This window comes from Colossoma macropomum, unplaced genomic scaffold, assembly GCF_904425465.1.
Source record: "Colossoma macropomum unplaced genomic scaffold, Colossoma_macropomum, whole genome shotgun sequence".
NCBI classification, from domain to species: Eukaryota; Metazoa; Chordata; class Actinopteri; order Characiformes; family Serrasalmidae; genus Colossoma; species Colossoma macropomum.
The window spans coordinates 24,090,865-24,144,584 of record NW_023494789.1 but is presented as its reverse complement, the minus strand read 5'-3'; the positions used below and the strand labels follow the sequence as shown (position 1 = coordinate 24,144,584).

Here is a 53,720-nt window from a genome sequence, read left to right as displayed (position 1 = left end):
ACAGGTCATATCATACCTGTATAGCGCATACTTATATAAGTCCTTTAATACTTGTACAGGTCTTTGAACAGTTGTAATGATACCTATATAAGCCTTATAATAAAGTCTTATAATACCTGTAGAGATCTTATAATACAACATCTGTGTAGGTTTTATAGTAGGGCAATGCATAGGCCTTATAGTACCTTTTTTCCAATAAAGTGTATAGGTTTTATGATGCCGGTTCAGGTTTTTAATACCTGAAAATGTCTTGCACAGTTATTATTATACCTACACAGGTTTTATAACACTGACATAAGCTTTGTGGTAACTGTATAGGTCCTATAATATCTGTATAAGCGTTATATTAGCTGTTTAGAACTTATGATGACTATACAGGTCTTTTAATACTTGTGAATGTTGAATGATACCTGCATAAGTCATATAATACCTGTACAGGCCTGTCAATGATTCATGATACTTTTATAGGTTTTATAATACCTGTATAGCACTTATAATCCATGTATAGATATTTTAATACCTATACAGGTCTTATGATCCTTATGAAGGTCTATGATAGTTGTATAAGACCTGTATAAGTATACACAGGCCTTATGATTTCTACATAAACCATATGACACCTGCACAGGTCACCTGTACTGTTCTTGTTGAAAGTGTCTCTGTTTTGGGCTCAGTTACACTCACAGTGAAGCAAGCAGCTCTTCTTCAGAAGTTGTGTTCTCAGCAAGGTGCTGGCTGTTAAGTGCACAGTGGAGTGATTGCTGAAGATTATACATACAGTCAGCTTCTCTCTTCTCCATTACCATCATATGTTCCTGCTGGAGTCTCCACTTATCATTCGTTTAGTCTTTTCTCGCTGCATTTTCACAGTCATATAAATTATCCATGCCTGTCTGAAATTCCAACACCACTTCAAGGAAATGTGCTTGGTGAGTGTCCACATGGCATAAATAAAATTGGGCATGCAGCTTCGATCTGACCCAGTTTGGATCACCCAAGAAAACAGTGCACGGCTCTGTTCACACACAGAGAGTGTGTTGGTGTGTGTGTATTTTTGCCTGTTCCACAGCTGCGAGTCTTCAGAGCCAACATACTGACAGGGCTTTTGTCTCCCAGAGCAGCACAGTGAGACAAGAGAGAAATATACTGGAAAAACGGAAACACTGGCCACTTTATTAGAAACATCCCCTTGTACTTCCGTAAATTGGCCACTTTATTAGAAACACTCACTTCTGCTTCCACTAACTGGCCACTTTATTAGAAACACCCTCCATGTACTTCCACTCATTGGCCACTATATTAGAAACACCTACCTTGTGCTTCCACTAACTGGCCACTTTATTATAAACACCCACCATGTACTTCCGTAAATTGGCCACTATATTAGAAACACCTACCTTGTGCTTCCACTAACTGGCCACTTTATTAGAAATACCTACCTTGTACTTCCACTAACTGGCCACTATATTAGAAACACCTACCTTGTGCTTCCACTAACTGGCCACTTTATTATAAACACCCACCATGTACTTCCACTAATTGGCCACTATATTAGAAACACCTACCTTGTGCTTCCACTAACTGGCCACTTTATTAGAAATACCTACCTTGTACTTCCACTAACTGGCCACTATATTAGAAACACTCCCATGTGCTTTCACTCACTGGCCACTTTATTAAAAATACCTACCTTGTGCTTCAACTAACTGGACATTTTATTGGAAACACCTACCTTGTGCTTCCACTCACTGGCCACTTTATTAGAAACAGCCCCTTGTGCTTTCTTAAACTGGCCACTTCTGCTTCCACTAACAGGGCCACTTTATTAGAAACACCTACCTTGTGCTTCTATTAACTTGCCACTTTATTAGAAACACCCACCATGTACTTCCACTAACTGGCCACTATATTAGAAACACCTACCTTGTGCTTCCACTAACTGGCTACTTTATTAGAAATACCTACCTTGTGCTTCAACTAACTGGACATTTTATTGGAAACACCCCTTTGTGCTTCCACCAACTGGCCACCTTATTAGAAATACCCACCTTGTGCTTCCACTAACTGGACACTTTATTAGAAACACCTGCCTTATGCTTCAACTGACTGGCCACTTTATTAGAAACACTCCCTTGTGCTTTCACTCACTGGCCACTTTATTAGAAACACCCACCATATACTTCCACTAACTGGCCATTTCTGCTTAACAGGGCCACTTTATTAGAAATACCTACTTTGTGCTTCCATTAACTGGCCACTTTATCAGAAACACCCACCTTGTACTTCCATTAACTGGCCACTTTATTAAAAAAACACCCCTTTGTGCTTCCATTAACTGGCCACTTTATCAGAAACACCCACCTTGTACTTCCATTAACTGGCCACTTTATTAAAAAAACACCCCTTTGTGCTTCCACTAACTGGCCACTTTATTAGAAACACCTACTTTGTGCTTCCACTCATTGGTCACTTTATTAGAAACACCCCTTGTGCTTCTATAAAATGGCCACATCTGCTTCCACGCTGATTGACTGCATTTGGGGTAACAAAGCAGAGGGGGGGAGTGGGTGGGGGGGGCTCACTGCAGGAATTAGATTTTTCTCCAGATTATCACTTTAATCACAATATACACAGATACAGAAAAAAATGAAGCTGATGGAAGTTTATAAACATCATGTAATTAATACAGCTGAGATGGAGAGTCTGTGTGTGTGTGTGTGTGTGTGTGTGTGTGTGTGTGTGTGTGTGTGTCCTACTACGTGTGTGACGGTGTCAGGGTTTCCATGGGAACGCTGAATCCACCTCTCACCCTGTGTTTAAACGTGTGTGTGTAATGTTTTTAACAAACCAGAAAAACACACACACACAGCTATCTGTTACACACTCCTCACTCTACTGCTCTAGAAAACATGCACTCACTCATTCACTCACTTGGTCACTCACTCAGTCACTCAGTCACTCGGTCACTTATTCAGTCTCTCACTCAATCACTCTGTCGTTCATTCACTCACTCACTTATTCGCTCACTCTCTGTCAGTCACTCACTCAGTCACTCACTCTCACTCATTCACTCACACATTCACTCTCTTACTCATACATCCATTTGTTCATTTGCTCAGTCATTCGTTTACTTTCTCACTCTCACTCTTTCACTCACTATTACATTCACTTGTTCACTCACAAAGTTCACTCACTATTCATTCATTTTCTCACATTCACACATTTATACATTCACTCACATTCCCTCACACATTCACTTAGTCATTCGGTCACCTTCTCTCCATCTCTTTCGTCTAAATTCTCTGTGATGCTCTCCGTCTTTTACTGTGATTTTTTTTTTTTTCGCCACACAATACAAAACTATTTCTGTCTTTTTCAGTCTCACTCGCTCGCTTTGACGCTTTGTTTCCCACACACTCTCGCTGTCTCTCTGGCTCTTTCACACACACACACACACACACACACACACACACACACGCACACACACACACACACACACACTCTCTTTTAGGATCTGTCTCCATGTTGTGTTTGTCACAGATGACTACACCAACAAACCTGGATGCAGTGAGTTTGTTAAAATATGAGGAACAGGTCACTGAAGACAAGAAGTTGGAGCTGGATTTTGAGTTCTTACAACACTTTCAGTCCCTCCTACCAAGAAGCCCCTGTCTCTGCTTCTGGTCCTGCTCCTGTCCCTAATCTAGTTCCTGTTCATGCTTCTGCTGCTAGTCCTGGTATAGGTCCTGGTCCTGTTCTTCTTCTTGATCCTGTCCATGGTCCTGCTCTTGTTCCTTGTGCTGGTCTTGAACCTGGTCCAATTTCTGGTCCTTTTCTTTTCTCTGATCCTGATCTTTGTGTTGGTCTTGTCACTGATCCTGCTCTTGTCCTTGCTCCAACTCCTGGTCCTGTTCTTTTTCCCTGGTCCAGCTCTTGTCCCTGGTCCAGATTTCGTCCCTGGTCTTGCTCTTGTACAGCTGTTGACTCTAAGTCAGCTCCTGTCCTTTTTCTAGATCCTGTCCCTGATTGAGCTACTGTCCCTGGAATACCTCCTGTTCCCGAGTCTTGTTCTTTGTCATCATCCTGGTCCTGCTTCTGTCTCTGGTTCATCTTCTGCCCTTGGTCCAGCTCTTGTCTCTAGAACAGCTTCTGTTCCTGGTTCATCTCCTCTCCCTTGCTCTGCTCTTGTCACTGGTCCTGCTCTTGTTTCTTGTGCTAGTTTTGCTCTGGTCCTGCTCCTATTGCTAGGCCATCTACTGTCCTTGGTCCTGCTCTTGTCCCTAGTGTCACTGGTGCTGCTTCTGTTCCTGGTCCTGCCCATGTTGCTTGTCCATCTCCTGTTCCCGTTCCTGGTCCAGCACCCATAACTAGTCCTGTTCCTGTCCCTGGTCCATGACACATACCTGGTCCTGTTCCTGTCCCTGGCCCATTACCCATACCTCGTCCTGTTCCTGTACCTGTCTGGCCCTTTACCTGTCACTGTTCCTGTCCTTGGTTCATCATCTGTACTTGGTCTTGTTTGTGTTCCTATCCCTGGTCTAAGACCCATACCTTGTCCTGTTCCCCTCTTGTCCAGCACCCATATCTGGTCCTGTTCCTATCCCTGGTCTCAGAACCATACCGGGTGCTTTTCCTGTCCCTGGTCTGGCCCTTTACCTGTCCCTGTTCCTATCCCCTGTCCATCAGCCATATCTGGTTCTGTTTCTGTTCTTGGTCCTGGTCTAAGACCCATACCTAGTTCTCTTCCCCTCTTGTCCAGCACCCATACCTGGCCCTGTTCCTGGTCCAGCACCCATACATGGTCCTGTTCCTATCCCTGGTCTCAAAAGCATACCAGGTCCTTTTCCTGTCCCTGGTGCATCATCTGTACATTGTCCTGTTCCTGTCCCTGTTTCAGATGCTGCTGCTGTCCCTAGTTCTGTTCTTGTTACTGGTTCTACTTTTATCTATCCCCATCTCTGTCCTGGTCACTATCCCCAGTAGTATGTCCTTGTTCTGGTTCTGCTTCTTAGGTTTTTAACCCATGTGTCTGTTTCACTCTCTGATATAGACATGCTGAATATTTCCAGTGTTTACCCCAGTACACCAGATCATACTGTCATGTCTGTTACATTCTCTCTCTCTCTCTCTCTCTCTCTCTAATCTATGAGTTCTTTTTGCTCCTCCAGTTTATACGCCTCTCTGATCCGAGGACAGGCATGTCACTGCTGTCAGAGAAAGAGAATAAGAGAGAGGGACAGAGCAATAGGAGAGAGTAAAGAGAGAGAGTAAAGAGAGTATAAGGAGAAGCAGATAGAGAGAGAGCCAGCAGAGGGAGAGAGAGAGTGCAGAGGGAGGGATAAAGAGAGACAGAGAAAACAGAGAGAGTGAGAGTAGAGGGAGACAGAGATAGGGAGGGAAGACAGAGAGAGAAAGAGAGAGAGAGGGCAGAGGGAGAAAGAGAGAGAGTAGAGCGAGGAGGAGAGAGGGGAGGGAGAGAGCAAGAGGGGCAGAGGGAGATAGAGAGAGAGAGAGAGAGCCAGAGGTAGAGTGAGTATAGTGAGTGTGGGTTCTGCACTCTCAGTGCTGAACTGCTGTTCGTTTCTGCCGGAGGTGTGTGTGAGTGCGTGTGAGAGTGTGTGTGATGTAGCTGCACTCTCGTCAGAGCGTCTGATCGAGCAAAGGTAAGAGCTCTCTCTCTCTCTCTCTCTCTCTCTCTCTCTCTCTTTCTCTGTAGTGTTTATATAGTGTATGGTGAGCTGTGATTGAAACAGGTTAGAGCCATAAAAACATCAGTGTGTGTGTTTGTGTGTGTGTGTGTGTGTGTGTGTATGTGTGTGTGTGTGTGTGTGTGTGTGTGTGTGTGTGTGTGTGTGTTTGCGTGTGTGTGTGTGAATCTGTTGGTGCACTAAGTGAAGCTGAGAATGAATGTGTACATGTGATTGTGTGTGTGTGTGTGAGTGTTGGTGCACTAAGTGAAGCTGAGCATGAATGTGTGTGTGTGTGTGTGTGTGTGTGTGTGTGTGTGTGTGTGTGTTGGTTCTCAAAGTGTGTGTGTGTGTGTGTGTGTGTGTGTGTGAGTGAGTGAGTCCGTTAGTTCTTAAAGTGTGTGTCAGTGTCTGTGTCTGTGTGTGTGTTTCTGACCCACATACTCTGTGTGTGTGTGTGTTTTATATTGTAATGCTGCAGTAACTCATCACTCTCCTAAAACCTTGCTAATGCTAATGCTAATCCTAACAGATAAAACACACACTTCACCTGTGAATAATCACATGTGGTTTTAGACACCTCACATTATCTTCCACACACACATTTGAAAATCATATCACATGTTAAAAATATGCAGTTGCATGCAAAAAAGTGTGTGACCACATGCAAAAATGATCACGTGAAAAATTTGTGATCACACGTGAAAAAATATATAAAAAATGTGATGGCACATGAAAAATTTACGACTTGCCTTTGCATTTTATGAGCATGTGACATGAAAAATGTGTAATCACATGTGGAAGAGCTTGCTATCACATGTGGGAAAACATGCAATCATGTGCCATTTCAGGGCCTGACACGTCACATTTGATCACATATTATTCATGTGATGTTTATTTGCATGATTATTCACGTGTTTACATCTGATCACTAAGTTTCTAGACACTTGACATGTGATTTTTCTGTAAAGGTAACAGGCACACTGGGCAGATTTCCTGATTATAAACACAATCTACTGAGATGCTCTGTGATGGGGGGCGTGGCCAGACTAGCAATGTATCTATTAAGAACCTCTATGCAGATGAGGCGCAACTTTGTAATTAACATATGAGCAGTGCAATACAACCACCTGTTTGGCTCATGTGCTTTTGTAAGAAACATTATTTTTTTAAAGAACTCCAGGAATTTGGGGGAGGGGTTTAGAGAAGGCATACTTAGGGGTGGGTAATGTGATGATATTTCATCATTATTGTGATAAATTCTGTCACAATATCCTTTCTGAGAGTATTGTAGATATTGTCAGTATTTAACCCTCTGGGGTCTGAGGGTGTGTCCTGGATTTTTGCATATATTCTTAATTCCGCCTTTAAAGGCTCTTGCATACAACTCAATACCCACATATTATATATCAAAATGTTCTGAACAATCTCAGCTCTCTCTATAATGAGGCCCTTTTGGCCTGGAGCACTGTGTACAGAGATAATTTAGCCCTAAAGCTAAAAAATTAAAATTCAGTTTTAGAAATTCCTAATATTTCTTGCGAAAACAGCTTTACTCATGTAGACGAATTGTTTTGATGCTTGAAATGGGTTCACCATTAAAAAGTCTTATATGCACTGATATTTTAAAAACTCAATATTTTGTGTCATTTTGTGAATAATATCTCAGGTATTTTGACATGGTATGATGGCCCTCTTTGAAAAAGTTTGGACACTCCTGGCCTAGTGTGAGTACACTCTTAGTGGTACCCATATATCACATCTGGCTTAGCAAGACTGTGTTCTGACATTACTGCATTATCAGGCTAATGTGATCCCTCAGTGTAATTGTGTTTAATGATGCAGAGCTGCAGAGTAACCGTCTCTGTCTGTATCTGTTCGTCTCTGTCTGTCTCTGACACTTTAACTTCATCTTCATCTCCAACCCGAACACTGCACTCACTCAAAGTACACACAGCCTCTATGAATCTTCTTAAAAAGTTTTTCTTTTCCAGTTTTCCCTCTCCGTAGTGTAACGTTAACAGTGTGTTTGTTAGAATTCCTCCACGTTCACGGTGATCGTTTAAACATTTCACTGTTTTCAATAATAAAAAACCCTTCCGTTGCAGATCTGTCATCGCCGCCATAACTAGGGCAGTACTTTTGGGTATCAAACAAATACTGCTGAGTATCCCAAAGTCATTAACCCTCTGGGGTCTAATTTGTTCTTAAATTCTCCTTCAAAGGCTCTTCATATAAGATGATACTCATATGTTTCATCACAACTTTCCAAAACCACTGCAGTAACTTAAGCAGCTGTAAACTCTCTGCACACCATTTCACATGTGTCTCCGATGTGGACTGAATGAAGAATGAAGGGTTTCTGGTGTGATGGGTCAGTCCTTAGTATCTCAGCCCCTCTTCATAGCCTCATAACTCCGGATGTGAGTCACATACGATCTTGTGATAAGATGGAATGGAAAGGGCGACTCTACAGACTCGGAAATGTTTGAACTGTATTTCTGTGCTAGATTATCACAAAGATACAGAAACATAATAGATTCCCATCACGCCGGAAACTTCATTCTTCATTCGGTCCACATTGGAGACACATGGGAAACGGCGTGCAGAGAGTTTACAGCTGCTGAAGTTACTGCAGCAGTTTGGAAAGTAGTGATGAAGATAACAGGGCATTTTGATATGAAACATATGAGAATCACGTTATATGAAGAGCAGATAACCAGGCATCTAAGAGATCATGACTGTCCTCTCTCTTTCACTGGGTGGGGAAGATGGTCCTCCTTCTCCCCTCATCGTTCAGTGTGATGCTAGCCAACATGGGCATCTATTAGTTGACCTAACAGAATTAGCAGTTAGTGTTCTTCTCCAAGTCTGTTGAGCTCCAATGACATTCAAAAAAGCATACTGAGTACTGCATCTCTGTATACTGTTTACTGCATGTTTACTTCATCAGTGGTGTACAGCACTGTATCCAGTACACGACACAATCTGTGTTCTGTACTACAGAAAAGGGGCGGGACTAGCCTGCCAACATCAGGCACTGAGGCAATCAGACCATCTCAAGACCCGCCCCATTTTTCTCAGCCCTCCAATCACTGCTTAGCAACTGTTACTAGCCGCTTTTCAGCATGTTTATATTTTGGTGTAGAGATGAGGCTGTGTGACTTTTAAAATACACCACATTCTGTGACAGAGGGCAGGATGGGGTTTTCTACTCATCTCCAAGGCCGTAAATAAAATGTCATGTTTGGTCAGTGTGGTAAACCTATGGTAAAGTGTGGTTTCCAAACACACCTGGTTTCCTCCATTTGCGAGTGATTTAATTTTCATTACACTTGTAGTTGGTAATATGAGCTCGTCTGAATGATACTCAGTATGACTCCAAACGGGAGCCTGGAAAGCTGATAATGAACAGATTGTTCAGCTGAGTTACTGTTTTATCCATGTTGTGCAGAAAGTTAACTAAAGTTAAGTAAGCAAACCACCTCAAGACCAGCAGAGGGAACTGATGTGTGTCTTCAGTTTTGGGATGCAGTATGTCACGGAGACAGCTCTGGCCGGAGCAGAACACCATCCGGGTCTCTTTGGCGTACTTGAGAAGGCAATGTTGGTCACACACTGCACACTGCTCACTGCTTCTGGGCAGAATCAGTACGTGAGCAGTGTGTAGTAGGATATTTCCAACACAGCCTGTGTTTGTGCAGTTTGTAAAGATATGGTGGAGCTTCACATATGCTGGAGGCATATTCTAGCCTTCATCCTCCCAGCTTTGTAACATAGACCTACCTAACAGGTGGGAACTGGATACGACTGAAGAGGAGAATAACTGAGTGAAAGAAACACAAATTAACCATGTTCCCTAAAAAGTTGGGAACTCATCATCAACAGTACATAATGTCATTAAAAGATTCAGAGAATCCAGAGAAATGTCTGTGTGCAAGGAACAAGGCCTCAAACCAATACTGGCTGCCCGTTTCAATGTTTGAAATGTTGCCTTTGTACTATTTTCAATCAAATGTAGGACTTAAATGATTTGCACATCATTGCATTCTGTTTTGTCCCAACTTTTTTGGAAACAGGGTTATAATTTGTTTGAAAATACGAAAAATTACGAGGGTTTTGATTTGAATGTAAAATGTAAAATATCTAATTATAATTTGATTCTAATAGATGATTCCAGACTGAGCTGAGAAAGCTGTGGGACGTTGGGATAAAAATGAACATACAAAAGGCCCCACATTTGCATAGCAAATCTCAGGGCAATACTCTGACCAGAAATGACGATAAATAGATAATTACAGTACTATTCATGATTCAATCATTTATTGTTATTCCCAAAAGATCAAACATCATAAAAAAGCTTTTGGTTCATATTATTCATATCTACAGCATGTAATTTATAGTCACAAATACAAAAGCTGTCACAAGTTGGTGGTAGGGTAAATACCTTTGGTCTTGTGTTATTTGAACAATAAAACATGTTTGACATTTAATAGTAAAAGTAAAAAATGTCACCTTGCTTTGAGATGAGTTTTATTTTTTATCGCAGCCATATGACGAGGAGCGACCTTCATCAACTACATACTACATATACTTTTAGCTAATGTTACCATGTGTGATTACTTTATCAGAGTGCAAATTATTCTGTAAATAGCAACCTTGAGGAATGTAAGTGCTAGCTAATATTAGCTAAAGCTGTCTTTAGCTGAGATAGCAGTGTTAGTGCTAGTTAACTAAGCATAGTTTGGCTGTTAGCACTGTCCTTTATCTTGGCAACAGCACTGGATAAAAAGGGTTAGCATAACTGCTACTGAGTGCTGATTGGTTAGCATTACTGCTTCTGAGCACTGATTGGTTAACATTACTGCTACGGCGAGCTGATTGGTTAGCATTACTGCTACTGAGCGCTGATTTGTTAGTATTATTGCTATGGAGTGCTAATTGGTTAGCATTACTGCTTCTGAGCACTGATTGGTTAGCATTACTGCTACTGAGTGCTGATTGGTTAGCATTACTGCTACGGAGCGCTAATTGGTTAGCATTACTGCTACTGAGTGCTGATTGGTTAGCATTACTGATACTCAGCGCTGATTGGTTGGCATTACTGCTACTGAGTGCTGATTGGTTGGCATTACTGCTGCTGAGTGCTGATTGGTTAGCATTACTGCTTCTGAGCACTGATTGGTTAGCATTGCTGCTACTGAGTGCTAATTGGTTAGCATTACTGCTATGGAGTGCTAATTGGTTAACATTAATGCTACTGATCACTGATTGGTTAGCGTTACTGCTACTGGTCACTGATTGGTTAGCATTACTGCTACTGAGTGTTGATTGGTTGATTAAACATTTACAAATTGTAATTTTGTACAAAAGTTCAGTAGGGACCCATTCATATTAGACTCTCTCTTGAGCGCCCTCCAGTGCTGACAAACCTGTAAGACATTACTGAGATGCTCTAAGAGATTCTCTAATGGAGCTTCAGTTCAGACTGATCTTAAAGCTTGTTCTCTGTTTTGTCCATCAGGGGCTGCTGAGCATAGATAATGACAGCTACAGGCTTTTTTACTGCCTCATGCCTTAATCATCTCTCTCTCTCTCTCTCTCTCTCTCTCTCTCTCTCTCTCTCTCTCTCTCTCTCTCTGTCTCTCTCTCTCTCTCTCTCTCAATCTCCCACCCCTCGTCCAGCTATAACCTTCACTCTTTCTTCTCTACATTTGAAAATGTGCTGAAAATGTAAATGTCATTTATGCAGCTAACTATGTAATTAGTTATGTAATCATGCAATTGGGTTTGAATAGTATTGGTAAAAAACAATAATAATTCTATACATCTTATGGTTTAGTAAAGAATGTTAAATTAGCTGGCTTGTTTCTGTTTTTGCACAGTGTCTGTGAAACCCTGACAGAGGAGAGGGATGGACAGAAGAATGGTGGTAGGAAGAGGAGTGCTGAAGAAGAGCAGATACATCGTTCCTTGCTTTCTGTTAGTGGAGGTGAGTTTAGGGCCGTACAGTGAGCTCAGCGTTTCCAACCACCAACCACTCAAACACCTCCATCAGACCATAACAGCTCATGAAAATGCATTATAAAAACTGTATTTCTGTCCTTTTACTGCTTATTACTCATTAGTAATGATGATGTTGGTAATAAAGGTGAGGTAAGTGATGGTTATGTTAGTAATAATGGGTTGGCTTTGTTAGTGATAGTGATGTTAAAGATGTTGGTGATGTTAGAGATGGTGATGTTAGTGATGTTGGTGATGTCAATGTTAATGATGTTGAAGGTGATGTTAGTGATGTTGGTGATGGTAATGTTTAGTGATGATGGTAATTTCTTTACATTACATTTGTGATGATTCTGCTGTAGATCATGATAGTGATGCTAGCAATGTTGGTAATGATTGTGCTTGTCATCATGATGGTGCCTGTCATGGTGATGATTACTAACATCATCACCTATATCACTAACATCATCACCAAAGCACCCACATCACTAATGTCTACACCAATGTCACTAACATTACCGTCATCGCTAAGATTACCATCACCAACATCACTAACATCACCATCAACATCATTAACATTGCCATCACCAACGTCACTAACATCACCATCTCTAACATCACCAACATGTTGGTGATATAGTGGAGAAATGCTTGTAAAAAACTGTATTTCTATTATTTATTGTTCTAATTAATCTCTAACAGTATCAAATATAACTGTATACAAATGAGGCACGACACGCTATGTTGTACAGCCTGTAATGTGCATCACCTCCAATTCATGACCTGCATTTTGAACACAAACAGCAGCATTATTTGTTTTTGTAGATGTAATGGCATCTCACTCTAAACGGTGTCTTCCCGCTGTGTCTGTTTGTCTGACATGCTGTTGCAATCATATCGTTACACTTACTGTGTTGATGTATCTGCATGTCGGTCACAGCGTATTTCTGTTCCATTATAAATGATATAACTCACTCAGTTCTCTACCTCTGCACCTCCTCTCTGTCATCTCTCTCTCTCTCTCTCTCTCTCTCTAATCCCTCAGTGACTCAGAGGACCGCCTCAGAAGTGCTTTTAATTAAGCTCTCTAATTAATCTCTGCGCTACGTTAGTGCGTTTACTCTCTGATTGCCTGCCATGCGGGGAACAGGCCCTGAGGGCAGGAGGCTCTGACCCAGAACAGCAGCGGCCTTGCTAACATCTCCACTAGCTTTGATTTCAGCACAGGCTTTAGGACTGACTTCCAAATGTTAGTATCAGTGCAGCTGTGATGGGCATTTACACTGTTACAGACTTTAGTAAAGTTAATCTCTGGCTCTGAGCACTAAACTCAGACAGAGAGATATTTATGTTAATGTTGAACTCGATGAGCCCTCAGTGCTTACAAAACACTAACGAAGCCAGAAATGTTAGCAGATTATGTCAGTAATGATAATGTTAGTAATGATGATGATGTGATTTTGGTGATGTTTGTGATGAGAGCAGCAATGTTAGCATTGTTAGTGGTGATGTAATGATCATGACGCTGATAATGTTACTGATGTTAGTGATATTATTGATGTTATTGATGTGAGCACTATTGGTCATGTTGGTGATAGCGATGATTATGATGATGTTGTAAAGGATGATGATGTTAGTTGTCTTGATGTTGGCGATAGTGATGGTGTGGGAAACTGATGGTGATGTTAATGATGACATTGGTCATGATGATGTTAGTGATGCTTATGAGGTTAGTGTTGTTGGTGATGGTGTTGGTGATAGTGATGATGGTGATGTTAATGATGATGGTAATGTTATAGATGATAGTGACTTTCATAAAGGTAATATTGGTGATGTTAGTCATGTTAATGGTGATGTGATAGTGATGTGATGTTACAGTTGTCAGTGATGTTAGTAGTTAGATGGTAATGTTAGTGATAAAGGTAATGTTAGTGGTGATGATGTTAGTGATGATGATGTTATTAATGTTTGTAATGTTAGCGACGATGGTGATGATAGTAATGTTTGTAATGTTAGTAATGAAGGTGACGATAGTGATGTTTGTAATGTTAGTGATGATGGTGAAGTTAGTGATATTTGTAATGTTAGTGATGATGGTCATGTTAGGTATTTTGGTAATGCTAGTGATGTTTGTAATATTAGTGATGATGGTGATGTTAGTGATGTTGATAAAGTTGGCGGTGTTGGTGATGATGATGGTGATTTTAGTGATGGTGGTGATTTTGGTGATGCTGGTGATGTAAGCGATGATGGTGATATTAGTGACATTTGTAATGTTAGTGATGGTGGTGATGTAAATGATGATGGTGATGTTAGATTGTTTGTAGTGTTAGTGATGATGGTGATGTTAGTGATGTTTGTTATGTTAGTGATGATGGAGATGTTAGTGGTGTTTGTGAGGTTAGTGATGTTTGTTATGTTAGCGATGGTGGTGATATCAGGTATGTTGCATGGAAAACAGGCTGTTTATAGTAATTCTATTCCGAGCTCTTTCTTGCTCCTCCTCCTCCTCGTGCTCCTCTTAATGCAGCGTTCCCTGCGGCGCTCCTTCCTTTGTTCCTCTTTTGCATCTCATTATGGGATATGTTGATAAAAGCTCTCTCGTTCTGCTCTCTCCTCATTACGGCTTGTATAGATCTCAGCGCTGAGAGAGAGAGCGAGGGGGAGTGATGAGCGATGGAGAGTGAAGGCTGGATGTTATCTGCACAGTGAATATGTGTGAAATCTGTCTCTGAGTTTCTCTTCTGCTCTCAGGGCTTTACTGGAGCTCTAATCTGCTCTCGCTCTCTGTCTCTCTCTCTCTCTATCTCTCTCTCTCTCTCTCTCTCTCTCTCTTCCCTCGGCACTGTAATCCAGCCAAAATCAGAGAAGCTCCGGCTTTTCTGAACACGCCCTCATTAACACAAGGAGAAAGCAGCAGCCTGATCGTTGCTCTGTGCAGGAATGCACTCCTCCACTGTGGAGCCCACCAGTCTGATTAGATCAGAGCATTTACAGTTTATTAAGGCAACAGAGCAACCAGCATATCATCACTGCTGGAACAAAACATCACATTTCCAAAGCAGTAATTTTACGTAAATGCAACAACATTTTATTGAGTAATACTGAACCAGTTTGGTATACAAAAGGATTGTGTGAAACTTATATGACAGCAACGATGATGTTATTTTCTCGTTAATTTTTTGATACAAAGAGATGACTACAGACTCAGGTCTTAGGGTTAAAGGTTGTGCAAAGCATGGTGGGTGTAAAGTAATTTTCTTTTACATTTTTGAGATCACTCTAGTGGTACCAACACACCTCCATTTCCATTTTTTTATATATCATTTTTACACATCAAATTGTCCAGCAGTGATGCTGCAATACACCATTAGAAAGCTTGAAATCTAAGGATTTGATTCCCACAAACCATTTTATGCATGTTATTCACAGCAGCAACAACCAGAACAGCTACAAAAGTGGTGATGCAAAAAAATGCAGCTGATGAAATGCAGTTAGGCCACTGACTGAAACTAGCTCTCTTGTCATGCTAATACCACGACTGGTGAACAGGATCAGTCTGTGTGTTGACCCTGTGCTTCACTGGGTTCAAACTCTGCTAGCTAACATCTTTCTTTACAAACCCAGTTGTCTGTTACTTTCACATTCAACACCTCAAAAATAGAGAACATGTTATGGTCTGTGTGTATCACAATCAGCAGCCATAATAGACCTGACTTCAGCCTTTTTATGATTGGTTTACCAGTTTGAAGGTCGCCACTCAGATCGCTGATGCGAAAAATGCACTCTGCGATCCATGAGCTAAAATCAGGCCAAAATCAGAGCTCAGTTTGGAGATCTATGAGTCAGAAAGAAATAAACTCCTCCATTCTTGACTCTGTTACTCCGTTTCAGTTATTCAGACAGTTATTCTGACTGTTGAGAGTGTTTTCTTTCAAATGAGACCAAGATCATGACTGTAGAACAAAGTATGTGTGAACAGCACCGCCTTTACTGTGGGTATTCCATTACAGGCAGAAAAGGGGTCGACAGTGAACAGGTTAACCGTTTTCATGCTTTAACTGATATTCACTTTGTGATATGTGAATGTTCCTTCCTCTCAGGAGCTGCAGCTGCTCAGTGAGGTGTGTTCGTCCTGATTTGTGCCACTCGTATGATTTTGACTCTCATGCACAATTGATTTGCGGTTCGGCCTGCGCTATTTTCTCCCTGTAGGTGATTTCTTATTCATTTCCTCAGTTATTTATAGTGAATGTGTGTGTGTGTGTGTGTGTGTGTGCGTGTGTGTGTGTGTGTGTGTGTGTGAATGCTGTGGTTGTCTTCAGTTCACTCTCCAGCCTGCAGACTGCACTGCGTCCATCACTGACAGTGTATATAAACTAGACTCCTGCTGTTTCAGTTAGAAGGTAGTTAGAAGTTTAGTTACTACTTCCTGCTTCATTATTTAATGGTGTTAAATATACTGTAACATTACAGAACAGAACCGCATAGCAAGAGAAAGACACCATAGTGAAAACAGCCTCAAATCAACATGTATTATAATAAAAATAATAATAATATAATAGCATTACATCTATTGTCATTATTATTATTATTAGTAGTAGTAGTAGTAGTAGTATACACTCAAAATAACACCTAAATCAAATTAAATGCATCGATTCATGAATAAATAATTACATTTAATTTAATTGAAAATGGCAAATTCATGACAAAACAAAGTTATAAATGATATAACAAATTTATAAAAGTGTCTTTAGCTATGAATTGTGACTTCTTGCTTATTATTATTATTATTATTATTATTATTATTATACAGTGAACCCGCTTTGTTTTTTATATTATTGAGGAGCTTCTACTTCAGCCATCACAGTGCAGTGTGGGTGTAGTAGCTTTATCACATAAAAAAAGCTTTTATTTTGAAGCTTTGAAGTGATGGTCAGGCTTGTGGATCAGAAGACAAACAGTCCAGTCTTTGTGGAAGAGGACAGGGCAGTGAGGTGATCTAAACGGCTCAGATGTGCCTTTATTATTGGACTGAAGTGAAATGAATGAAAGTGATTGGAGAGCTTCTCTCAGATGGTCCACTCGCACCTGAGCAGCTCACTTCTGGTGGCCACACGCTGGAGTCCATCCAAAATCGTCGAATCTCTGATTCATTAAGGAGCGAAGAGTTGACTCCAAAGATTCGGCCTTGGTTTCACATAGTGATGTTAAAGAAGAATTCCCTTGATTTTGTGTACATTTGCACATAATTAAGTGGTTCAGATGTAAACAGAGTTGTTCAGAGTGGTTTGGTGTGAAACGCTTCATTATAGAGAAACTTACTGAGTCAGAATTGTTCACAGTGGTGGTGATAGGAACCAGACGTCTTCTTAGTATTATCTACAATGACCAGTGCACCTACAAAAGTTTTTATAAGCTATGTAATATTGATAATGTTAAAGTAGTAAATATGGAGAAAGAAATCTTCTTGGAAACTGCTACAACACCCTACATGTACCTCTACCTCATGAATAGATTTTACGTTTATCATAAAACAATGTTTTTTTCATGTAATAACTTTCTGTGAGGGAGCTTTTAGAGGTGGACGTCTGGTTCCTATCACCACAACTGTGAACAATTCTGACTACAGGTCTGCATGGGCCTGATTATTAATGCCCACACCTGATTCAACCATTAATCACGTCCACCTGCGCCCACAAAATCTAAGCTGTATTCCATTCCACAGGGTCCCCAAGCAGTGCTATTATATTCCCTACACACTCGAGTACAGAATAACAGTTAAAAGAACTGCAGTTGATTAATACCTTCATTCTGAACATCCTGCAGCATCATAATCAAACAGGCATCTTCTAAAGACCTGCAATGACTGATGGGAACTTTCCTGCAGGTTCCTATGAAGTGATGAACTGTTGTTCACTCTCTGTGCAGTTTGCAGTTCCCTTCAGCAGAACTGTTTCACTCTCTGTGGTTTGGAATCACTCTTAAAATGTCTGACTACACTGTGCAGTTCACTATGCCGGGAACTTTGAGGGCGATTGGAGTGCAATCTAGTGTGATCCTTGTCCACACCTGCTCGCCTCAGTTACACGCCATGCCCCCCCCACACCCACATACTTTGGGCTGGCTTGTGGTTCTTGTCCACACCCTCCTGCGTTTGCTGTAATCTACTGCGCTGGCACTTTATGACATGGCCTTTTGAGTATTTTTATGCTAATCAAAGCCATGTGAACATGCAATGGACTGACCACCCCAAAATCCAGACCTTATCATCACTGAATGAGTTTGAGATTACATCAGAAAATGGTGAAACAGCTTCTAAAGGCTCATGTTTACTCTTTATGTACAAAAAAGAACACGTCCATTTCAAACAATGTAACCGTCACTGCCCACATACTTCAATGTGTCCTTTACGTTGGCATGTATGTTAAGCAGTACATCCACTAGAGGGCAGTGCAAAGTCAAAAGTTTCAACAACAAACATTGTGACAGTGGAGGAGGCCGTAATAATAGCTGCGTTCCAAAGCCTAGGCTGCAGCCGAAGTAGGCTTCATTTCTCAGCCACTACGTCATAGAAGGCCATTCCAAAGTGAAGGACCCTTCATATACAGCCTAGAAATGCAGTGAGTGATTTTGAGGACACAACTGATGTGTCCTTCCAGGCCTTTGCTTACCCACAGTTCTCAGCGCACTAACAACACCAAGAAAAAAAAACCAGCACCACGAAAAAGTGGTGAGAAACTGTCCCATTGGAGCAGAGCTTGGTTTAAAATGTAAGTTGTTCACGTCCTTGAATTCATGTTCATTACATTATAAGTGTAAAATGATTAATTAATTCAAGCATTCGTCCATATATCGTATTTTAATCAAATGTATTCGTATATATGTAGTTTATCATACTACATAAGCTTGTTGGAGTATTAACTACCATAGCAATAAACTCAATGTAATGGGCTCAATTTTCTCTCACCAGTTCCCTCACACGTTTCATCCCACAATTGCAAGAGGCAGGAACTTCTGGTGACGTCACAACGCAGCCTCGTTACGACTGTTACATTTGTATAGGCTACTAAGGAGGAATCTTCATAGGACTGTCAAGGACCTGCACTACCTCAGCTGCAGTCTAGGCTTTGGGCTTTGGAACACAGCTAATGTTCCAACTACGAAAGAGGCAGCGCTGTAGTCTGTGGTGTCTGTGAGGTTATTAAATACTTTGTGACATGTGGACAGAGAAGTCTTTACAGTAATATTATTAATGAGAGAAACTGACATCATGTCTCACTGGAACTACTGGCTACTCTGCCCCCCAATGGCTTCCAGTAGTACAGCTTCATCCACATCCATCCGTCCTAATCTGTGTTTAACATTGAGCAAAAATGAGCCATAAGACTGAACTTTGAAGGTGTGTCTGCAGATTCTTTAAGAAACTGAAAGTGAGTGACCCACTCAGCACTCACACAGCTGATATTAGATTTAGCTGTTGAGGCCCATGTGTGATTTCTTCTTCTTCTGTGGTGGTGTGTATTTTAGAGGCAGCCAGGTGTGTGTGTGTGTGTTTGTGTGTGTGTGTGTGGACAGGCCTCTGTAGAGACATACCGGTTGATCCACTTTCACACCATAGTCCTGTCCTTCTGTAACCTCTCTCTTTCTCTCTCTCTCTCTCTCTCTCTCTCTCTCTCTCTCTCTCTCTCTCTCTCTCTACATTGTGTGCTCTATAGTATCCACCTGATGCGGTCAGTCTAAGAATAGCCCCCAGTGTCCTACTAAAGGAAACCTTGTCCTTATTCACGAAGCACTGATGATACAGCCCGCAAAAAAAACTGCAGTAGAACTTCTCAGAACATCCAGTGTCTCTCAGCACTGAAACTCTGACGCTAAAATGGCTTCGTGTTTGAATTTTCTGTTCCACCTTAAATGGTGCAGCTGTCACAGGTAAACACAACAGAATTAAATAAAGGAGAATTAGGAACTAAATGTTAAAGACTAAAACATGAGCATCGCTAGACCAGCTTTAGGGGGACTTCAGTTGTTAGCCAATCATAATGCACGTCGTAAGTTGTTAGCTAATCATATCAGACCATGTAAGTTGTAAGCCAATCATATCAGACCTCGTAAGTTATAAGCCAATCAGATCAGACCTCATAAGTTGTAAGCCAATCATATCAGGCCTCGTAAGTTGTAAGCCAATCATATCAGACCTTGTAAGTGGAAAGCCAATTGTAACAGACCTCGTAAGTTGTTAGCCAATCATATCAGACCTTGTAAGATGTAAACCAATCATAACACACCTTGTAAGATGTAAACCAATTGTAACAGACGTCGTAAGTTATTAGCCAATCATATCAGACCTTGTAAGTTGTAAGCCAATCGTAACAGACCTTGTAAGTTGTAAGCCAATCATATCAGACCTTGTAAGATGTAAGCCAATCATAACTGACCTTGTAAGATGTAAACCAATTGTAACAGACGTCGTAAGTTATTAGCCAATCATATCAGACCTTGTAAGTTGTGAGCCAATCGCAACAGACCTTGTAAGTTGTAAGCCAATCATATCAGACCTCGTAAGATGTAAGCCAATTATATCAGACTTTGTAAGTTGTTAGCCAAACATATCATACCTCGAAAGTTGTAAGCCAAGCATATCTGACCTTGTAAGTTGTAAGCCAATCATATCAGACCTCCTAAGTTGTTAGCCAATCATATCAGATCTCATAAGTTGTTAGCCATTTATATCAGACCTCATAAGTTGTTAGCCAATCATATCAGACCTTGCAAGTTGTAAGCCAATTGTAAGACTATGTAAGTTGTTAGTCAATCATATCAGACCTTGTAAGATGTAAGCCAATCATATCATACCTCGAAAGTTGTTAGCCAAACATATCAGACCTCATTAGATATAAGCCATTCATATCAGACCTCGTAAGTTGTTAGCCAAACATATCAGACCTTGTTAGATATAAGCCAATCATATCAGACCATGTAAGTTGTAAGCCAATCATATCGGACATTGTAAGTTGCAAGCCATTCATATCAGACCTCGTAAGGTGTAAACCAATCATATCAGACCTGTGGGCGGGGCTCTCATTCTGCAAAATTCTGCAAAGGATTTCGGATAAAACTTTAAACATTAGACCTCATTCAAAACTTATAATGAACAGCCCATGTGTCAAACACAAGGCCCTATCCTATCTGGCCCGCAAAAGTATTTTTAATTTTCTATCAATATTGGCCTGTTTCACAATGCACTGCACTACAGTCCCCAGCATGCACTGCTACTGCCCAACTACAGCCTATGCGACAGCGGTTACACCTCAATTTTACACAATTGTACACAATACCACTCAGTCATATCACCAAACGCACTAGCTTCATTTACACCTAACAATCGCTCAGCAGCTCAAAAATTGAGCCCAAGTATTAATGAACTTGCAGCAAAGAAAGGATGCCAGGTGTCTTGTTCAAGCAGATAAACAGGTTTAAAAGGCCAAGTTCCTGGGGACATTTTAATTTTCAATATTTCAAGTACTCATGTAATATTTCATGGTCTACTACAAGTGCCTGTATTTTACTGCTGACGTTTTTGCATATTTTGAATAAACAATGGCCAGATTGGGTTACAACAGAAAATTCATTAAAAAAGGAGTAAAAACATAGGCGTTGTTTGGCTCATGGATTTGTTGAGATTTTTTAATACAGCCCTTTTGGTGGTTGAGTTTGACACCCCTGATATGTGAAAGAATATGTAGTTACAGAAAGAAGTGGGTGATATGGCAAAAATATGATATTGTGATACCTTAAGAAATTTTCATGGTGCACAATATGTCATATTAATTGGAACGGAGACAAAACAGCCAGTAGTGCTACATTTTAAAAAATACTATCAGAAACTGTGAACACAGTGATTTTTATTCAGTATTTGGCACTAAATACTCTCTTTATAATGAAACATGCAGTTGATCAGTGTCTACAAGCACTGACGATATTCACAATATGTTCAGAAAAGCATATTGTATAGTATTGTAACATAATTTATTACAATAACAACATATATATTGTCATATTGCTCAGCCATAGTTACAGAGTGAGGACACCCAACTACACATGGATTTGTGTCAGTATAGCTGGTTATCTGATTTTTACTTGGTTTACATCAGGTAAAGAAAAGTGGTTAGGCTAATGCTCACATTAGCTAGCTAGCTGAATTTGAAGAAAGTTCACTTCATAGCAGGGACACAGGAAGATGTTTTAGCTGTGGGTGCTGAAATTTTAAGCGGGGTGATTTGACTGATGGTGTCATGCAATATGATTTGCTACTCATCATTTGACTTTATTTTTTGCTAATTTACATGAAACCGAGTGTGTCATAGTGCTATAATGAGGCAAGAGAGGATGATAAACACATGTAACCAACACGTCAAACCACTGGCGCACACAAGCACTCTGCTCTATAGTTCTCAACTTCCTGTAATCAGTCTGAAAGTCCATCTAACAAAGTGTTTTCACCCTGCAAATGATCTGAACCATGGTTCAGGTTGATCCAGACTGAGAGCACCTCTTTTAGATGGACCAAATTCTGGTTCTTTGGTCCAGACTATAGTCCAAGGCATCTGTCACACCTGCTGTTTTGGTTCAGACCAAACTGAAAAGTCTGATGGCCCAGACCAAACAAGACAGGTGTAAAACCTTTTTTTTTTGGTGAGGCTTCATAGTGAAATTTTCTGTTCCACCTTAAATGGTGCAGGTGTTTGAATGCTATTGTGGCACCATTGAAGGTGGAATGAAAAATACGACAGAGAACCTGCTTTAGTTTCGTATATGTTTGTGTAGTACTGGAGAGATGATAAATTGCAGTGCTGGAGGTGTGTGTAACTACAACTATTGGGCCCAAGACCTCCTGTAGCCCCCTGAAGTTGGTTAAATGCGCCCCTGTCTGTGCTTAATAGATACTACAGAGAGACAGGTCTACTGTGTGCCAAATTGACCACATTGACATTTTTTGATTATAAGCATTTACAACACATAACAAGGGCCACAGTGACCTGCTGTTTGACTAATACTGAACCCTCATTCATTTACACTGTTAAAGCTCAGATTTTGATGTTTACTGATATTAATTTGTCATCTTCATCAGTCAGCACTAAACCTGTCAGCTTCATCACACATTCATATTCATCAGATAGAACAGCTCATGTTTGCCCTCTTTATTAATGTGATATAACAGCTTATTAATTATTAATGAAGTGTTTATGACCTAAGTAATAACCATGAACAAACTCATTTTAAACCATTCACACCCTTCTAAGGATAGTCTTATTTTAAATTGGTACCAAAAATTGCCCCACAAGTTTCAGCTTTAAAATTTGAATATCTACTTCTCAAAATATTGTTCAAATTGAATCTTACAGCTTAAAGCAATCAAAAATTAGCAACTGGGAGAACTTATATGATTCTACCGAACAAAATACTGAAACAAGAAGAAAACCAAAGAGAAAGGGACATGAAGAAAACTAGTAAACAAATGAGAGCAAACCAAATCAGGGCCTGAGAGAACAAAACACCAAACACAAAGCACACAAGCAGGGGTTCAAATACACATGGAACCAAACAGAAACACCTGGGACTAATGAGAGGGCTACAGACAACAGACAGGTGATACAGATAACAAGAAGGCAGGACCGAGGAGGAGCCAAAGACCAAAACAACAACCAAAGCACATGGCTAGCATAGACATAAGCACATGGAACAAGAAAACATAGACTGAAGCAGAAAGAGAAAGACAGGACCAGACAGGACATTACAGTCAGGCTGTTTGTTTTGTCCTGTGTTTGTCATGTATTTGATCTGTGTGTACACCTAACATTATCACCCCCCCTACCTTCCCCCACCCCTGTTGTGAAATGCAATAAGTAGTTGATGACCAAAAAAAAAAAATCTCCTTGCCCCCAGAGCCCGCTAGTGCAGGGTTAGCCCCCCATCTGTAAACCTCTAGTGACGCCCCAGGACTGAAATGGAAAAGCACAGAAGTCTCATGTTTTATGTATTGTGTTTTATTCTGAAATCCTTGACTGTGACACTGCAAATTCATGAAAACTCGGACCATGAAAACAACAATAAATAATTCAGCTCACAAACGACTCTGTAATTATGGAGCCCCCTCATGTTTATGTTTATCAGGAGTGAAAAAATATCATCACATCAGTGTTTACATGGAATATGTATTTAACAAAGTATGCCTATTTTTAAAATTACATGTATACATAAAGCTCGATAAATTACAAGTCAAATAACCTAACCGAATCTTTGAGGTTTCATGACTGAATCATTTCCCAAAGAATCATATTCCAATGAGAGATCTGTACCCCTGATGTTCACTCATCAACAGATAAATGATCAAAATTGATTAAAGATTAGCTGAAATTGAAGCATTTTTAGGTTAATATACTTCAAGCACACACATCAGTGAAATAAAACAGCAGCAATTTGATCGCAAGGCAAAATGTATTTGTGATTAAAATGTAAATGCATGTTTAATCAGTCTGCAGTACTGAGAATAACCAGCAGAGGGCAGCAACACACCATTCATTCTGTCTGACCAATCAGAGTGCAGTAGATTGACAGAGAGGAACGCCAACATCTACCAACACTCACAGAGATGAGACACAGTTTACAGAAGGCTTTACTATTATTACGATTATTGCTTATTTTATTCCTTTTGTCTCTTTCAATTTTATTTCACCTGTTCTTGATGTGCTTGTTATGTGAATTTTTTATGGACATTTACATATTTTATTATCGTTTTGTCACCTGCAGTGAAGCACTTTCAGCTGCATTATGTATAAAAGATGCTATACAATATTATTATTATTATTGTTATTGTTATTATTACTATACAGAAGCTTTTAGTGTGATGTAGTGTTCAAACATTGAAAATGTACTATTCACACCCCAGTTAAAACTGCAAAAAACAGTCCCGCCCATACAGCTTACAATAGTTTAGCCCCGCCCCTTTCAGCCTACAACAGTTTAGCCCTACCTATTCAACCTACAGCAGTTAAGCTCCATCCATTCAGTCTACTGCAATTTAGCCCTGAACATTCAGACTTCAGCAGTTTAGCCCCACCCACTCAGCCTACAGTTTAGCTCCACCCATTCAGCCCACAGCAGTTTAGCCCCACCCATTCAGCCTACAGCAGTTTAGCTCCAGCCATTTAGCCTACAGCAGTTTAGCCCCACCCATTTACCCTACAGCAGTTTAGCTCTACCTATGCATGCTGAGGTTATACGCAGCGTTTCAGCCTGGACTGGTTGGAAAGGTTGAAATTAATTATTATAATATTTTCGGTACATAAAATCACATAAAGTATAAATTTAACCGGGAAATAACACATGAAGAAATGTAGCAAATGGGCTCTTTAATGTTTCTGTCAGTAAGTGGTGTTTTCTGCCTGAAGCTTTCTGACCTCACACTGACCCCCGTCTCTGAGCTGAGATGATTATAAGTGGAGTCGGCAGATACATAGAGTCCTTCACTCTCTTTCTCTCTTTCTCTCTTCTCTCTTTCTCTCCCTCTCTCTCTTCTCTGTATCTCCCTCTCTTTCTCCCCTCTCTCTTTCTACACTCTGTCTCTCCACCTTGCTCCCTCTTTCTCTTTCTCTCTCCCCCTCTCTGTCTCTTTCTTCTCTCCCTCTCTTTTTTCCCCCACTCTCTCTCTTCTCTTTCTCTCCACCTCCCTCCCCCTCTCTATTTCTCTCTCCCTCTGTCTCTGCTCTCTCTCTCTTTTCTGTCTGTCTGTCTCTCTCTCTCTCTGTCTGGTTTAACTCAGAGAGAAATTCAGACTTTCCTTAAAACCAGCTCATTTTATTTCTCATCATACATCACTATAGCTAATGCTAGATAGCAATGCTAACATTATAGCAGATAATTCATATTTATAACATTTGACATAATCAAATATCCCTTCAAAGCCATGCATCATCCTGATAGTGGTGGTGATGGTGGCGATAATTTTGGTCAAGGTAAGGGTGGTGTTCATCAGCATAATGATGATGGTGATGATGGTGGTGGTGATTGTAGTGATGATGATAAACACAGCGTTGATGATGGTGAGATAGCAGTGATGATGGTGGTAGTCATGATCGTGATGGTGTTGGTGATGATAGTGATGATGAGAACAATGATGACAATAATGAGAAGGACAATAATAATGGTGATGTGGTGTATGGCTGTAATGTTTGTGATGGTGGCGATAGTGATGTGATGTTACAATAGTGAGATTTATAGTGGTCATGGTAATGATGGTGGTGATAGTGATAGTGGTAATGGTGGTGATGGTCATAATAGTGGTGAAGGTAAAGGTGGTGATTAGGATTTTGATAGCAGTGATGATTTTGATTGTAGAGATGATGATAAGCACAGTGGTGACAGTGGTGATAGCAGTGTTGGTGGTGGTAGTCATGGTGGTGATAATGTTGGTGATGGTCATGAAGGGGCTGATGATGATGATGAGGACAATAATAATGGTAATGTGGTGATGCAATGGTGGTGGTGATGATTGTGATGGTGGTGATAGTGATTTGATGATGTCATGGTAATGATGGTGGTGGTAGTGAAGTGTTAATGGTGGTGATTGTGGTGATAATTTTTGTTAAGGTAAAACTAGTAATAATCAGGATGGTGATGATGATGATGGTGGTGGTGGTGATGGAAGTGATTATTATAAGCAAAGTGGTGATAATGGTGAAAAGGCAGTGATTTTGGTGGTAGTCATTGTGGTGTTGGTAATGATGGTCATGATGGGAATGATGATAATGAGGACGATAATGATGGTGATTTGGTGATGCAATGGTGTTGGTAATGATTGTGATGGTGATGTGATGATGCAGTGGTGAAGGTGATGATAGTAACGTGGTGATAATAGTAGTGATAATGTTGTGGGTAATGATGATGGTGGTAGTGAGGTGCTAATGGTGGTGATAATGTTTGCCAAGGCAAAACTAGTAATGATCAGGATGGTGATGATGATGCTGGTGGTGGTGATGATGATGGAAGTAATGATTATAAGCAAAGTGGTGATGATTGTGATGGTGATGTGATGATGCAATGGTCAAAGTGATGTCAGTGATTGTGGTGATAATAGTAGTGATAATGTTGTGGGTAATGATGATGCAATGATGATGGTGATGGTCATGGTCATTGTGATAATGGCGATGGTGGCAGTGGTGATAATGGTGTTAGGGATAGTGATGATGGGGACGGTGATGATATGATAAAGATTATGGGGATGTGATGTGATTCTGAGAGTGATGGGGACAGTGATGATTATTATAATGGTAGTAATAGTAATGATGATAATAGAGACGATGGTAGGGATTGATGATGGTGGTGATGATACTGGTGTTGATGGTGATGGTGGTGATGATAATGAAAATAATGATGGTGATAATGAAGATGATATTGATCGTGTGATGATCATAATGCTGTTGTGATGGTGGTGATAGTAGTGATGGTAGTGATGATAGTATTGATGGTGAGGAGGTGAGGGTGGTGATGATGGTAGTAGCGATGATCATGGTGTTGATGATGGTGATGGTGGTGGTGATAATGGCGGTGATGGTGGTAGTGATGACAATGGTGTTGTTAATGATAGTGATGTGGTGATAATGGTATTGATAGTGATGTGGTGATGATGGTGATGTGGTGTTGATGGTGATGGTGGTGATGATGATAGTAGTGATGATGGTGATGATGATAGTAGTGATGATAGCGATGGTGTAATGATAATGATGTTGATGGTGATTGTGGTGATAGTGATGTTGATGCAATGGTGGTGATGGTGGCAATGATGATATTGGTGTTGACGGTGATAGTGGTCATGATGATAGTAGTGATGATGATTGTAATGGTGGTGATGATAATAGAAGTGATGATGGTTGTGGTAATGATAATAGTGATGATGGTGATGATAATGATGATGGGTTTTAGTCAGTCGTGTACTAAGCTGGTTTGGTGATTAGGAGGCGTTTCTGTAGTTGTTATTTTATCGTATGAAAGTTGAGCTGAGGGCAAACGCTGTTATTCTAAGTTTAATTTACATAAAAAGATTACTCGAGTCGCTGCAGCTCCACGAGAGCAGAAGATTAAGCTGCAGCCACCAGGGCAAAGCTCATATTAACATAATGAGCTTCAAATAAAAATCTGCTAGAAGACTGCCAAATTAATTACACCCTGTACTTTTGCCCGCCTGCTTTTAAAAACATTTTTCATCTTTCATTGGTGGTAAATATTCTTTCAGGCTTGTGTCTCCACCTCGCCGCTGTCTCTGCTGTCGCTGTTAAAGGGACTGTTGACTCCGCTGTCCCCCCACTGCAGAATAAATATCTGCATAAAATTAGCATGTGATTAAATTCAGATTTCTCTTCCATATCTGAACTACAGTCAGTGTGTCCCAGCATCACACCACATACAGCTACTCATACGCTGCTCAGAGAGTCTGTAGGAGCTCTGAGATATTTGGGTATTTGCTCATTACTCATTATAAATGTCAGACACTTCCCCTTTAATTTCCAACAGAGTGAGAAAGATCAGTATAATCAGTTCTCTCTCTCTCTCTCTCTCTCTCTCTCTCTCTCTCTCTATAGCCTTGTTCTTGTGTTCTTGATCTTCCTCTTCCTTTCATCCCTCTCTCTGATTTCCCCTTTACCCCCTCCTAATTTTCTCTCTTTCTCTCTTTCCCCCCTCCTGTTCATTCCCATTCTTGCCAAACGTTTTACTTTTTCCTTTCTGCTCTCCCTCTCTCCCTTTTTTCCTGTCTTTCCAGCCTTGTTCTCATACTCTTGATCTTCTGCTTTATCCCTCTCTCTTCCCTCTTACTCTGTCTTTATCTCTCTCTTCTACTTACTCTCTCTCTATCTCTTTCTTTTTCCTTCTCTTTCCTCTCTCTCTTTCTCTCTGCTAATCTCTCGCTACAACTCTCTTTTTCTTCTCTCTTCAACTTTCTCTCTCCCTCTCTGTCCATCTCTCTCTTTCTTTTTCTCTCTCTCTGTCCTCTTTTCCTCTTTTTCCAGGCTTGTTCTTGTGCTCTTGATCCTTCTCCTTCTTTTATCACTTTCTTTCCCCTCCCCTCCCCTCTCCTCCCTCTTCATTCTCCCTCTCTGTCTCTCTCTCTCTCCTCCTGTTCATTCCCATCTCCTTTTTCAGTTTCACTAACACTGAGCATTTCATTTTTTCTGTTTGCATCCCCCCTCTCTTTCTCCCTCCCTCTTACTCTCTCTCTCTCTCTCTCTCTCTCTCTCTCTCTCTCTCTCTCTCTCTTTTTCTCTCTCTCTGCTCGCTCAGCTGAAGGGCTTGCATCTACTTTCTATTTTTTGCTCTGTTTCCTTTTCCACACTGTTCCTCTCCATTCATTCACAGCACTGATTCTTTTATCCTCTCTCTATCTCTTTCTCTCTCTCTCTCTCTCTCTGTCTCTCTCTCTCTCTCAGTTTATCCTCACATCCTCTCTGTGTCTCTCTCTGTTTGGGTGATGTTTTATTTCCAGTTGGTGATCATGGCTGGGACAGTTCTGTTGGCGTATTATTTTGAGTACACCGATACGTTCCCCGTCCACATCCAGGGGTTCTTCTGCTACGATAAAGCGTTCTCCAAACCGTACCCCGGCCCCGAGGACTCCAGCAGAGCACCACCTGTACTCGTCTACTCACTCGTGACCGCCATCCCCACCATCACGGTAAGACCACCGCTCTCATTCACACGCTGAGTGTGCACGTTTATGTTTGCACACTCTTAAAGCGACAGTTCGGACAAAAATCACACCCCAGCTACCCAAACCTAATGACATGCACCTTAAACTGCATTTGGGGGATCCTCTTAGGCTGAGGAAATATGTCTATTATTTCTCATTTTGTGATTGTTATAAGAATATTACAACATTATTATGGTTGTGCATTGCTTTGCAATACTATATTGTTCTTCGCTTTATATTATACTTCTTCTTTTTTATTATTATTTTTTTCTGCCGGACTTTTTCACTGTAACTCATCCCCGCAGTTTTTCAGGTATAAACACTGTTCCATCTCCAGCAACTGAACTGCATGAACTCACGCAGGGCAGGTCCTCAAGCTCTAATCAACAGCCATAATGACCCACAATCCTCTATGTGTCGCTTTTCATCGCTCCTTCCTCTCATAGACCCCTATTCATTTTCAGCAACATGTAGCTACTACTCCCTATGAAAGACTTAAACATCATGGCAACTGCCTAGCAACAATTTTGCAGTGGCATGAGATACCATGGCAACTGCCTAGCAACATCTTAGCAACCACATGAGATACCATAGCAACCACCTAGCAACACCTTAGCAACCGCCTGGGCTACAATAACAACTACCTAGCAGTCCCCTAGCAACCACCTGGAATACCATAGCAACCATCTAGCAACACCTTAACACCTACCTGTGATACCATAGCAACCCCTTAGCAACCACCTGGGATACAATATCAAACACCTAGCAACACCATAGCAACCACTTTGGATACCACAGCAACCACGTAGGAACCTAGCAGGAAGTGGGAACCATTTAAGCTGCGCTACAATTCTGAATTTCATTCAGGAAATGCACATTTCAAAACAAAACAAATTATCTGTCAATAGAATAAAATAATAGGGGTGCAATGATTATTCGACTTAGTGGACTAAAATTGACGACCAAATTAGTTGGCAACTAATTTAGTAGTCGATTAGTTGGTGATGTCATTACGCGTCTTTCTCACGCTCACTAGAAACGTTTTGACATTACCGCTCACTGGAGAGTTAACAACAGCACGATGGCAGCTTCAAGAAAAAATCCTCAAAAGTGTGGAGCTAAACTCAGAAAAAAGTTGTCAGTTGTGCTGTTTGTAAAGCCGACCTTAGCTGGCACGGGAGCACATTCTCCATGTGGGAGCACGGAGAGATGCTGACTTTCCTTCGTTTTACTAAAGAGCTGTGATTGTAAAATTTAGTTGCAGCAAAGTGTAGACAGACAGCAGAATGAACAGATCACGGACTGCAGTTTAAATTTAACATTTAAATTTAGATTTCTTTATTTGTTTGATTAAAGAAAAACTGATTTACTTTGTTATTTTATTGCTGCTACTTGGCACGTCCTTGGTTATAAATTTTGACAGATAAAAAATGCATTGAAGTTTTATTTTTTTATCTTTTGTGTTAGAAAAGTTCATTAAAGCAGTGAATTCTTGAATGTTATTCATCTTTATTGTCTTCATTGTTAGTTAGCAAATGTATAAAACAACCTCAAGCTAAATTTAAAAGCTAAAACGACATAAAAGTTAACTGGTAATGTAGTGATTCATAATCCAAATAATCGATTATTCATTTCAGTAATCAATAGATTATTCGACTATGAAATTAGTCGTTTGTTGCAGACCTAAATAATAATAGCAATAATAATAGCAATAATAATAGTAATCTTTATTTGTAAAGCACTTTTCATGTCAATGGCAGCTCAGAGTGCTTAACTGTCAGCTGATAAAGCTTAACAGTGACATATGAAACTATGAGTATTAATTTAGAATCATAAAAGACAAAAACACAGATCAGACTAAAGAGATAAACACTAAAGAGATGTAGAGTTTTAATGAAGCGCTGAGTTAAAGAGCTGCGTTTTCAGATGTTTATTAAAAGTGAGCTCCACAGTTTTGAAGCAGAATAACAGAAAGAGTCCCTCCACATTTTCTGTATTTTACAGAAGGTGTTTGTGGAAGGTCAGTATCTGCAGATCTAAGATCATAAACAGACAGACATTCAGGAGCTTTAAGGTCATTTAGAGCTTTAAAAACCAGCTGCAGAGCTTTAAAATCTCTCCTAAAAGATCCAAGCAGTCAGTGCAGTGTGTAAACGGGGTGATATGAGCTCTCTGTACTGGTGTTGTGAGGATCTGTGCTGCTGTGTTCTGTATGAGTTGTAGAGGATGGACTGTCTTCTCCAGTAAGAAGATCATTACAGTGATCAACTTTGCTGAACAAACAACAGGTTTCTCTGAGAGAGAAAAGGCTGAACTTTAGTGATATTTCTTACATGATAAAAAGCAACTTCAGTGACTTTGTTTACATGCATATAAAACAGAGCTCAGAGTCTAAGATCACACCCAGGTTTCTACTGCAGGTTTGGGATATCAAGCTAAAGAGCCGAGCTTCCTATAAAGCAGCTTTCTCTGAGTTTTAGTACTGAGAATCAGTATTTCAGTTTTTTCATGATTTAGTTGTAGAAAATTTTGTGAGAAATATCTGACACACAGCTAGTCTTGATCATCAGAAGGAATTGAAATGTATAACTGTGTGTCGTCAGCATAGCTATGAAAATTAATGTTATGTTTCCTAATGACATCAGCTAGAGGTAGCATTACAAAGAGAAAAGAAAAGGCCCTAAAACTGAATGCTGTGGGACTCCAAAAGAAATGTTTAATTTTGTTGATGAACGATTTCCTAATGAAACCATGAACTGTCTACCACCTAAATATGATATAAAGTATTCTAAAACTGTGCCCGAGAGGGCCGACCCAGAATTCAAGATGGTGGATTACAATCTTGTGATCACTACTATCAAAAGCTGCACTAAGATCGAATAAGACCAGTTTAGCATGTATGGATCGTTCCTAAAATCACTGCGTCGTCACATCCAGCTGTAAATATCAGTGTTATTGAACTTCCACCTGTGCTGTTTAACAGAGCTACAGTGGAGGGTCGCCAGTTTTAGCCTTCCTAAATCTTCCTTCAGCCCCAGCGCAGCCAACAGGAGAGCGGTTAGCAGGTCTAGTAGATCCTCCAGCCATTGTTTACAATGCGACTGGAAATCGCTTAACGCTACTATTTACGCTTCCAGATTTATTGAATGCAGTGAGAATGGTCTTTTAGTAAATAAAATATTCCGCATGGAGATAACAGTAATGCACTCACATGTGTGTCCTTTGTATTATCACTTTTAGCTGTAGTGTTAGCTCTTTTATTAGCTCCAGTATTAGCCTCTAATGTATCTCTAATGTACCTCTAGCATTAGCTATACTGTTAGAGCTAGTGTTAACTCTAGTGTTGGCACTAGTGTTAGCTTTAGTGTACCTCTAGAGTTAGCACTAGTGTTAGCTCTGGTGTACCTATTTTTTAACTCTGCTGTTAGCACTAGGTCCAGCGTTTAACCTAGTGTTAGTTGTAGTGTTCTTCTATTGGTAGCCACCTGTGTTAGCTCTAATGTTCTCTCTACTGTTAGCTCTAATGTTAGCTCTAATTTTAGCTCTAATGTTCTCTCTACTGTTAGCTCTAATGTTAGCTCTAGTTTTAGCTCTAATGTTCTCTCTACTGTTAGCTCTAATGTTAGCTCTAGTTTTAGCTCTAATGTTCTCTCTACTGTTAGCTCTAATGTTAGCTCTAGTTTTAGCTCTAATGTTCTCTCTGTTAGCGCTAATGTTCTCACTTTTCTTAGCTCTACTGTTAGCTCTAATGTTAATTCTAGTGTTAGCACTAATGTTCTCTCTAGTGTTAGCTCTGTTACCTCTAGTGTTGGTGCTAATGTTCTCTCTACTGTTAGCCCTAATGTTCTCTCTACTGTTAGCCCTAATGTTCTTTCTAGTGTTAGCTCTTATGTTAGCTCTAGTGTTAATGCTAATGTTCTTTGTAATGTTAGCTCTAGTATTAGCTTTAATGTTCTCTCTACTGTTAGCTCTAATGTTGTTTCTAGTGTTAGCTCTTATGTTAGCTCTAGTGTTAATGCTAATGTTCTTTGTGGTGTTAGCTCTAGTGTTAGCTCTAATGTTCTCTTTTTCACTATCTCTAGTGTACCTTTAGTGTTAGCTCTAGGTTTTGCTGTTGTGTTTACTTCCGGTGTTACTGGAAGCGTTTTGTTTTGTGTTAGTGTTAGTGCTTGCGTTAGTTGGTGTTGGTGTTAGTCTAGCATACAATAAAAGAGTGTAATTGCAATAAAACGCACAAAATATCATGATTAATTGCTTTAACCATTTAGCAGCCCTAATATATATCTTTGTGGGGACTCTAAAAACTCTCTGGTTACACTGTTTGTCCTTGATAACAATCTCATGTGTGTTGAATATCACTGTAGAGCTTATTTTTGGCAAATATCTGCTCTAATCTGAACCTTAGGAACCAACAGAAAGATTAATTGTGAAAGATTAATTGTGTTAATATTAAAATTCGCAATTTAAAAGAGTGCAACTTTCTAATCACAAGAGCTGCAATTTTAATTACAGCTACATTACTAAAAATGATGTCCTAGCAAGGTTTAAGTGGAGCAACCCCACCTAACAACACAGAGCTCTTGGACTGCCTGTAGATATATTAGACCAATCAGGAACAACCAAACACCTGTATGCTGTGACATCACAACCACAACTAACTGGCAGTCTGGCACAGTACATTAAGTGTTCATACCTGGGTTTAATGCCCCAAAAAAACTTAACTTTATAGGAAATAATTTATATGACAGTCACAATATAGGTCAGAAAAATCACAATATGAATTTTCCCCAAATTATTCAGCTCTAGGCTGTTAGTTTTTCCAAAAATAGTTGGATTTGTGGTGAAAGCAGCATGTTTTCTTGTGAGGAGCAGTTATACAGATTTTTCATGCTTTCTTATCATTATGAGGACATTTGGTCCTCACAAAGAGCTAAATACAGGAACAACAAGCCCACACAGTCTCCCGCTGTGAGCGGCGTCCTTCCACACGACCTCAAACCTGCTCCTTTTTCAGAACGCTGAGTTTCGTCCTGGTTTCCTTTCTGGACTACAATCTTTCAGCGCTGCAGTGACATGCCCAAACAACACACACGCAGAGTTGGCCCAGAGGCACCAGGGACGGAGGAACATGTGCCCACCGCGCCGTTACCATGGCATCCACGCGGGCACTAAGCCACACGTATTCCAACAGATTCTGCTCAAATCACTCCATCCCTTAAAGCCAGATTTACCCCGCTTACTCTGAGTGTAGCCGCTCAGCCGAGACGTGTTTAGTGTATGAAGTTTGCTTCTGCAGTTTTAGCACTGGAGCTCCAAGGCTAATGTAGCTAACAAGTAATGTAAAGAAATTAGCATTGCACGGTTATCTATAAACGTGGACAACGTTAGCAATGTCAGTCTGTAAATAGCAGCATTATCGAACTTTCACCTGCATTGTTTAACAGAGTGGAAGTGGAAGGTTGCCAGTTTTTACCTCGCTAAAAAAATCTTTCCTTAGCCTCAGCAGAGCCAACAGGAGAGCAGCTGGTGTGTCTGGTAGTGTAACACACAAAAGTTGAAAACCCTTGAACTTTGTATGACTCTGCGTAATCCGTGTATCATTCGTTCTTTTCCTATTAATTAGAGAATACAAAATTAAGAACATTCCTTCGTTATTCGTTTATGGCCTGGGTTCGATTCCCGGCCGGGTGACCAGGGTCATTTCTGTGTGGAGTTTGCATGTTCTCCCCGTGTCTGCGTGGGTTTCCTTTGGGTACTCCGGTTTCCTCCCACAGTCCTAAAACATGCAGTCAGGCCAATTGGACGTGCTAAATTGCCCCTAGGTGTGAGTGAGTGTGTGAATGTGTATGTCTGTCTGCCCTGCGATGGACTGGCGACCTGTCCAGGGTGTATCCTGCCTTCCGCCCAATGACAGCTGGGATAGGCTCCAGCACCCCACCGCGACCCAGAAGGATAAGCGGTTTAGCTGATGTGTGTGTGTTATTCGTTTATGTATCTAATGCCAAAACAATCTAACCATTAAAAAAAAAAAACAATTAACGCTTAAAATTTCAGGCTCATTACATACTAAAGTTTATTATTCAGTAACTACAGGTACTTCAATGCAAACCAGTTATGCTATTCTTAGATTATAGAAGTGTATAATAAAACTTTGGTCCCACCAGCAGAGCCTGGACACTTAAGGGGCTAATTTGTCCGAATTGTGGCTATATTGCTGTCATTGGTTTTGTAGAGACTGGGACCATATATATTTAGCACGACATTAGTAGTTATAAATTAACGTACATCTGTTTGGCCCTCCGTTTTTTTATTTTCTATTATTGATTTGAGCATTTTGGTTGTACTGGAAAGAGTTTCGGTTGTGCTAGGAGGGGTTTTGGTTGTTCTACACTCTCAGAAATAAAGGGACTACGCTGTCACTGGGGCAGTTCTCCTTTTGTCACTTGGGTGTTATCCTCAAGGGTACATTTCAGTACCTTTAGTCAGACAGCATAATTGTACCACAATCCATTGAAATTATATTTCCTAAGCTACACACACACCCACAAACCCTGTCTCAGCTCCAGGCTTTTTATTTTATTGTTCTGTTTTAAAACATTAGGTTATGAAAAGGTACAAATATGTACTTTTTATTTAAAGTTCACAATTGGGCCTTAAAACCACTGTTGTACATTTGAGGGAACATTTACACTGTTTGTACCCTGATGAACAAAAATGTACCTGCGCAGAATCTAACAGTGTAGGAGGGACTTTGGTTGTGCTGGGTGGGGTTTTGGTTGTACTAGGAGGGGTTTGGTTGTACTGGGAGGGGTTTTGGTTGTACTAGGAGGGGTTTGGTTGTACTGGGAGGGGTCTTGGTTGTACTAGGAGGGGTCTTGGTTGTACTAGGAGGAGTTTTGGTTGGACTGGGAAGGGTCTCTGTTGTACTGGGAGGGGTCTTGGTTGTACTAGAAGGGGTTTTGGTTGGACTGGGAGGGGTCTCTGTTTTTGGCTGTTGAATGGGTCTTGGAGAGACGGATGTGTTTATGATATAACGAGGCTGAAGTGCATCTCTGTTCACCTCCTGAAGTGCTCTGAGTGATCAGATTTGTTTCTGTTTTAAATGCATATTGGCTGCATTTACACTTTCATTCTTATGCGCTGAATATTACATAGCCCTCCACCATGAATAGATTTTAAGGCAAAAATCTTCTCAAAGCTATCATAAAACAGTGTCTCAGACATCAGGTATTGTATTCATAACCATTTCAACTTTCTATAAGGGAGCTTTTAGATGTGGATGTCCGGTTCCTATCACCACCACTGTGAACAGTTCAGACTCAGTAAGTTTCAGTTTTTATTTTGGCTGATTGACTATATTTGTAGTAGGGGGAGGGGGTGCTTAGTGAATTAGTTTTTTTAATTGAAGAATTGTGCCAGTTCTGTGAGTAAACACTGCTGTACTGTGAGCGTTAACACAATACGAGTCTCTGCAGAGATCTGCTCTACTTCTGTTCTCCTCTGAGCTGTTTAGGATTCAGCGCTGTGAGCTCAGCACACACAACTAAACTGGGTTACAGCATCTTCACCTTCACACAGACACTAACCCCTCATCACTAACCCCCCAACACAACACCCACTGCCCATCTCTCTCTCTCTCTCTCTCTCTCTCTCTCTCTCTCTCTCTGTCTCTCTGTATCTTTCTCTTGCTTCCCCCTCTCTTTTTTCTTCTTCCTCTCTCTCTTATTTATTCCTCTCTCTAACTCTCTCTGTATCTCTTTTTCTCCTATCTTGCTCTTTATCCATCTCTCTCTCTCTCTCTGTCTCTCTCTCTCTCTCTCTGTCTCTCTCTCTCTCTCTCTCTCTCTCTCTCTCCCTCTCTCTCTCTCTCTCTCTCTCTCTGTGTAGGAGTCTTGAACAAAAAATTGGAGCTTAATCTGGACTTACTGAGCCCTAATCAGTTTATTCACAGAGAGAGAGAGAGGGAGAGAGGGAGATGAGAGACAGAGAAGAGGAGAGAGAAAGAGGAGGGGAGAGAAGGGAAGAGAAAAGAGAAAGAGGAAAAGCGAGAGAGAGGAGAGAGAGAGAGTATAGAGGTTAAACAGATCCTCAGGGCTGAGGTGTTTAGAGAGAGGACCATGTGAATGTGTGTAGATTAGAGGATGTACAGTAATAATCTCAGTATTATGTCAGTCTCTGCCAATTATTACTTAAATCTAATTATCAGCAGCAGACAGGTGTTTAGGTTTGGATGATGTATCAAACTGATATTTGATGGTGTATTTAATGAAATAAAAGGAATAAAAGCTCCAGGTGCTGCTCTCGTCTGCACTGCTCTGGACCAGAGTGTCTGCTAAATGAGTAGAAACGTAAAGGTGGGTCTGTTTTATTAAATACTCATCTAAGTTTAGTTGCTCTCAGCATTGAATAGGCACTGCACGATCACAGAGTAGACAACATGAAATCAACACCAAAATAAATAAAGGCAAGTTCAGCATCAGAGCTCTGCATCGATTCAGCTCTGCAGCCCAACACCAAATCTCGAGCTCAGCCTCCTGCTGCGCTGGCAGCTTTTCTCCGACCCGTGTGCATATGCGTGCTTTGAGGCAGAGGGTGTTCAGGATCTCATTCTCTTTGTGCTCCACTTCGGCTCTTTTGATCAGACGGCGTTCCTGGCTGCAGCAGAAACCTTCTCCGCCTCCACACTGCAGAGATCAGCAGAACCACTCCATCAATTAAACATCAGCTACTCAGCTCAGAGCCATTATTCTCACTGTCAACATGCTCCACCTTCAACACCACTTGCTCTGCTAGGTGTCGGTTCCAGTCCCGGTCCTGACCCCCTTGGAGCTCTAATGCTGGGAGTGGACTGGACGCATTCAGCCCGATTTTTACACAACAAAGTTCCTGCGTCAGGACCAAATATGAGCGTCAGGAATGAAGAACGGGCCTTGCAGTGTAATAAAATCGAAGAACAGCGCTGTGGAACACACTTGATGAAAAATCTAGCATGTCGGAATTTTTTGTATTTTTTTCAGCCTAGTCTGACGTCTCCTATGACATGGGTTCTTGACCTTTTCCACCTCAGGGCCCACCTGTTTATCAGCATGGAGGCTCACAAGAAAACAAAACCCAACGTTTTTGGTTAAAAATGTCATTTTTAGGTCGACTCTTACAATATGTGATCTGTATCAGTGAACATGAAATATCAGCAGAATATTGGTGTGAGTGGACAATTGAAAGGTCAGGTGATTGTAGAGGCGAAGAGCAAAAAAATGACAGAGCTGCCTTTGTCCACTGTTATTGTGGGGCTTGTATTAATGTTGTTAACTGTCTGAAAATATTTAATATTTCTTTTTTTTTATTGTTTTATTTTTTCCCTAATTTTATGACAAAGTGCCATCACAGGCCCACTACAGACCACTGATCCCCCTCAGTATAGGTCCAAGGACCACCAAGGGGTGCTTCATGGCTCATTCATGGTCCTTAACCCAGTAGTTGAGAAACCCTGTCCTCAACATTAACCAAAAGGCCAGGGGTGTCAAACTCAACCACTAAAGGGGCCGTATTAAAAAATGTCCACTTGGTAGCTACATTGTGTAATGTTCTTGATATGTTGTTAAAACCCGCGGTCGTCATATTCCTGCTGTGTGCTGGCATTTTGTGTTTTATTGGCCACACGAGAGCGCACTGATGTATAAGAGGATGCCAAGCCATCTCAGGCGACATTCAAGGCTCTCGGCCGTCTGACATGACAACCTGTCCAGACCAGTCCAGCATTCTTTACTCCACTCTGCCCCATTTTGCTTCGTTTGTTAGATTTGTGAAACCTTTTCTAGATTTTGAACACTTGGGAAAAGTAGGGAGTGAGTGCCTTTTGTTTGGATTGTCCTATATCTCCTGTTGTCTGTAGAGAGTTGGGTTAGGTTGTTGTATTTTTGTTACTTTTCTTTTCTGGTTAGTTAATTTTGTCATCTTCAGTTGTGTTTGTTTGTTATTTTAGGCATATGCTTGATCCTGAAGCCTTCCTCCATCCAACTTAGCCTCTTGTCATAACAGTGACCATGAGCTGGCTTAGCTAAGTCTCTGGTGTTGTCTGTTATGGGCTGACCCTAGAGCCTTAAATTCTCTCTGAAGGACAGATAGCCCACACTGTCCTCTTCTGAAACCCAGGATTGACTCCACAATCGCATTTTTTCTTTACTTTTTCTTTTCATAACACTAAACCGCCAGCATCACACACAGCACTTCTGTAGCCATGACTGAAAGTTTCTTGACCCGCCTCCTTGATGACCTATGAACTTTTGGCAAGGATATGAACCATGATTGTAATCGTACCAGAGCCGGTTCAAGAGGAGCCTGGCCTCTTCCTATTTCCCTTGTTATTTAGAAAAACATTACTGCAAAACACCAGAGGGCACTGAATAGAGCTAAATGGCTAAAAACAAAAAGTTAAAATAGTTTCTAATCACTTATACAGAACTTGCCTTTAATTTTAGAAAGTAGAAAGATGTATTTCAGTAAAAGGGCAAAGAAAAATTACCTGTATGTTTCCTTTTTCAACATCAAACGGGTTTGGAGCTGTAGAATGCTAACATTGCTGCTAATTGCTAACATTGCTGCTGATTGAGTCCTAATTAGTAGGCATCACTACTACTGTGCGCTGATTGGTTATCATTGCTGCTACCGAGTGCTGTTCGGTTAGCATTACTACTGCTGTGTGCTAATTGGTTAGCATTACTGCTACTGAGTGCTGTGCGGTTAGCATTACTGCTACTCTGCGCTAATTGGTTAACATTACTGCGCTTGAGTGCTGATTGGTTAGTATTCCTGCTGCTGAGCACTGATTTGCTAGCAATACTGCTATTGAGTGCTGATTGGTTAGCATTACTGCTATTGAGTGCTTATTGGTTAGCATTACTGCTACTGTGCGCTGATTGGTTAGCATTACTGCTACTGAGTGCTGAATGGTTGGCATTACTGTCTGTGAGTGCTGATTGGTTGGTGAGTGGAGCAGTTCATTGTCCGTTTGCACTCACTGACATCATGAACATACATAAGCCACCATGTTGAACTTCTATAACTTGAGTTCAAAGCATTTAAAAATATAACAGCAGTAGGAACTCAGGAGCGCCTTCTAGCGTTTGGAGGACATTACAGAGTGGTTTGTGAAGCTAGAAACTATGGCTACTTCTGGGTCATGATTGCTTGACACTCTCCACAATAAAAGACCTTGTCTTCACTGTTTGCGGTTTTTGAAGAAACCAGAACCAGAGCCAGAAGCCCAGCTACTTCCTATTGCTGTCATGATTGATGTATATATATATATATATATATATATATATATATATATATATATATATTTTAATTCAATGTATTTATCCTCATTGAATGAAAGTGAATGGGGCAAAATGGCAAAAAAATGTAAACTGAACTGCCAACTTGTACAAGTTGATCTGAATGAGTAAAAAGTACAAAATGTAGGCAAAATTGCACATCTGAAAATAAGACTGAATGCAATAAATGCACAGAATTACTCACATGACTTACTTTTTATATTTGCACTTTAATCATTTTACATTGATGATGTACACCTTCAAATCACAGTGCATGAATACAATACATTTTGGCTTAAATCTACCTTCATATAAACTTTGCTTATTTAGCAATGCCAATGTAGATGCAGTTTTCCATTCTATGGCACCTTTAAATCCACTCTCTAGATCCACCCAATTAACAGAGTTAGCTAACTTAGCCACTCACTGAAAAAGAAGTACAATGTTTAAACAGCAGCACACAATTTATTCATAGGATTTTTCACTGTACAAGAAAACATTCCTAACGGACGTAGTTGACGTCGTGTGCGTATGTGTGTGCATTGGAGTGAAAGTTTGAGTGTTTGAGAGCAGCAGTGTGTGTTGCGTGCTGCGTGTGGTGTGTTTTAATGATTTAAAAGCAGAGAGCGTCGGGCAGAGAGAAAATGTGTCAAAGTTTTTTGTTTAATTATTCAGGTTTTTTCTCCACAGCTGCTCTCTCTCTGTCACATTCTCGAGCACCATCGTAAGTTCTTTATCCCAACACTGTCTCTCTCTGTTACTGAAAGATCATCTAATGTGGATACAGGGACTGCATTAGGGTACATACCCAACATACACACTTAAAAAGAGGGTTCTTTAGTAAAGATAGTGGTTCTATATAGAACCATAAGCCATGTGCATGCTTAAATGTGTTGGTGAAATGGTGAAATGGTTCTTCAGGTTGGTGGAGAATGTGCTGTATATGAAGAACCATTTAAGCATGCATATCCCTTGAGTGTTCATTGTTCTATATAGAACCATTTTCTTTACTAAAAAACCATTGAAGAACCATCTTTTTTTAAGAGTGTACAGTGGAGAACACTCAATGAAAGGTGAGCAGATTTCTGAAATGAAAACAGGTCACATTTCCAGTTCGCTGACTCTCTGATAAACAGCAGGGGGCGCTCTCACAATATTCAGAACTTATAGTTAATCACACTTTTGTTTTAATCTTTTTTTATTATAAGACAGCTGATTGTTGACCTTGATAGGTTAAGATTTCCTAACTGGAGATAAGATGCTAAATTAAGGTCAGATTTGCTCCTGTAATACGAATTTGTGAAAAATCTTATCTTGATCTGTCAGATCTTAACTTAAGACAAAAAATAGGATGTTTTGGTAATATGGTTCCACGGTTCCAGGGTTCCTCTTGGCTGTTATGTACTGACTGTGTTTTCGTCTGTTGTGTTCTGACCCTGCTGTTCGTCCCGCTGCTGTAGATCCTGATCGGAGAGTTGGCATTGTTTTTCTCAAAGCCTGAGGCCTTGCAGGAGAAAACCATTGTAACTGCGGATTGCTGCTACTTTAACCCTCTGCTGCGCCGCATTGTACGCTTTCTGGGTAAGAAAATTCTTTTAATAATTAATAATTACAGTAATTTATAAAGCATAGAAAAAGTATAGTATAGAAAAAGTATAGTACTGAGACTGTAGTTTAGTTCTAATAGAAGCCTGATGTTCTGCTCGTGCGGTGAGAACGCTGCCATTTGAACCCTGCTGCAATGAAAAAGCAAACCAAAAACTGACCTCCTCGGGGGAGGACCACTTCAAATTTTCTTCCCAATTTAGTCATATCCAAATCCGCCCACTAGTCAGGGCTCCCCCGTCACACAATACCACCAGCACTAGGAGGGCGAAGGCAAACACAGGCTTCCTCTGTATCCTGTGAAGCTCCACCGCATCTTTTCAAACTGCCACTAATACAACATCACTGGACAGCTGAACACGCTCAGAGAAGAGCACTAATCACCAGACACCTGCGCTGGCTAGCATTGCACTGAGTAATGGGGGAGATGGGGGTGGGCATCCTACCCACCCAGAGAGCAAGGACAACTATGTTCTTTTGTACTCCCGGCGACAGATGGCTGTGGTATCACCAGAGATTGAACTCGCAACCTCCTGACGATTAAGCCAGCGCTTAGATGGTTGCACCACTATAATATATAACAAACCAAATACAAAACAAACCAAAGACATCTAAACGGAACAACATACGATAAGCCGTTGTCTCTTTTCTATGGTGTGATGTAGCTTATTGAAGAAGAACCTAGGCAGATAAAACAAGACATGCATAAAACCCACAAGCTCAGTTAGACCAAAGTACATAATGATTCAGACAGTTTGTTGGATATTATCTCAGTTGTGGCCAAGTGTGCATCATAAAATCTGCCAAATCTTTTGGTCTGATGTCACATACATTGGTGTGAATGCTAAGAAGCAAACTAGAACTAAAATTCAACAATGTATCATTTTCTGCTTTGGTCTGGACCAAGAGAACCCAACTACAAACTTTAGTACTAGGAGCCAGGTCCATTCACATCTAAAGGTGTGTTCAGACAGTCCTTGTCACAAGTAAACTAATCAACTACACTCTTAAAAAAGATGGTTCTTCAAGGGTTCTTTAGTAATGACAATGGTTCCAAATAGAACCATGAACATTTAAAGAATCAGTTGCATGCAGAAAAGGTTCTTTGCATGGTGACATGGTCCTTCAGGTTGATGGAGAATGTGTTGCATATGGTTCTATATAGAACCTTTTGAAAATAGCATCAAAAAAGATTCTTCTACTGTTACAAGCTTGACATAATCACAATAGAAGAACACTTTTTCTTGCTACATAGAACGCTTTTCTAAAAGATTCTTTAAAGAACCAAACACAACATATTCTCCATCGGTCTGAAGAACAATTTCACCATGCAAAGACTCTTTTAAGCATGCAAATGGTTCTTTGAGTTTCCATGGTTCAATATAGAACCATTGTCTTTAGTTCTTTTGAAGAATCATCTTTTTTAAGATTGTAGTTCTATGTAAAAGCATGCAAACCCTGCGGCCCATAAAGCTGTACCCTGTGGTCCTGTGACTCCTGTTCTCAATCTTTCTTCATGGTTGTATAACCCCTCTCTCCTGTCATTCCTGCAGGGGTGTACTCCTTCGGTCTCTTCACCACCACCATCTTTGCCAACGCAGGGCAGGTGGTAACAGGGAACCAGGCACCCCATTTCCTGTCTGCATGTCGTCCGAACTATACGGCGCTGGGCTGCCACTCCCCATTGCAGTACATCTCAGAGCGGCGGGCGTGCACAGGAAACCCCTACATCATCGCCTCTGCCCGAAAATCCTTCCCATCCAAAGACGCTGCACTCAGCACCTACTGCGCCATCTATACAGTGGTGCGAAAACACGGCGAGATGAATATACACTATTACAGTTACTGAAACTATAATGGGGACGACAATCCAGAGAAAAGAGGGGTTACTAAAGTTGGGGGTAACTATTAGCAGGAAAGGGGCAGTTACCATGGGAGGTAATTGGAGTAACTACCAGGAGGAAAGAGTTACTACTATAGGGGTAACTATAAGAAGGAAAGGGGTTGACAGTCATTGGGTGAACTGCTAGTAGGAAAAGGAGTGCCTCTCATGGGGGAACTACTAGGAGAAACGGGTAACTATCTTGAGAGGTAACTATTAATGGGAGTAAATACCAGGAGGAAAAGGGGAGAACAACTTGGGAGGTTAAATACCAAGAGGATAGGGGATAATTGTCATGGAGGGTAACAAAAAGAGTAAATACCATGGGGGTAACAGTCAGGAAGAAAGGGGTAAATACCATAGGGGTAACTATTAGGAGGAAAGGCATAACTACCCTGGGATGGTACATGTCACAAGGAAATTGGGTAGCTACCATAGGGGTAACTACCATGGGGGTAGCTTTCAGGATAAAGCGAGGTAACTACCGTGAGGGCTAACTATCAAGAAGAAAGAGGGTACTACCATGGTTGTAACTATCAAAAGGAAAGGGGGGTAACTACCATGGGGGTAACTGTCAGGAGGAAAGGGGTTAACCACTATGGGGGGTAATTATCATGATAAATATAACAAGAGAAAAGGGGGTAAATATCAAGAGGACAGGGGGTACCACCATGGAGGATAACTATCAGGAGGAAAGAGAGTCTCTAGCGTGGAAGGTAACTGTTATGAGGGGTCACTCTTAGGAGAAAGGGTCAACTATCATGGGGTAACTATCAGCAGGAAATCAGGCAACTATAACTTGTCATTATTGTGAGGGAGGTTTATGTTGCTTAAACATCAAACCCTTTGTGTCTGTGCATTTCCTGAAGATGTACGTCACTTTAGCGTGGAGGACTAAAGGCACACGCCTCATGAAGCCCACCCTGTGCCTCACTCTGCTCTCATTGGCTTTGCTGGTGGGTGTGGTCCGTGTAGCGGAGTATCGAAACCATTGGTCTGATGTGCTGGCCGGTTACGCTACAGGGGGCGCTATTGCTGCCTTTCTGGTAAGGAAACACAGTTAATCAGATTATTTTGGATTCCTCAAAGAGTTCCCCCCTTTGCCTTGATGCAGCTTTGCACACTCTGGGAATTCTGTCAAACAGCCTCATGAGCAGCCACCTGGGACCTTTCCAGCAGACACATATGCTCACATTGTGTTGGCTCAGAAAAAAATACTTGTTATTTCTGTTTTGGGAATGAATCACACTTAGGCCTCACCTTCACTGTTCATATTTGTCTGAAAACAGATCTCCAGCGTGTAAGCATAAACTTTAGGATATATTTAATATCTTATAAGATTACAATATTTAGTTAAGAGGGTCCAGTCTTTTGACCTGTTGTGTAACTCGACTCTGTGTTCTCTGTCTTCCTGCAGGTAACTTGTGTTATTAATAACTTCCAGCAGACTCAGCCCCCAATGCCACTGCCCATTCGACCCCCCCGGCCTGAACCCTCCCTCAGCATGCCCATGGTGGCCATGCCCAGTGTGGAGAGTCCACTAGAAAAGTTAAGTGGCCCTCAGGTAAGGGGTGGGCGTAGAGGGTAACAGTTCAGCAGGGTTGTTGTGGAGGCCAGTAGAGGGCAGTGGTGCAGCAGGGGCAGATGTGGAGGGCAGTAAAGGATAGTAGAGGATGACACAAATATGTTTACAGTTGGCTGTCTGTTTGCAACCGAAGCTATTAGATAGCTAAGCCAAATTATTTACTTAATAAACTTCATTATTAACTATTATAAAATTTTAATCATGATAACAAAACACTACCCTCACAAACGAAGGGATAGACCCTGAAATTAACTTGGAATGATTCAGATGTAACACACTATCTTAAGCAATGTTTACCATTCAGCTAAATGTTATGCTAGCTATCTAGCTACCTCATATTCTGCTAGCACAACTAGCTACATAAGTGTTGTTTTAGCATTGCAAGTGATATGCTAACACAACACACAAGTGGGGAAAATCTGAAAGCCACATCAAGCCATGAACTGCTGCTTTTTTCAGGGCCCTAAGATGATTGCATCTTGCAGAGAAAGTTTTGAGGGGGACAGAGGGCAGTGGGTGGTAGTAGATGGCAGTAGTGGACGGCAGTAGAGGGTAGTAAATAGTGATGAGGGCAGTAGATGGCAGTAGGGCGATAGAAAACAGTAGAGGGTAATAGATGACAGCTGAAGGCAGTAAAAAGCAGTAAAGGGTGATGAGGGCAGTAGGGCAATAGACGGTAGTAGATGGCAGCGGAGGGCTGTTATTGCAGCTGAGGCTAGTAAAGTGTAGTAGAAGGCAGGGAAGGCAGTAGAGGGCAGTAAAGGGTGATGAGGGCAGTAGATGGCAGCAGAGGGCAGTTATGGCAGCAGAGGCTAGTTAAGTGTAGTAGATGGCAGCAGATATCAATGAATGGTAGCAGATGGCAATGGAAGGCAGTTATGGCAGCAAAGGCTAGTAAAAGGAAGTAAATGGCAGTAGATGGTAGTAAATAGTGATGAGGGCAGTAGATGGCAGTAGGGTGACAGAGAGCAGTAGAGGGTAGTAGATGGCAGCGGAAGGCAGTTATGGCAGCAGAGGCTAGTAAAGTGTAGTTGGCAGCGAAAGAGAGTTAAAGGCAGTAATTGGTGATGAGGCAGCAGATGGCAGTGGAGGGTAGTAGATGGCAGCAGAGGCCAGTAAAGGGCAGTAGAGAACAGTAAATGGTAGTAGATGGCAGCAGAAGGCAGCAGGGGGCAGAAAAGGTTAATGAAGGTAGTAAATGGTAGTAGATGGCAGTAAGGCAATACAGGGTGGTAGATGGCAGTGGAAGGCAGTCATGGCAGCAGAGGCTAGTAAAGGGCAGTAGATGGCAGTGGAAGGCAGTAGATGGCAGTAAAGGGTGATAAGGGGGCAGATATGCTAATGGATAGTACATGGCAGTAGAAGGTAGTAAAGGGCAGTAAATGGTTATGAGGGCAGTAGATGGCAGTAAGACAATAAAGGGCAGTAGAGGGTAGTAGATTGCAGCAGAAGGTAGTATATGGCAGTAAAGGGTGATAAGGGTGGCAGATGGCAGTGGAGGGCAGTAGATGGCAGCAGAGGCTAGTAAAGGGTAGAAGATGGCATTGGAAGGCAATAGAGGGCAGTAAATGGTGATGCAGGCAGTAGATGGCATTAGAAAAAGTGAAAGGGGGATCTATGGCGTGAGAAGGTGGGGTACAAGCAGGTGTAGAGATGTTGAGGGCAGTTTAGGGTATGAGACACTAATTAACAATGAATTAATAATAATCATCATTATTAATAATAATAAATCTCCCTTCCTCTCTCTCTGTAGGTTCCAGTCTCTCTCTACGCAGGGGTCACATGACCATCAGCCCTTCCTAGCCCCCGCCCCTCCCGATGTCCTGATCCACTCACGTCGAACCATTTCCAGCGCAGTCTAGACCAGCCCTCCGAATACCCCGCCCGCTCCTGCCCTGAGTACCGCCCCCTCAGAGGTTACTCCACACAGGTCTAGATATGCACTCTCACTGCTGCCCCCTACTGGACTGAACAGCAATGACAGCAATATTATTAACTGTCATTTTTCCACCAGCTGACGATTTTATTGCGGTTTTGTTTGTGTCTCATTTATTCCCTCATGTTTGCTCCTCCTCATCTTTTGGATCAGTGTTTAGACCTTTTACTGCCACTCCGTCCTCAACGTCTTCTCAAACTGAGCTGTGAAAAAGCCTCAAGTGTAGCAGGGCTGATAAAGGACAGTAAAGCTGGAAGAAAACTAAAAATTAAAAATGAAACAAGCTTTTCATAAAATTGCTTACAAACAAAAGTGAAAATGATCAAAATCAATGTATGTGGAGATAAAATGTGTAATATTGTTAAAGTATTGTAATTCTTTCTAGTAAACAAGCATGATAAGAACAAAGAGGCCACAGATAGTTGGCTTTTCTTTAATAATACAGTTACAAGTCCAGCTGCTACACAATTAATGCCAAAACTAAAATACATAAAACGAGATATAGGTATATTTTTACAAAAAAAAGGAAAACTACCTGAAACTGCAGTGAATTTTAAAGGGAAATGAAAATAAATAGTACCTGTCATAGCGATAGAGTGTGTCATTACTGGGTGAATGAATTTACTGTGAAATCAGCTTTTAACACTCACTCACTCAGGAGCAGCAAAACACTCAAAATCAGCTATTTTTCTTCAACAGTTGTCTCTGTAGGATGCTTATTATACTTAAATCTATGGAAAGGAGAGCTGATATAGGTTCAATTAGGCATGTTTTTAGTTATAAGACATTTTATGTACTGATAGAAGTAAGTTGGATTAAGCTCAGAACAGGCAAAACCAGATTTTATATAAAGAATCATATCACTGTTGTCAGAACAAAACCTTCTATCTCTGTATTTGCAATTTTTTAGTTTTTGACATAATTTGCCTGTTGCTCTGAATGTTGTGTGTAAATTTCATGATGAATGGACCAAAAGGAATGGCTTAAAATTGCTTAGTAAAAAGTCTGGTTCCATTGACTTACAATAAAAGTAAAGTAAGTTTTTCCTTCTCCTATGAAGTTACCAATCTGGAGATACAAGGTTTTGCTCTGAAGCAGCAAAATAAGCTTTATATAGAGAGGAGTTATCAACTGCTATAACAATGTAATATTTTAAGGCTAAAATAGATAAACAAATAAAGAATAAAGTAAATATAAAAGCATAACAATATTTATAGGATGTAGCAAGTGTTTCATATCTGATCTTGTCCATTCTTTCTCAGATAACAATCTTTATTTAAGTAACATTTCAGCAGCTTAGGCATCAAAATGCCCAAGATGCCCTGGGTCAAAGTTAAAGGAATAATTCGGCATTTTTCAGCTTACTTTTTGTCTGCTGTATCTCTGCCATACGGTCAGATTTGCTGGAGTATTTAAACTCTGTCCTCTCACCGTCCACTCTTAGACACTCCTACCTTGTTGGTTCACCTTGTAGATGTAAAGTCAGAGACGATACCTCATCTGCTGCTGCACAGTTTGTGTTGGTCATTCTCTAGTCCTTCATTAGTGGTCACAGGACGCTGCCCACAGGACGCTGTTGGCTGGATGTTTTTGGTTCTCAGTCCAGCAGCAACACTGAGGTGTTTAAAAACTCCAGCAGCACTGCTGTGTCTGATCCACTCACACCAGTGCAACACTCGATAACACACCACCACCATGTTAGTGTCACTGCAGTGCTGAGAATGACCCATCGCCCAAAAAAACCCTGCTCTGTGGGGTGTCCTTTAAGGGGTCCTGACCATTGAAGAACAGGGTAACAAAGTGTGCAGAGAAACACTTGGACTGCAGTCTGTAACTGTAGAGCTACAAATTTCTCCTATATGGTCAGAGGAGCTGATAAAATGGACAGTGAATGTAGAAACAAAGAGGCGGAGGCTACAGATACAGCAGATAGAGATTAGTTTGAGAAATGCTGGACTGTCCCTTTAACAGACTTTGGGTGCTCATTCTGGCCACACGGTGGCGCCAGTGGCAAACAGCACTGCACAGCTCTAATGTTGACCTGGCTTTGACACTATTTTCCCCTACAGTCTCCTCGCTATTGCTGTGCTTTCTTTTTCTTATTCAACCACAGAAATCATTCAGGAAGGTCATGTTACTGTCTGAGGGTTCAGCACTGAAGGCCCATCATGTTTCTTCATGTTCCAGCTTTGTACAGTTCTGTAAATAGCTCTTTTCAAACTGAATTGCTTTTTTATCAATAAATTTGGAGGTGAATGCCGAATTTCTGTCACTTCTTAAGGTTAAAGGTTTTGTGAATAAGATCTTTTCATTAATGGAGCAGTTCGCTGAAAATGACCCCAAACGTAGCCCATCAGCCAAACGTTCAGTGAAGATGGCCTCTTTAGTTTCAGGACTGGAACTAACTTCAGACTCCAAATACGTCTACATTTTGGGGTAGCTGGTAAACTACCATCATCATCACTGAATTATGACGCATAACATATTGGAGCATTTAGGCTCAGGAAAAGACCTCGGTGACGTGTTGCTTGTAGTTCTCTATTGGCATCTGAGGCACTACGCCAGTTTTCTCGATGGGGAAAATTAAATAGCATTTCCAAGAATTGGTGCTATTGCAGTCTGTGGTTACCCAGCAAGTTCCAAACACAATACAATTTGTCCTACGTATGTTTATATCTCAAATACATACATCTCACACATTGAGGCCAGACAGTCTCACACCAAACCTTTCACATCTCACGTTTCCCATTAAAACTGTCATTACGAAAGTGTATTAGCGTATCATGAGGGACATCTTATGATCATATGCTACTGCTACACTGTGGTGTTTGACCTCTATGGCAGAAGTTCCCAGTCAGGTTTAGACTCAGCAACACTGTTTAGTCTCAGCACCACGGTTTAGTTTCAGCACTACGGTTAAGTCTCAGCACTAAAGTTTAGTCTCAGCACTATGGTTTAGACTCAGCACAATGGTTTAGACTATGGTTTAGTATCAGCTTCGCAGTTTAATCTTGGCACTGTGGTTTAGTCTCAGCACTATGGTTTAGACTACGGTTTAGTCTCAGCTTTGAAGTTTAGTCAGTGTGGTTTAGTCTCAGCACTATAGCTTACACTCAGCACTACAGTTCAGTCCCAGCAATACGGTTTAGTCTCAGCATCTTGGTTTAGCCTTAGCACTGCAGTTTAGTCTCAGCACTATGGTTTAGTCTTAGCACTACGATGTAGACTCAGCACTATTATTTAGACTACGGTTAAGTCTCAGCTTCACAGTTTGGTCTCAGCACTACTGTTTAGTCTCAGCAGTTTAGTCTTAGTACAATGGTTTAGTTTCAGCACCACAGTTTGGTCACAGCACTACTGTTTAGTCTCAGCATTTTAGTCTCAGCACTACAGTTTATTATCAGCACGACAGTTTGATCTCAGCACTCTGGTTTAGTCTCAGCACTGTGGCTTACACTGAGCATTACGGTTTAGTCTCAGCACCACAGTTTGACCTCAGTGCTATGGTTTTGTCTCAGCATTTTAGTCTCAGCACTACAGTTTAGTATCAGCACCATAGTTTGGTCTCATCAGTACAGTTTATTCTCAGTGGTTTGGTCTTAGCATTATGGCTTATTATCAGAACGACAGTTTGGTCTCAGCACTATGGTTTAGTATCAGAACTACAGTTTAGTCTCAGGACAACAATTTAGACTTAGCACTACGGTTTAGTCTCAGCAGTATGGTTTAGTATCAGCACTACAGTTTAGCCTCAGCACTACAATTTAGACTTAACACTACGGTTTAGTCTCAGCACTATGGTTTAGTATTAGCACTACAGTTTAGTCTCAGCACTACAATTTAGACTTAGCACTACGGTTTAGTCTCAGCAGTACGGTTTAGACGCAGCATTGCGGTTTAGTCTCAGCGCTATAGTTTTGTTATATAGCTACACAAATATTTTGCTGTGTAAAAAAATTCTCTGAGGAATCCGGGCAGAGTTACAGTTGCTAAGCTATAATGCACTGAGTGAACCAGTCTGCTACAGCGCCACCCTGAGGCAGAGCAGTGCTGCAGCTCTAGTTAGTTAAGAACACCAAAGAGAGAAGTTGATTGTGGGTGAAGCAGATAAACAATGAGCTTCTTTGCATTTGCATTTGAATCATTATTTGAATATCTGTTTTTTCTCAAACGGACAGCATAACGTCGTCATAAGTTTATTTTAAGGGACATTGCATAATTTTGATTTTGAGACATTCAGAGTGGTCCAAGAGGTTAATTAGAGGGTCCCCCAGAACCCCCTGTATCTCGCGCCTTGCACAGAACAAAACACGAGATTTGGTCACCACAGGATGCAATAGTGGCAATTTCTGAAAATGCTGTTGATTTTTTTTCCCAGAGAGAAAAACAGCTTTGACCCAAAGTTCCTTATTTGGGCAGCGACTACAGGATGACACACAACCTCTGAGGTCTGTGGAACTTCAGCTTTGATACTGCAGTCTGTACAATCTGTTCTAATTCACCTTTTAACTAAATTTAAGAAAAAGGCCCGTCTCCGTGTGACGAGTATCAGCTGGACTGGAGCAAAGAGTCTACAGAGCAATACTTTAAAGAGCTTTTAATGAGCCGCCAAAAGGAACCAAACAGCCAGTTCTGCAGTTACTGTTGAGTATGTGAACGATGGTGAACGATGGTGAACAATGCTGGTGATGTTTAGAGAGGACAGCCTGCTACAACGTTCTTTTTTATTGACGTTTGTTTTGTTTTTTCTCTTCCAGTATTTTTCTACATGACGTGTTTATGAAACAGGAACAAATGGGTCCACACGGTGCTTGAGTGTAACAGTATTAATGTTCTAATGTAGCTACTTCTCCATTTTGTAACTGTTGGATATGAAAATAAATAAATCTTGAAAAATCTGAAGTGTGGTTTTTAGATCAGGATGGTGGTGTTGGGTAAAATACAGGCATGATTAACATTGTATGCTGCCCCCTAGTGGTGGCTGGACTTGGGCTTCAATCTACACAAAGCACTGACAAAGCTAAAATTAGTGCCCAGCATTGTCCATGACTGTCCTCCAGTGTCTATCAGGGTTCACTAGTGTCCATCGGTGTCCTTCAGTGTCTACTAGTGTCCATCAGTGTTACCAGTGTCTATCACTGTCCACTAGTGTCTATCTCTGTCCTTCAGTGTTCATCAGTCACCATCTGTGTCCTCTAGTGTCCATCACTGTCCTTCAGTCTCCATGAGTGTTCACCACTATTGTTCAGTGTCCCTCAGTATTCACTAGTGTCCACCGCTGTCCTTCAGTGACTATCACTATTCCCCCGGGTTCCATTGGTGTCCACTAGTGTCCATCATTGTCCTTCAGTGTCCATCAGTGTTAACCAGTGTCCATCACTGCCCTTCAGTGTCTATCAGTGTTCTCTAATGTCTAACAGTGTACAGAAGCATTCATCAGTCACTGTTGTCTATCATAGTCTGTCTATCACATGGTGAGCAACATTACCCATCAGAGTTTACAAGTCTCCATCAGTGTCCAGCAGTGTCCTTCAGTGTCCACCAAACTGCATCAGTGTCCATCGGCATCTGCATGTGTCCACCAAAGTCCAACAGTGTCATCAGCTGAGTTCAAGCCAGTTCCTCCTTCCTTCAGCATTATTACTGTAGTCACATGTTCTACAATTGTCCTTGTTTATAGACACAGGACAAGACAGAACACGGCTGATCTCCCAAAAATTTCACAAGATCTTTCAGGAACTCCTGCCAGGCCAAAAAGCTGAGGAGTGAAAACCAGCCTAACCCAGCACTGAGCCACAGGTTGGTTCATATGGTCACACTGTGCAGGTTCTGGCCCATCCTTTTAACCAGTGAACTTGAGGATTCACTGAATTAAAGCGATAGTTTATCCAAAAATCTCCCAGCCCCCTTTCTTACCCCAAATGTAGTTGATCAGAAGTTTGTTTCTCTAGTTTCAGCACTATAGCT

The 53,720-nt window shown here is 41.0% G+C and overlaps 1 protein-coding gene across 1 annotated transcript; it reads left to right on the top strand.

Annotated features, from left to right (window-relative positions):
- The first annotated feature begins 5,466 nt into the window (after positions 1–5,466).
- Positions 5,467–47,766, top strand: plppr2b (phospholipid phosphatase related 2b). Its single transcript, XM_036570622.1, has 8 exons — positions 5,467–5,663; positions 11,573–11,679; positions 29,227–29,415; positions 42,206–42,326; positions 43,904–44,154; positions 45,102–45,278; positions 45,650–45,780; positions 47,571–47,766. The coding sequence occupies exons 2-8, from the start codon at positions 11,602–11,604 to the stop codon at positions 47,677–47,679; spliced, it is 1,056 nt and encodes a 351-aa protein (XP_036426515.1). The 5' UTR covers positions 5,467–5,663; positions 11,573–11,601; the 3' UTR covers positions 47,680–47,766.
- The last annotated feature ends 5,954 nt before the right edge of the window (positions 47,767–53,720 follow it).

What these genes read in the sequence shown, in the direction of transcription:
- plppr2b (XM_036570622.1), top strand. Translation starts at nt 11,602, where the DNA reads ATGGACAGAAGAATGGTGGTAGGAAGAGGAGTGCTGAAGAAGAGCAGA. An exon ending in ACTGCGCCATCTATACAGTG is followed by an intron (nt 44,155 to 45,101) that starts GTGCGAAAACAC and finishes CATTTCCTGAAG; the next exon opens with ATGTACGTCACTTTAGCGTG. An exon ending in GCGCTATTGCTGCCTTTCTG is followed by an intron (nt 45,279 to 45,649) that starts GTAAGGAAACAC and finishes GTCTTCCTGCAG; the next exon opens with GTAACTTGTGTTATTAATAA.